This window comes from Oncorhynchus tshawytscha, unplaced genomic scaffold (genome assembly GCF_018296145.1).
Source record: "Oncorhynchus tshawytscha isolate Ot180627B unplaced genomic scaffold, Otsh_v2.0 Un_contig_7588_pilon_pilon, whole genome shotgun sequence".
NCBI lineage: Eukaryota > Metazoa > Chordata > Actinopteri > Salmoniformes > Salmonidae > Oncorhynchus > Oncorhynchus tshawytscha.
Genome location: NW_024609634.1, coordinates 463 through 72551, shown reverse-complemented (window position 1 = coordinate 72551; position 72089 = coordinate 463). Strand labels below are relative to the sequence as shown.

Sequence of the window (72089 nt, the reverse complement as noted above, 5' to 3'; positions counted from 1 at the left end):
CCTTAATCGACATCCATGTCATCGCGCCTGGGGAGCAGTTGTTGTTGGGAGTTAACTGCCTTGCTCAAGGGCAGAACGGCAGATTTATCTACCTTGCTGGCTCTGGGTTTTGAACCAGCGACCTTTCAGCAACTGGCCCAATGCTCTTAACCGCTAGATGGAGGGAGAGAGAACAAGTGAGAGGCATGTCAAGCCAAGGCAAATGCCATGCAGGGAATGAATGCCTGTTTGAAATGGGACTTGAAATGGCTCCAGACCTGGGTTCAAATACCATTTGAAATCATTTCAAATACTTGATCTGTGCTTGATTGAGGTTGCCTGTTAAAATGGAACCAATAGAGAAGTCCCAAAAGTGCAAAACCGGCCCACCTGTGACCTGGCACTCCAGGCAAACTAAAGCAAATACTCTATTTGAACGTTTTCAAATAGTATTTGAACCCAGGTCTGAATAGCTCATTAGGAGATCATGGGTGTGAGTGCTGGGATCGACGAAGCGTTTTAAGGCAGGCTGACTGAAGATGAACCTTGACTTGTAGTGTTCATTCCACATGAATCTACTGTTATTTGGTCTGTGTACCAAATGGCACCCTATTCCCCATGGGACCTGGTCAAAAGGAGTGTACTACATAGGGAATAGGGTGCCATTTTGGGATGCAGTCTACCAACCACAATGGGCTTCATTCATTAATGGCTTGGGTTGGCTTGTCAGTATGCTTTTGGTGTTTTGAGCCATTCACAATAACAGGGATTCTCACTGGCGTGTGTGTTTCATGATTCACTGGCCCTAAACTAAGGTTTGATCAGGCCGCAGCCACATAGCAGTTACTGATGGTATGTTGTGTTAATTATAACTTTTGGCTAGAGCCCAGGTAGAGGCCTCATTGGTTAACAAAGGCAAAGAAGGTCTGAGTAAGGAATAGTATAGATGTATCTGTCCTCCACTGAGTAGATTCAAAGAGGGACTACAGTACCATGAAACTGAGACCGCATCCCAATGGCACCTATAGGGTTCTGGTCAAAAGTAGCGCACTGTATAGGGAATAGTGCTAATTGGGACGTGACCTCTAGCAGTCCATTGCTACTTCCCACAGACTTGTCAAAATGTTATTTTAGGCACTTGCCTTTCAAAGCACAAAATACTATACCTAACAAACATTATGGGGAAGCAACTTTGATTCAACCAGCGTGTGCCCAGTGGGGATCATCTCTTTCTACCTCTCTCTCCTCTTCCCTTCTTTCTCTTTCCAACCCCCTCTCTTCTGGCCCTCTCTCCCTCTCTCTCCTCTTCCCTTCTTTCTCTTTCCAACCCCCTCTATTCTGGCCCTCTCTCCCTCTCTCTCCCTCGCTACTGTATGTAGGAGTCTAAAACCAGATGACTGGTAGGTCTATTTTAGGCTAACTTTAATCTGAAGCAGGACTTAACCCAGCAACTCTTCAACGTAGTCAGTCACAGGACAAGTGCACTGGTCTGCGTCATAAAGATGGTTGAGTAAACTGAGTTGACTGAGGGGTAACAGAGAAGTGGTAGTGACAGCGTTAGCAATGGCCCTACTTCCCTGAGAGTATATATAGTTCCCTAATCCCCAGCCATCAGCCTGGTAATGAGCTCAGATAATGTCACTGTGACCAGATAATTACACTGTGTGTGTGTGAGAGAGAGCGAGAGCGAGCGAGAGAGAGAGAGATCAGGTAATTAGCCTGAAGGCTCGGGATCAGAGTGAGTCATCTAGGGACATGTCAGTCAGTATACAGACATGTGAGAGAGGAAGAAAGGGGAAGTGCTTAAATAATTAGTTAAATCAAATACAGGTTCCACTGAATGACAACAAAGACAGAATACAATATGTAATTTTATTGAATAGTTTGGGGTAGCCTCATCTCCGTGGAATGCTCCTCAGAGCCAGATGCTGATGTCAAGTTGCCCTATGCTGGAATATCGTGGACGTGATGACAGGCCTTCCGTTGGTGGTGGGGAGGTGGAAGGTCATTGAAAGGCTGTTGCTGCAAAACAGCAAGTGGGAGACAAAGTTTGAGTTGACATAAATACCCCCTAGATTCGTGCTCATTGGTTGAAAGAAAGGAAAGTGATTACTGCACGAGTGAGCCCATAGGTTAATCAGCAAGCCGGGTTGGGATTGCCTTCGTGTGCCATGCTCATAGGCTGAAGTGAATAGGTGAATGACATTCTGCATTCTTGCTAATAGTAAAGGAGGAGGAGAGACGTGACACTATGCTGATGAGGTAACATTATAGACACTACCATACCTGCTATGCTGATGAGGTAACATTATAGACACTACCATACCTGCTATGCTGATGAGGTAACATTATAGACACTACCATACCTGCTATGCTGATGAGGTAACATTATAGACACTACCATACCTGCTATGCTGATGAGGTAACAGTATAGACACTACCATACCTGCTATGCTGATGAGGTAACATTATAGACACTACCATACCTGCTATGCTGATGAGGTAACATTATAGACACTACCATACCTGCTATGCTGATGAGGTAACATTATAGACACTACCATACCTGCTATGCTGATGAGGTAACATTATAGACACTACCATAACTGCTATGCTGATGAGGTAACATTATAGACACTACCATACCTGCTATGCTGATGAGGTAACATTATAGACACTACCATACCTGCTATGCTGATGAGGTAACATTATAGACACTACCATACCTGCTATGCTGATGAGGTAACATTATAGACACTACCATACCTGCTATGCTGATGAGGTAACAGTATAGACACTACCATACCTGCTATGCTGATGAGATAACATTATAGACACTACCATAACTGCTATGCTGATGAGGTAACATTATAGACACTACCATACCTGCTATGCTGATGAGGTAACATTATAGACACTACCATACCTGCTATGCTGATGAGGTAACATTATAGACACTACCATACCTGCTATGCTGATGAGGTAACATTATAGACACTACCATACCTGCTATGCTGATGAGGTAACATTATAGACACTACCATACCTGCTATGCTGATGAGGTAACATTATAGACACTACCATACCTGCTATGCTGATGAGGTAACATTATAGACACTACCATACCTGCTATGCTGATGAGGTAACATTATAGACACTACCATACCTGCTATGCTGATGAGGTAACAGTATAGACACTACCATACCTGCTATGCTGATGAGGTAACAGTAAAGACACTACCATACCTGCTATGCTGATGAGGTAACAGTATAGACACTACCATACCTGCTATGCTGATGAGGTAACATTATAGACACTACCATACCTGCTATGCTGATGAGGTAACATTATAGACACTACCATACCTGCTATGCTGATGAGGTAACATTATAGACACTACCATACCTGCTATGCTGATGAGGTAACATTATAGACACTACCATACCTACTATGCTGATGAGGTAACATTATAGACACTACCATACCTGCTATTGCGATGAGGTAACAGTATAGACACTACCATACCTGCTTTGCTGATGAGGTAACAGTATAGACACTACCATACCTACTATGCTAATGAGGCAACATTATAGACACTACCATACCTGCTATGCTGATGAGGTAACAGTATAGACACTACCATACCTGCTATGCTGATGAGGTAACAGTATAGACACTACCATACCTGCTATGCTGATGAGGTAACAGTATAGACACTACCATACCTGCTATGCTGATGAGGTAACAGTATAGACACTACCATACCTGCTATGCTGATGAGGTAACATTATAGACACTACCATACCTGCTATGCTGATGAGGTAACATTATAGACACTACCATACCTGCTATGCTGATGAGGTAACATTATAGACACTACCATACCTACTATGCTGATGAGGTAACATTATAGACACTACCATAACTGCTATGCTGATGAGGTAACAGTATAGACACTACCATACCTGCTATGCTGATGAGGTAACAGTATAGACACTACCATACCTGCTATGCTGATGAGGTAACAGTATAGACACTACCATACCTGCTATGCTGATGAGGTAACAGTATAGACACTACCATACCTGCTATGCTGATGAGGTAACATTATAGACACTACCATACCTGCTATGCTGATGAGGTAACATTATAGACACTACCATACCTGCTATGCTGATGAGGTAACATTATAGACACTACCATACCTGCTATGCTGATGAGGTAACATTATAGACACTACCATACCTGCTATGCTGATGAGGTAACATTATAGACACTACCATACCTGCTATGCTGATGAGGTAACATTATAGACACTACCATACCTGCTATGCTGATGAGGTAACAGTATAGACACTACCATACCTACTATGCTGATGGATTAAAATGATACGCTCTACCATAGATACCAGTTATTCTTGTGAGGTAACATTATAATCATTACCAAATGCCTGCTATGCTAATGAGGCAACATTATCAACACTAGCCTATAAATACCGGTTGTCTTTATGAGGTAACGTTATAGACACTACCATATGAATAAAAGCGATGTGAATTATATGCGTTTATGAATAAAAAGTAACCCTAGACTAGAGTCTCTAAACTGTGTGTGTGTGTGTGTGTGTGTGTGTGTGTGTGTGTGTGTGTAAGCGAGAGGTGTGTATAAGGAACCTATGAGTCACTGTGAAAGAACCAGTGGTATGGTGCCATTCTACACTTCTAGAGAATTGGGGAGGAAGGACTTGAGGTACTGTAATAATATTTTCAAACCTCGACTCAATCAGCAATAAAGATAAACAAAGTAAACTTGTCACGGATAATGTGAACATTTTGGATAATTTAATGAATATAAACACAGCATCAAAGACCAACAATTGTATTGCCAAATATGTGTGTCTTCCTAGGGTACTCCTCTTTTGTAAATTTTAAACGTTTTTCTCTCCGTCCATTGTCTGATTTGTGTTGTGCTTTTTAAGTTATGTTAGCAAACATATAGAAATGCACACGTGATCAAAGTAGGCCTCCAAGTTACCTCTCATGCTAGAGTGCCACCTGGCGTCCTTACTGAAAACTACACGTCCCCATTTTTATGAAAACATAATAGCCGTAGATTGTCATGTGACCAGCAAACACTGGGCTTGTTCCGACATTGCAGCCGACTGACTGATCTACAAATCACCTTGCATCATAAATACCGATATTATTATTTGTAGATCAGTCAGTAAGCATTTGCTTCACGGTTTTGATGCTCCCGAACAACGGCTTTTAAGAGAAACAGAAAGTTGACCGAACTACGGTTGTTGTTACGGTAGAAACGACGCTGTTACCCAGCGCTCACCTCCATCATTCTGAACTCTTTTGACTGAACACCGTTTTGAACCCACGTTCTTGCTGCATGCTGCTTGCACGGTTTCTACGAAGGTACCGTAAGTAGGTTGACAAACATTTTTGAGATCCATTACTGGGAGTTACAGGCTAGGTACTGTTTGTAGCACATATCATTTTCGACCAACCTTTACTTGAATGTCCAGTTTCAGGTGGTGGGTTTGAATCTAGAAAATGCTCCGTTATCAAAATAAATACATGTTTTGTTCCATTAAATAATTCAACAATGTGTATGGCGCCATCTTGTCTATTTAAAATATCTAATTGATTGAGACAGGTCCACCCTAAAGTGCAGGATGTCATGATGACACTTTAATTTTTTATTTTTATTAACAACAAATCAATACATAAAGCACATGAGGGAACACAAGCATACATAGATTACAAACAATAGACAATCGAGCTAGGGGCGGGGCTGGGGGCGGGGCTAGGGGGCACAATATCACATTACAATTACACAAGGACCTTAAGGGACATAGTCTTAAAATACAGTTCCATTTCTTTTTGTAGGGTACTAAAATGGTGTTTTCTGTTTGTAAATTTACATTTGTGTATATGAAATTTGGCCAAAAGAACAATGAAATGAATTACATAAATGTTTCATCTTATTTCTATTGTATGTAAAGAATCCAAACAGTACATCTCTCCACAATAGTGTAAAATCTTCATAAATGTGTTCAATTATAAACCTACTGATGTCTTGCCACAGTTCTTACATGCATACAATGCCCAAAAAGATTCAACACTGTTTCTGAGTAGTCATTACAAAAGGAGCAATTTGAGTTGATGTTTTCCTTAAACTTCTTCATATAGTGGTTGGCAGGATAATAATTTTAAAGGAAACTCTCTTAATTTTGTTAACAAGTAGGTATTTCTTCTTACCGTCCTTGTATTACAGACTTCCCATCTTTCTCTCTATTTCCCTCTTTCTCCTCCCCCTCCTGACCTCACTCTCTTCCTCCCCCTCTGTCTTTTCCCTTCCTCCATCAGGATGTCATCTCTTCCCCGACCTCGTCATGTGATCTGGGAGACAGAGGAGCTGGTGGCCTACCTCCACCCCCAGCCCTGGACCCCAGGTAGATTCATCTTATTTACCACGATACCTAACTCTGGTCCAGGGCCCGGTTTCCCAAAAGCATCTTAAGGCTAAGTTAATCGTTAGAACTTTCGTAGAAGCGTCGTTAAATATCCAAGCTGTTTCCCTAAACCATCGCTATTAACGCTGCACTTGAAACGCTCGTAATCTAAAGCCTGCCTCAGACCACTCGTAGAACAGCGTCGTTAGATGCTTTGTTTGCCCTCCTGTGTCACTTAACATACAGAAAATATAAACTAAACATGGATCAACCATGTGATTCTATCTCTACGACCACTGATAACTTCAGAACAAAAGTTGACTACTAAGAGGAAGTTGCCAATGTCTTTGCAGTTGATACAAACAAGCCACGTAGACAGAGAGCCTACTGTTTATAGCATATGTGTTTTCAAACAATATGAGACAATATACCCACAGGAAAGTATAATTCCATCAACCTTTCAAAGCGCAGGTAGTGCATTTAGATTCCTATCACCTGAAGCATGCATGTAAACATGTGCAAGAGCTCGGCAAGTATGCATGTGTCTCGTGCATGTGTGTTTTTATCTCGTGCGCATGCTTCATGTGATAGGAATCTAAATGCACTACCTGCGCTTTGAAAGGTTGATGGAATTATACTTTCCTGTGGGTATATTGTCTCATATACCGATCAAAAAGACCAACCACACAGACAACAAGTAAAGTACATACACATATAATTGTAATTTTATTCAACATTCTGTCTTGTCAAAGTTGTGAGAGGAAACTGTCCTGATTCAAACGCTCATTTCTGCCCAACGTAGAATTCAATGTAATTCATCGTCAGGATCCCAGCCAAGTAACACACCTCACATCAATCCATTGCTTTTACATTTTATAATAGTCAGTTGCTACGCAACCACTGAACATGTATAGTGAACTGTGCAATCCTTCTATAGTATACTATCATCCTCTATAGTGCACTGAATAGGGACAATCTTCATATATGGAATATCAATCACAGGCACTACCATCCTGGAGCCGAAGACCCCCAGGGGCCCAGATGAGGAACCAAGCCCAGCTCAGGGCAGTCTCTTCAGGCTGGGTGAGGGAGCCTACCTGAGGTTGCTGCTGGGGGCCAGGGAGGTGGGGGCCCTGCTGTGTGAGAGGCTGGGGGTGAAGAGATGTGCCCTGGTCTGCAGGCCCCACCCAGACAGTAACAGTCCACCCCAGGTCTGTTGTGTTTGTACTCTACACTCTTCTTTTCTACTTTACTATTATTCAACTCTATTCTACTTTACTCTTTTCTATTTTATTCTACTCTTTTAAATCCTGCTCTCTTCTACATTACTCTTATTCTATTCTGTTATTTTCTATTTTACTCTTCTATTCTGTGTCTCTAGTTTTGAATAAAAACTGACAATGTTTTTGTTCATCAACATAAATTATATTTGTTTAGATGGCACCATACTTCTGTCCTCCTTTTTAGTATGAACAGGTAGCCTAGTAATAGTCCCTGTTATTGACTCACAGATCCGGGTGCTGCCGCTACACGGCCTTGACAGCGAGTGGCGCCCCCACCTGGCGGGAGATGAGCACTACACCCACCACGACCCCGGCTACGTCACCTCTAAAAGCGGCCCTCGCTGGACTGACACGTCCCTCCAGGAGATCCAGGCCGAGATCCGGGCCCAGCTCCCTTCCCCCAATGCCCTACCAAACCTCACCTTCCTGGGGGAAGACCCATCGCACCCCAGCCTCTTCTCCCGGATCGTCCGTGGAGAGGAGCAGCAGTGGAGGGTGTGGGAGGATGAGGGACACGTGGCATTCCTCACCCCCTTTCCCAACGCCCCCGGTCTCACCGTACTGGTCCCCCGTCGACCGCTGACCTCGGATATATTTCGACTTGAAGAGGCAGATTATACGAGTTTGGTACTGGCAACCCAGAAGGTGGCCAGGGTTTTGGAAGAGGGTCTTGGAGCGTGGGGGGTGGGGTTGATATTCGAGGGGTTTGAGATTGACTATGCTCATGCTAAATTGATACCTCTGCTCTCTCCGCCCTCCTCTCACCAGGTTGATGGGGGCTCCACCACCACCACTGGCTCTCTACCACCTCAGGCCCAGTTTAGTGCCACCTATCCTGGGTTTGTGACCTCTGAGGATGGCCCTGAGGCCAGCCTGGAGTGTTTGAAGGAGTTACAGGCCAAAATCACACAGTAATGATGATGTAATGTATTGACATGTTATGAAATATGTATGTAATTGCATATTATGAAGGACCTGAAACTGGGTGATTATAGTATTGATGTATTGCACTTGACTACATACATTCCTATTGGTTGACTTGGTAATGTGAGAGCTTTTTTTCAATATGAAGCCTGTTGCTTCATGTACATACTGATTTGGTACCAAATTCTGTAGATGTGACTGTTTCTGTCATTTTATTATGAACTTGAAATAGGACAATCAAGAGCTTTATTTGATAAACATGGTACTGTAAGGGTTTTAAATATATCCTTTGATAAGTACTTAACAGTAGCATGGAAATATACATGATTGTTTGATCAAAATAAACATGTGATTTCTATTATGTTTTGTAAAGTGTATTTTCAGATGCTATTTCTAAGAGCACAACAGGCTGAGAAAACGGAAAGAAATGAACCGCCGTCTTTCATTGTCAAATGTTACAATACATATGTCATTACCCCTCTAATTGTATTAAATTAGTACAAACGACCATGAAACCAAGCACCATATCGGGCAGTTCACCCAAATTACAAAATGAAGTATTGAATTCCTTCAAAGGTTTACATTTGAAGCAGGGGCCAGAGTTTTTTTTTTTTCTTACCCGGTAAGCAATGTAATTTAGTGAACTATCATATTACATATGCTTCAGTCATTTCATTGAATCATCACCCAGCGTTCAATTATGTTTTGCGGGATCTATTTACAGAGTTCAGCACTCGCAACACATCTGCATAGTCCCCTAACGAGGTCTTAAGATCTCTGCCTAACAAGGCTTCTAATTGGTCCCTCAGTGTTTCAATTAAGAGGTTGAATTAATGAGCAGTTAAGTGGTTAATTAGTGGGTTATAAACAGGGCATTACCCGAGGCTATTGTTATACAAAGACTGAGGCTACATCTCAATACTCTTTCCATGGTTACTAGAGAAACAGTCTGGGGCTTCATTTCAATACTCTTTCCATGGTTACTAGAGAAACAAATGGGTAAGGATAGGATTGAGGGAGGGGAAGCTGATCCTAGATCTTTACCTAGGGGAAACTTCAACCCGGAGCATCGCTTCATTTCTTTCAGTGCCCCAAACAGGTGAAAGGGCTTAAAAGACATGTCATCCTTTGACAACAAACATGATCTTGAAGGCAATATTATTAGGGTCTTGTTCATTAATGAACACATATCTAAACTTTTTGCAACTGAAAACTTAAGAAAGCGTTTCTTATTGGACAAGTTCATGATAGTCGTTTTTTTGTTTGTCCTCTTTCTTCCGTTTGGTGCTTAATAAACACGACACAGGTCTACCTCCTGATAACAACCCAGGATTGTAAAGAGACAGGATTTCTCTACACTTCTATCACAGTCTTAGGAAGGGAAGATGGCGTGTAAGTCTGAGCAGCGGGGAAACGCTGACACGGCAGCCTGGGCAGTTTCCTGGTCCGGATGAGATAACACAGAGGCTGAATGAAACTGCTCATAGAGAGTACAGTGTAGACCACGCAGGTCAGTGGTGAGTAGGTCTGCAACATTTTGATATAGAACCTCAACACAAAGTCAAACTGGTTGAATGTAGTGAATGCTAATCAACACAAAAACAGCACTTTTTAAAGGCCTGCTTTTTTGATTGGGTGGAGCTCCTGTCTGCCTGGACCTGATTGGCTCAGGGACTTAAGGACCAGTATGTTGCAGTTTGAGGTGATCGCCATGGCAATGAGGAGGAGGCTCATGATGACCATCCACTTGCTTTACGCATTCGCGAACTTCAGCGAGAGGCAGTATGAAGCGGCTAGGGAACACGTCGGAAAACACAGACAGATGAAACTTGGGCTTCTTGATTTTCAGAAAGAACAGTGGGTGAAACACGGCAAGGTAGCTGTCCACACATAGACTACATAGCAACAGACGGCTGCTGAAGTCAGGTGATCAGGTCATTTCACATGCCATGGAATGTATTCATCTTTGGTGAAAGTTCCGGTAGGGTGTAGAGAGAGAGACAGAGCGTGTGTGTCTCCTAGTGTGTGTGTGTTTACCCAGGAGGGAGCATAGAAACAGAACGTGGCCCGGGAGACCCAGGATGGGAACCATGACGACCGAGAGGAGGATGTAGAGGGTGTAATTGTCGAAGGTAACTCCCTCTGTGGTGTTGTAGGAGGAATGGCTGGAATTGAGGGTCAGGTTGTCACATGGTGATGGTAGTGATGATGATGATGAGGACTCCTTATAATGCTGTCTCTGGGAGTAGAGATGGGTCAGATTGTCCATGGTGATGGTGGTGATGATGATGATGAGGACTCCTTATAATGCTGTCTCTGGGAGTAGAGATGGGTCAGATTGTCCATGGTGATGGTGGTGATAATGATGATGAGGACTCCTTATAATGTTGTCTTTGGGAGTAGAGATGGGTCAGATTGTCCTTGGTGATGGTGGTGATAATGATGATGAGGACTCCTTATAATGTTGTCTTTGGGAGTAGAGATGGGTCAGATTGTCCTTGGTGATGGTGGTGATGATGAGGACTCCTTATAATGCTGTCTCTGGGAGTAGAGATGGGTCAGGTTGTCCATGGTGATGGTGGTGATGATGATGGTGATGAGGACTCCTTATAATGCTGTCTCTGGGAGTAGTAATGGGTCAGGTTGTCCATGGTGGTGATGATGATGAGGAGGACTCCTTATAATGTTGTCTTTGGGAGTAGAGATGGGTCAGATTGTCCTTGGTGATGGTGGTGATAATGATGATGAGGACTCCTTATAATGTTGTCTTTGGGAGTAGAGATGGGTCAGATTGTCCTTGGTGATGGTGGTGATGATGAGGACTCCTTATAATGCTGTCTCTGGGAGTAGAGATGGGTCAGGTTGTCCATGGTGATGGTGGTGATGATGATGGTGATGAGGACTCCTTATAATGCTGTCTCTGGGAGTAGTAATGGGTCAGGTTGTCCATGGTGGTGATGATGATGAGGAGGACTCCTTATAATGCTGTCTCTGGGAGTAGAGATGGGTCAGATTGTCCTTGGTGATAGTGGTGATGATGGTGATGAGAACTCCTTATAATGCTGTCTCTGGGAGTAGAGATGGGTCAGGTTGTCCTTGGTGATGGTGGTGATGATGGTGATGAGGACTCCTTATAATGCTGTCTCTGGGAGTAGAGATGGGTCAGGTTGTCCATGGTGATGGTGATGATGGTGATGAGGACTCCTTATAATGTTGTCTCTGGGAGTAGAGATGGGTCAGGTTGTCCTTGGTGATGGTGGTGGTGATGATGATGATGAGGACTCCTTATAATGTTGTCTCTGGGAGTAGAGATGGGTCAGGTTGTCCATGGTGATGGTGATGAGAACCCCTTATAATGCTGTCTCTGGGAGTAGAGATGGGAATAGGTTTTGATGAAATAGAGTTTGAGCAGGGCTGGAGCAAAAGCCTGCACACCCAGGAGCTGCCCTGCTCTCTCTGTACACAGACCTATAGACCTACATCTGGTCATACACAATGCCACCCCTGGCATTGTAATGGGGTTCCGATGTTCCATAACATTAGATTCTATCTATTCCAATCAGTGAGGAATCCGTTAGTTCCAAGAACTGGCGGATTTCAGAAGACCCTCAAAACAAATCAAATTGTTTTGGTTACATACACATATTTAGCAGATGTTATGGCAGGTGTAGCTCATGCTTGTGTTCCTCATGTTTAGTATGATGTAACTTTCAAACCTGGATAAAACATGTCATAATGTATATAAATACAGTTGAAGTCGGAAGTTTACATACACTTAGGTTGGAGTCATTAAAACTCGTTTTTCAACCACTCCACAAATTTCTTGTCAACAAACTATAGTTTTGGCAAGTCGGTTAGAACATTTACCTTGTGCATGACACAAGTCATTTTTCCAACCATTGTTTACAGATTATTTCACTTCTAATTCTAATCCAGTGGGTCAGAAGTTGACACTGAGTTGACTGCAGGGGTGAACGGGCTGGAGGTGAGCAGGACAATACACTGAATTGACTGTGCCTTTAAACAGCTTGGAAAATTCCAGAAAAGATGTCATGGCTTTAGAAGCTTCTGATAGGCTAATTGAAATTTTTTTGTGTCAATTGGAGGTGTACCTGTGGATGTATTTCAAGGCCTATCTTTAAACTCAGTGCCTCTTTGCTTGACATCATAGGAAAATCAAAAGAAATCAGCCAAGACCTCAGAAAAAAAATTGTAGACCTCCACAATTCTGGTTCATCCTTGGGAGCAATTTCCAAACGTCTGAAGGTACCACGTTCATCTGTACAAACAATAGTACGCACGTATAAACACCATGGGACCAGGCAGCCGTCATACCGCTCAGGAAGGAGACACATTCGGTCTCCTAGAAATGTACATACTTTGGTGCGAAAAGTGCAAATAAATCCCAGAACAACAGCAAAGGACCTTGTGAAGATGCTGGAGGAAACGGGTACAAAAGTATCTATATCCACAATAAAACAAGTCCTATATCAACATAACCTGAAAGGCCGCTCAGCAAGGAAGAAGCCACTGCTCCAAAACTGCCATAAAAAGCCAGACTATGGTTTGCAACTGGACATGGGGACAAAGATCGTACTTTTTGGATAAATGTCCTCTTGTCTGATGAAACAAAAATAGAACTGTTTGACCATAATGACCATCGTTATGTTTGGAGGAAAAAGTGGGAGGATTGCAAGCCGAAGAACACCATCCCAGCCGTGAAGCACGGGGGTGGCAGCATTATGTTGTGGGGGTGCTTTGCTGCAGGAGGGACTGGTGCACTTCACAATATAGATGGCATCAGGATGGAAAATTATTTGGATATATTGACGCAACATCTCAAGGCATCAGTCAGGCAGGATGTTAAAGCTTGGTCGCAAATGGGTCTTCCAAATGGACAATGACCCCAAGCATACTTCCAAAGTTGTGGCAAAATGGCTTAAGGACAACAGACTCAAGGTATTGCATTGGCCATCACAAAGCCCTGACCTCAATCCTATAGAAAATGTGTGGGCAGAACTGAAAAAGCTTTTGTGAGCAAGGAGGCCTACAAACTTGACTCAGTTACACCAGCTCTGTCAGGAGGAATGGGCCAAAATTCACTCAACTTATTGTGGGAAGCTAGTGGAAGGCTACCCAAAACGTTTGACCCAAGATAAACAATTTAAAGGCAATGCTACCAAATACTAATTTACTGTATGTAAACTTCTGACCCCCTGGGAATGTGATGAAAGAAATAAAAGCTGAAATAAATAATTCTCTCTACTATTTCACATTCTTAAAATGAAGTGATGATCCTAACTGACCTAAAACAGGGAATTTCTACTAGGATTAAATGTCAGGAATGGTGAAAAACTGAGTTTAAATGTATTTTGCAAAGGTGTATGTAAACGTATGACTTCAACTGTATATATACAGTGCCTTGCGAAAGTATTCGGCCCCCTTGAATTTTGCGACCTTTTGCCACATTTCAGGCTTCAAACATAAAGATATAAAACTGTATTTTTTTGTGAAGAATCAACAACAAGTGGGACACAATCATGAAGTGGAACGACATTTATTGGATATTTCAAACTTTTTTAACAAATCAAAAACTGAAAAATTGGGCGTGCAAAATTATTCAGCCCCTTTACTTTCAGTGCAGCAAACTCTCTCCAGAAGTTCAGTGAGGATCTCTGAATGATCCAATGTTGACCTAAATGACTAATGATGATAAATACAATCCACCTGTGTGTAATCAAGTCTCCGTATAAATGCACCTGCACTGTGATAGTCTCAGAGGTCCGTTAAAAGCGCAGAGAGCATCATGAAGAACAAGGAACACACCAGGCAGGTCCGAGATACTGTTGTGAAGAAGTTTAAAGCCGGATTTGGATACAAAAAGATTTTCCAAGCTTTAAACATCCCAAGGAGCACTGTGCAAGCGATAATATTGAAATGGAAGGAGTATCAGACCACTGCAAATCTACCAAGACCTGGCCGTCCCTCTAAACTTTCAGCTCATACAAGGAGAAGACTGATCAGAGATGCAGCCAAGAGGCCCATGATTACTCTGGATGAACTGCAGAGATCTACAGCTGAGGTGGGAGACTCTGTCCATAGGACAACAATCAGTCGTATATTGCACAAATCTGGTCTTTATGGAAGAGTGGCAAGAAGAAAGCCATTTCTTAAAGATATCCATAAAAAGTGTTGTTTAAAGTTTGCCACAAGCCACCTGGGAGACACACCAAACATGTGGAAGAAGGTGCTCTGGTCAGATGAAACCAAAATTGAACTTTTTGGCAACAATGCAAAATGTTATGTTTGGCGTAAAAGCAACACAGCTCATCACCCTGAACACACCATCCCCACTGTCAAACATGGTGGTGGCAGCATCATGGTTTGGGCCTGCTTTTCTTCAGCAGGGACAGGGAAGATGGTTAAAATTGATGGGAAGATGGATGGAGCCAAATACAGGACCATTCTGGAAGAAAACCTGATGGAGTCTGCAAAAGACCTGAGACCGGGACGGAGATTTGTCTTCCAACAAGACAATGATCCAAAACATAAAGCAAAATCTACAATGGAATGGTTCAAAAATAAACATATCCAGGTGTTAGAATGGCCAAGTCAAAGTCCAGACCTGAATCCAATCGAGAATCTGTAGAAAGAACTGAAAACTGCTGTTCACAAATGCTCTCCATCCAACCTCACTGAGCTTGAGCTGTTTTGCAAGGAGGAAGGGGAAAAAATTTCAGTCTCTCGATGTTGAAACCTGATAGAGACATACCCCAAGCGACTTACAGCTGTAATCGCAGCAAAAGGTGGCGCTACAAAGTATTACCTTATTAAGGGGGCTGAATAATTTTGCACGCCCAATTTTTCAGTTTTTGATTTGTTAAAAAAGTTTGAAATATCCAATAAATGTCGTTCCACTTCATGATTGTGTCCCACTTGTTGTTGATTCTTCACAAAAAATATCTTTATGTTTGAAGCCTGAAATGTGGCAAAAGGTCGCAAAGTTCAAGGGGGCCGAATACTTTCGCAAGGCACTGTATATATATATATATATCTATATATATATACACACAGTACCTGTCCAAATTTTGGACACACCTATATTGTAAAAATAATAGTGAAGTGATTTTACATGGTAGAATAATAGTGAAGGCATTAAAACTATGAAATAACACATATGGAATCATGTAGTAACCAAATAAGTGTTATACAAATCTAAATATATTTTATATCTGAGATTCTACAAAGTAGCCACCCTTTGCCTTGATGACAACTTTGCACTCTCTTGGCATTCTCTCAAAAAAATGTAACCTTTATTTAACTAGGCAAGTCAGTTAAGAACAAATTCTTATTTAAAATGACGGACTACCGGGGAACAGTGGGTTAACTGCCTTGTTCAGGGGCAGAACGCCAGATTTTTACCTTGGGGATTCGATCCAGCAACCTTTCGGTTACTGGCCCAACTCTCTAACCACTAGGTTACCTGCCCCCACGATTGTTCAGTTTGGCCGGGCGGCCAGCTCTAGGAGGTGATCTTCAGTGCTGCAGAAATGTTTTGGTCTGTGTCTCGACACAATCCTGTCTCGGAGCTCTACGGATAATTTCTTCGACCTCATGGCTTGGTTTTTGCTCTGACATGCACTGTCAATTGTGGGACCTTATATAGACAGGTGTGTGCCTTTCCAAATCATGTCCAATCAATTAAATTTACCCCAGGTGGGACTCCAATCAAGTTGTAGAAACATCTCAAGGATGATCAGTAGAACGAGGATGCACCTGAGCTCAATTTCGAGTCTCAAAGCAAAGGGTCTGAACACTTATCTAAATAAGGTATTTCTGTTTTTTTATTTTTAATACATTTGCAAACATTTCTAAAAACCTGTTTTTGCTTTGTCATTATGGGGTATTGTGTGTAGACTGCTGAGGGTTATTTATTTTTGTATCCATTTTAGAATAAGGCTGTAATGTAACAAAATGTGGAAAAAGTCAAGGGGTCTGAATACCTTCCGAAGGCAATGTATGTATATATATATATATATATATATATACAGTGGGGCAAAAAATGATTTAGTCAGCCACCAATTGTGCAAGTCTCCAGATCTCAACCCCATAGAAAATCTTTGGAGGGAGTTGAAAGTCGGTGTTGCCCAGCAACAGCCCCAAAACATCACTGCTCTAGAGGAGATCTGCATGGAGGAATGGGCCAAAATACCAGCAACAGTGTGTGAAAACCTTGTGAAGACTTACAGAAAACGTTTGACCTCTGTCATTGCCAACAAAGGGTATATAACAAAGTATTGAGATAAACTTTTGTTTTTGACCAAATACTTATTTTCCACCAAAATTGCAAATGAATTCATTAAAAATCCTACAATGTGATTTTCTGGATTTTTTTTCTAATTTTGTCTGTCATAGTTGAAGTGTACCTATGATGAAAATTACAGGCCTCTCTCATCTTTTTAAGTGGGAGAACTTGCACAATTGGTGGCTGACTAAATACTTTTTTTGCCCCATATATATATATATATTAAGAATAACTGAGAATCAATATGTAGCCATAGTCTAGTGACTGTAAAAAGTAAATGGATCAATACACAATAACCCATTCAGGCCACACACTTCACAGTACATGTCCTTTTCCAGATTATAAAACAGTGAGTAAACATCATGTGATGTGTAGCTGCCTGTAATATGCCGCTGTAAGGGACAGATCAAAATGCACTCGGGGAGTGTTGTCAAACGTTTTAAAAGAAATATATTTTTACAAATATATTTTACTGGGCACAAGGGAGGGCAGTACGTTTTCCCCCTGGTTTACATTTGCTCATCTCCTTGTATTTTCTCTATAAACAATGGGTTGACTTACTTTTGATATTAACCTAATAAAGTTTAGAAACGTTTGTGAAGGTTTGCTATGGTGTGGCTATTATTAAGCTTTAGCTACTGCAGGTCAACTTGAGGTAAGGAAGACTGTGTGTGTGTGTGTGTGTTGTGTGTGTGTGTGTGTGTGTGTGTGTGTGTGTGTGTGTGTGTGTGTGTGTGTGTGTGTGTGTGTGTGTGTGTGTGTGTGTGTTGTGTGTGTGTGTGTTGTTGTGTGTGTGTGTGTGTGTGTGTGTGTGTGTGTGTGTGTGTGTGTGTGTTTGTGTGTGTGTGTGTGTGTGGTTTTTTGTGTGTGTTGACTTGTTGAGAAGTAAATGCCCTAAAGGCATCATTCTTCTGCTAACCTGTCTCTACCCTACAGGATAACCTGAGCCTTGTCTGCAAGATCTTGCGTTGTATTTCTCATGTCTCTGGTGCTACTGTTGACTTGCATCACCTGTTGACAGTGTGGAGGGCCTAGTCTACTTGGCCCTCTAAGTTGCATCAGAGAGAGAACATATTACATTGTAAGACAGCCAAGACGTGTCCCTACTCACTATATAGTCCACTAGTTTTGACCAGCCATATGGCCCTGTGTAGGGAATAGGGTGCCATTTCGGACACAGGCTTAGTGTATGGACACCATGTCGTTCATCACATCTATCCAACTCTACACCCCACCCCTACCTTTGAGTCATTTCCCGAAACATAATCTCGATACCCCTTTCATAGGCACCGCCCATCCTGTTCAGTGCCATCAACCAATCACGACCTTCCGTTGCGGCTGCGCCAAAGAGAGGCCATAATGTTGAGGTTGTTGAGGTTCCCCAGATTGGTCGTATCCATAAGTGTCATCCTCCTACAGTCTCTCTCTATCCTCCCTACCTCTCTCTCTCTCCCAGGAGACTGTCTTTATTAAGCATTGGCCCCTGTGAGACGGTGCCATATGGAGTAAGGGTCCAGTTTGGCATACAGCTTGGCTTCTGGGGGCCAACAGAGAGATAGAGAGCTCTGCTACGGAGGATAGGGAAGAGCTGTGGCTTTGCTACTTGGAGTCAGTTGGCGTGCTCGACTCGATAGTTTGTAATCAACAGTCATTGAGTCCAGTGTTAACTAGACATATAGATTGGAAACGGAAAACACACACTCACTGAAATAGTTTGTTCTATTGAGGGACTGAGACTGAAGGAGAGTGGAGGAGGACCAGTGAAATAGTTTGTTCTACTGAGGGACTGAGACTGAAGGAGAGTGGAGGAGGACCAGTGAAATAGTTTGTTCTACTGAGGGACTGAGACTGAAGGAGAGTGGAGGAGGACCAGTGAAATAGTTTGTTCTACTGAGGGACTGAGACTGAAGGAGAGTGGAGGAGGACCAGTGAAATAGTTTGTTCTACTGAGGGACTGAGACTGAAGGAGAGTGGAGGAGGACCAGTGAAATAGTTTGTTCTACTGAGGGACTGAGACTGAAGGAGAGTGGAGGAGGACCAGTGAAATAGTTTGTTCTACTGAGGGATTGAGACTGAAGGAGAGTGGAGGAGGACCCCTGAAATAGTTTGTTCTACTGAGGGATTGAGACTGAAGGAGAGTGGAGGAGGACCAGTGAAATAGTTTGTTCTACTGAGGGATTGAGACTGAAGGAGAGTGGAGGAGGACCAGTGAAATAGTTTGTTCTACTGAGGGATTGAGACTGAAGGAGAGTGGAGGAGGACCAGTGAAATAGTTTGTTCTACTGAGGGATTGAGACTGAAGGAGAAGAGTGGAGGAGGACCAGTGAAATAGTTTGTTCTACTGAGGGACTGAGACTGAAGGAGAGTGGAGGAGGACCAGTAGAGGAACGTATCATCTCTGTTGAGGTTGGTGAGACTTTGACTTTTTACTGTATTTGATAGCAATTTGTCAGTTTTATAAGTCGTAATATTACTCAGAAGAAATGTAAGTGGCTATCTATTCGATTTGAACGAGTAATGCATTGTGATAACAGATTTTTTAAGCATCAATTTGAATATGTCCAGCAAGCGCAGTGAAATTATATTCATAAAGTGACAAGGGATTTTTTGACCTCAGCCAACAATATGGAGTGATTTTTGTGGCCATTTATTTTGGTATGAAAATCCATTCATACAATAAACTGAACAGATCCATAAATCATATAAAATACTTTTTTATGACAACATGCAAAAGTTAATGTAGTGGAATATAATAGCTTGATGATAGCAGGCAGCATGTGAAAGTCTATTGGTCCTCAACTCTGTCATACACAATACAGATAAAATTATATACCCTACAATTATATACAGCTATACAGTATATATTATATGCAATTCTATATTTGTAACTCATGTCAATTGTTCCCTTTTCCCCCTGTTTAGATCCAAATCTCTTCTCCACTTTGACCCCACCTTCCATGGCGATGATTGCTAACTCCACGGGGATGACCTCCAATGACCTCCCCCTGAACTCAACATCGACTCTTAGTCCGGAACCTTGGACCCCGCCTCCTTGGTACCAATTCCACGTCTGCTCCGTGGCCCCTTACGGATTCATCTTCTACTTTGGAGTCAAAGTCTTCAACCTGGCCATAGGTGTAGTAGCATGATATACTACATTACCCACAATGCTGTGGTAGTAGGTGTAGTAGAATGATATACTACATTAAACATAATGCTCTGGTTGTATTTGTAGTAGGACAATGTATTACATTACCCATAATGCTCTGGGAGTAGGTGTAGTAGAATGTTGTTTATGATGAAAATGAAAATGTTACAGTTTGACACTTTCGCGTAGTTGGAGTAATAACATGTTCAACTACTTAAGACATTGGCTGGAATCTAGGTTGTGCCTTTAGATTTAGCAACAATGAACGACTAAGAAAGAGTTTCCCTTCTCTCATTGACTTCTCACATCCCAAACCCTGGCCTGATCTGCTTGGTCTGCTTCCCGGAAGTCTTTCAATCTTCAGCCTTTTGGTTGAGAAACTATGTGGCAGCATGATGTACTACAGTACCCATAATGCTGTGGTAGTAAGTGTAGTAGCATGATGTACTACAGTACCCATAATGCTGTGGTAGTAAGTGTAGTAGCATGATGTACTACAGTACCCATAATGCTGTGGTAGTAAGTGTAGTAGCATGATGTACTACAAATCAAATCAAATTTATTTATATAGCCCTTTGTACATCAGCTGATATCTCAAAGTGCTGTACAGAAACCCAGCCTAAAACCCCAAACAGCAAGCAATGCAGGTGTAGAAGCACGGTGGCTAGGAAAAACTCCCTAGAAAGGCCAAAACCTAGGAAGAAACCTAGAGAGGAACCAGGCTATGTGGGGTGGCCAGTCCTCTTCTGGCTGTGCCGGGTGGAGATTATAACAGAACATGGCCAAGATGTTCAAATGTTCATAAATGACCAGCATGGTCGAATAATAATAAGGCAGAACAGTTGAAACTGGAGCAGCAGCACGGCCAGGTGGACTGGGGACAGCAAGGAGTCATCATGTCAGGTAGTCCTGGGGCATGGTCCTAGGGCTCAGGTCCTCCTCCGAGAGAGAGAGAAAGAGAGAATTAGAGAACGCACACTTAGATTCACACAGGACACCGAATAGGACAGGAGAGGTACTCCAGATATAACAAACTGACCCTAGCCCCCCGACACATTAACTACTGCAGCATAAATACTGGAGGCTGAGACAGGAGGGGTACCCATAATGCTGTGGTAGTAGGTGGAGTAACATGATGTACTACAGTACCCAGTACCCATAATGCTGTGGTAATAGGTGGAGTAGCATGATGTACTTCAGTACCCATAATGCTGTGGTAGTAAGTGAAGTAGCGTGATATACTACAGTACCCATAATGCTGTGGTAGTAGGTGGAGTAACATGATGTATCTTTTCACCAGAACCCTATGAAGTAGTGCTCTGTATAGAGGGCTCTGATCAAAAGTAGTGCACTATACAGGGAATAGGGAAAGTAGGACACTATATAGGGAATGGGTGCCATTTTGGACTCAGCCTTGGTAAAGATATTCCTGTCACTAACACAGTGGTGTCCCTACTGTCTATGGGGTCTGGTCAAAAGTAGTGCACGACATAGGGAATAGGGTGCCATTTGGGACGCAACCTAACACAGTCCTTATTGATACAACAGGCACACCCTGCAATATACTGGTCCTGTGGCAGATCTCCAGCAGGAAAAGTGACTCGTCCACGTCTGACATCTTCATCTTTAATCTGGCTTTAATGGACACCTACTTCTGCCTCATGGGGCCCATAGACATGGTCAACAGGCTGGTCCTGGACCACCAAGGCATCTGGTACTTCCAACGCTTTGCCTACGGGGTCAAAGACACAGGACCCCTCTTCCTGGTGGGTAGATAATAAGGCCTAGGTAGTTATGTTAAATAGACCTGGGTTATGTTATAATCTGAATTATGTTATCTAGTCCTGGGTTATATTATAATATGGGTTATGTTATATAGACTTGGGTTATATTATAATCTGGGTTATGATATAATCTGGGTTGTGTTATAATCTGTGTTATGTTATATAGACCGTAGTTATGTTATATAGACCTGGGTTATATTATATTGTGGGTTATATTATAATCTGGGTTATGATATAATCTGTGTTGTGTTATAATCTGTGTTATGTTATATAGACTTTAGTTATGTTATATAGACCTGGGATATGTTATAATCTGGGTTACATTATAATCAGAGTTATATTATATAGACCTGGGTTATATTATAATGTGGGTTATGTTATATAGACCTGGGTTATATTATAATGTGGGTTATGTTATATAGACCTTGGTTATGTTATATAGACCTGGGTTATATTATACTGTGGGTTATGTTATATAGACCTGGGTTATATTATAATGTGGGTTATGTTATATAGACCTGGGTTTTATTATACTGTGGGTTATGTTATATAGACCTTGGTTATGTTATATAGACCTGGGTTATATTATACTGTGGGTTATGTTATATAGACCTGGGTTATATTATAATGTGGGATATGTTATATAGACCTGGGTTATATTATACTGTGGGTTATGTTATATAGACCTGGGTTATATTATAATGTGGGTTATGTTATATAGACCTTGGTTATGTTATATAGACCTGGGTTATATTATACTGTGGGTTATGTTATATAGACCTGGGTTATATTATAATGTGGGTTATGTTATATAGACCTTGGTTATGTTATATAGACCTGGGTTATATTATAATGTGGGTTATGTTATATAGACCATGGTTATGTTATATAGACCTGGGTTATATTATACTGTGGGTTATGTTATATAGACCTGGGTTATATTATAATATGGGTTATGTTATATAGACCTGGGTTATATTATACTGTGGGTTATGTTATATAGACCTGGGTTATATTATAATATGGGTTATGTTATATAGACCTGGGTTTTATTATACTGTGGGTTATGTTATATAGACCGGGGTTATATTATAATGTGGGTTATGTTATATAGACCTGGGTTATATTATAATGTGGGTTATGTTATATAGACCTGGGTTATATTATAATCTGGGCTATGTTTAAACCTGGATGGTTCATCCAATGCTTTGCCTACGGGGTCAAATCACCGCGCCGCTATTCTTGGTGGGTAGAAAATCTAAAAATCTAAACATGACTGTGTAGATCTGAAAAGATTGGTTTGTGAATTAAATGACCTTACAACTGTAGATATTGATGAGGTAACTTGTGACATTAGGGTCTTTAAAATACATTGTATGGAACATTATATATTTTTTCTTGGGTCACGTTATAATCTGGGTTATGTTATATAGACCTGGGTTATTATGTTATAGTCTGGGTTATGTTCATATTATATTCTGAGTTATATTATAATGTGGGTTAGACCTAATCCCTCTCCATCTCTCCCCTCCCAGATGTGTATTTGTCTAGACCTGGGTGGTTATGTTATAATAATCTGCGTCAGGTAGCCTAGCAGTTAAGAGCATTGGACCAGTAACCAAAAGATCGCTGGTTTGAATCCCTGAGCAGACTAGGTGAAAAATCTGTCAGTGTCCTTGAGCAAGGCACTTAACCCTAAATTATCCCGCAAATCTCTCTGGATAAGAGCATCTGCTAAATTACTCAAATGTAAATGTAAAAAAACGGTTGTAATTTGGGTCATATTTGAATCTGGGTTATGTTATAATCTGGGTTATGTTATAATCTGGGTTATGTTATAATCTGGGTTATTTTATGATGTTCATTATTTTGTAGTCTGGGTTATATTATAATCTGGGTTATGTTATAATCTGGGTTATATATTAATCTGGGTTATATTATAATCTGAGTTATATTCCATCTCTCTCCTCCCAGGTGTGTATCTGTCTGGACCGCTACGTGGCCGTGGTCCATCCGGTGCTGTTCACCGGTATCCGTGACAACAAGATCCGCATTGGTGTCTCCGTGGTAACCTGGGCCCTCATCCTGGCCTACAGCCTCACAAAGAGCATCCTGGGAGTCATGTCTGTCAACGAGGTGTTCAGCGGCCTCATCCTCTTCGCCTTCGCCCTCATGATCTACTGTAACCTCTCCATCATATGGGTCCTACGCCGCTCCGTAGCCGGGAAGGAGGTGATGCACCCCGTGAAGAAGAAGGCCTTCAAAATGGTGCTGGTCATCTTGGGTATAATCTTCGTCAACTACCTTCCTCCTGTGGCTCTTGTTCCGTTCTTCTCCTACTACACGTTTGTCCAGTTCCGCTGTCAGGTGACTATCAGTGTGTTCGCCATCATGGATCTGAGTTGTAGTATGGAGCCACTTCTGTATATTACCAAGATGGACAGGCCTGCGTGTGTACCTGGCTGGTGCTGTGCGGGGGAGAGCTCGGCCAAGAAACCCTACGAGGTTAAAGTGTGATGGGGCTCATCACTATCCTGCCAAGTTACAAAGTCAGAAGGCCCAATCATTTCTACGATTCCTCTTCTTAAACTCTGATTTTAAACCTTAACTTTAACCGAACCTTAACCACACTGCTAACCGTATGCCTAACCCTAACCTTAAATTAAGACCAAAAATAACATTTCTGTTGGCAGAAATGTTTACGATAAAGCCAATTCTGACTTTGTAGCTTGGCCATCTACTGGGAACCATGTGATGAGGGAGAGAAGAAGAGGCTGGTGGGTGGAGCTATACGAGGATGGGTTCATTGTAATGGCTGGAATGGAATAAATGGAATGGACCATGTGTTTCATGTGCGTGATTCTGTTCCATTTATTCTATTCCAACCATTACAATGAGCCTGTCCTCCTATATCTCTGCCCACCAGCCTCCAGTGGGGTGACCATCTACCAACTACCAACTCCTGTCCTGGAGAGCCACTGCTGTGCAGGCTTTAGTTCCAGCCCTGCAGTACACATTATATTCAGCCTGCACACTCCTGGCATGTCTTAAATTAGGTAGGCCGCAATACACGCATTTAGATATATCACAGGGTAAATGTATTGTGTGTGGACATGTATACTGCTGTATTGCCAATAAATACTATTAATATGTATTATTATTATCATTAATAATTAACAATCATTTGTGATTTCTGAGAATGTGTTTGTTTATTTATTTATACTTCATTTTGGGCTCCCGAGTGTCGCAGCGGCACTGCATCTCAGTGCTTGAGGCGTCACTACAGACAGCCTGGTTCGAATGCAGGCTGTATCACAACCGGCCATAATTGTGAGTCCCATAGGGTGGCGCACAATTGGCCCAGCGTCGTCCGGGTTTGGCCGGTGTAAGCAGTCTTTGTAAATAAGAACTTACTTGCCTAGTTAAATAAAGGTTCAATAAAAAAATATTTTAAAAATTCACCATAGTTGGCCCATAAGCAATGTCTCCCAGTGTAGATCTCCCATTTGGACCGGATCTGGCCTGTCTAATGCTTCACATTGCCAGTGTAGATCTCCCATTTGGACCGGATCTGGCCTGTCTAATGCTTCATGCCAGTGTCTCCCATTTGGACATTGCCAGTGCCAGTGTAGATCTCCCATTTGGACCGGATCTGGCCTGTCTATCTGCCAGTGTAGATCCCCATTTGGACCGGATCTAATGCTTCACATTGCCAGTGTATTTGGTCTCCCATTTGGACCGGATCTGGCCTGTCTGCTTCACATTGCCAGTGTAGATCATTTGGACATTGCCTGTCTAGTGTTGCCAGTGTATCTCCCATTTGGTACTCGGATCTGGCCTGTCTAATGCTTCACATTGCCAGTGTAGATCTCCCATTTGGACCGGATCTGGCCTGTCTAATGCTTCACATTGCCAGTGTAGATCTCCCATTTGGACTGGATCTGGCCTGTCTAATGCTTCACATTGCCAGTGTAGATCTCCCATTTGGACTGGATCTGGCCTGTCTAATGCTTCACATTGCCAGTGTAGATCTCCCATTTGGACCGGATCTGGCCTGTCTAATGCTTCACAGTGTACATGTAACTGCCAAAATAAAGGAAACACTTCAGTAAATAAGGGATACAAAGTATATTGAAAGCAGGTGCACGCCACCCAGGTGTGGTTCCTTAGTTAATTAAGCAATTTTGGCTACACTCTTAGAATAGGGGATCACAATGGAAACAAGTCTTTGACTTTTTGTTTGTATAATCTTGGGAAATTTTGGTACATGGATTGGTTGCCTGGTGTGGCTTCTTTATGTATTTTAAATTGTCAAATTACTATTATAAAAAGATATGTGATAGAGCAATCTGATGCCCATCTGCAAACTTGATAACGTGTTGCGTAACCATTAGTTACAATGCAACGTCTGCAATGTATTCGGCCTGGAACCTTCTAGTACCATGTCTCAGAGAGGAAGGAAACGACATAAGCCCTGACTACATTTAATATGTATACCACATACTTACTTCCTGTTTCCATACTGCCAGTAAGTTGTCTTACAAAGCCTCTCCACTTCGCTAGGTAAGTACACTTGATGATATCTTATAATATAGTGTTTGATAGTATGTTTTTAGTGATAAACAATACACTGAGTGTACAAAACAATAGGAGCACCTGCTGTTTCCATGACATAGACTGACCAGGTGAATCCAGGTGTCACTTGTGAAATCCACTTCAATAAGTGTAGATGAAGGGGAGGAGACGGGTTAAAGAAGGATTTTTAAGTCTTGAAAGAATTGAGACATGGATTGTGTGTGTGTGCCATTCAGAGGGGTGTGTGCCATTCAAATAGCCCTTACAGAAACTGGAGGTGTGTTGGGTCATTGTCCTGTTGAGAAACAAATGATAGTCCCACTAAGCGCAAACCAGATGGGATGGCGTATCGCTGCAGAATGGTATGGTAGCCATGCTGGTTAAGTGTGCCTTGAATTCTAAATAAATCACAGATAGTGTCACTGGCAAAGCACCCCCACACCATCACACCTCCTCCATGCTTCACGGTGGGAACCACACATGTGGATAATCTGGTTATAATCCGTTCACGTACTCCGCGTCTAACAAAGACACGGTGGATGGAACCAAAAATCTCAGATTTCAACTGGTCTAATGTCCATTGCTCATGTTTCTTGGCACAAGCAAGTCTCTTCTTCTTATTGGTGTCCTTTAGTAGTGTTTATTTTGCAGCAATGCGACCATGAAGGCCTGATTCATGCAATCTCCTCTGAACAGTTGATGTTGAGATGTTACTTAAACTCTGTGAAACATTTTTTGGGGCTGAAATGTGAGGCTGGTTACTCTAATGAACTTATCCTCTGCAGCAGAGGTAACCCTGGGTCTTCCTTTTCTGTGGCAGTCCTCATGAGAGCCAGTTTCATCATAACGCTTGATGGTTTTTGCGACTGCGCTTGAAGAAACTTTCAAAGATCTTGACATTTTCCGTATTGACTGACCTTCATGTCTTAAATTAATGATGGACTGTCATTTGTCTTTCCTTATTTGAGCAGTTCTTGCCATAATATGGACTTGGTCTTTTAACGAATAGGGCTGTCTTTTGTATACCACCCCTACCTTGTCACAACACAACACAACACAACTGATTAGCGCAAATGCATTAAGAAGGTAAGAAATTCCACAAATTAACTCTTAACAAGGCACACCTGTTAATTGAAATGCATTCCAGGTGACTACTTCATGAAGCTGGTTCAGAGAATTCCAAACCCTTAAAAAACACAATGATTAGCCAAGCAAGGGAAGTTTGCAACATAAGCCCCTCAGCCATTATTTTTAGTCGGCTTTACGAGTGTGCAATTATGTTCACTCCGGGGCCTGATACTTCCCATAATTCAATTTGCGACGATTGTACATCCGCTAAGAAAAGTCAGCGAAAACTTAAAAACAACATCAATGGAGAAGTCACCATACAAGTGTAAGTGAAATAGAATGCTACTAAGTTAGAAATGGTGCTACTAATGCACATGAAGGCCCAAACACGTGCGTTAAAAAGTACATGTGTTTTTACTTGGATCTTTAGGAAATTGTAGAAATAAAACATTTGGAAAACAGAAAGTAAAACACTGCTGCTCACGCTCCCAGGTGACATTTATTTACAACGTTTCGACCCTCTTCATCAGGCATCCATATCCCAGGTGGGGGTGGAAGGTCCTATATATAGGGGCAGCACTATGTGACATCACTTCCTGAAACAGGAGGTAAAAAATGTATAACAGTTTCACAATATTAACATTCAATACACAGAGAATGTCATCAATATTTATAGTAAGATACATACACATACAAAATTCAATAAGGATTTTTTTTTAAACACAAGAAGAATTTGAATTATTGAAACTATAAAAACGTTTTCAAGTCAAGCTCCTCGTTAAGGCCAAGAGGAGACCACAGTATCTCTCATGTTTGGAGGTAATTTAAAAACCATACGTGGGGGATATTTAAAATGGGTTTCAATTGTGGGTCAGTATCAATAATGTACCAGTGCTTCCTGATAATGTCCTTAAATGCCTTCCCCATTGGTGAGTATTGGATAAAGCATGATGGGACATGTTCTGCTTTTACTTTTGGTTTTAGGCTTTCCAACTGTGTTAGTCCTTCACAACGATCATTGGCATGTTTTACCCAATTGTCTTTGTACCCCCTTTCCTTAAATCTTTGTGCGAGGTCCGTGGTCTGTTTCAGATAAGCAGCATCAGAGCTGCATATTCTTCTGATACGACTGAATTGACTGATAGTGAGATTTTGAATAAGTGGACGTGGATGAAAGCTGTCACCTCTAAGGAGGGTATTTCTGTCCGTAGGTTTCCTATAGAGATCTGTAGAGAGGGATGTTTTGTCCTGAATAACCATCACACCAAGAAAACTGATTTTGATAGGTCATAGTTAATGCTGAAGGGAAGGTGTTCATTCATATAGTTTAGGTAAACATGGAATTCCAAAGGTTCTTCCTGGGTGCCTGTATAGATCGCAAAAATGTCATCCAAATATCTCAGAATTAGGAGAATATTGGAGAGAAAAGGGTTACACTTACGGTCTGGATTCAGCACCACCTGTTTTTCATAAATACCTAGATATAGGTTAGTATAAATAGGAACATAGTGCTCCCCATTGTTGTCCCTTTGGGCTGGAGGAAGAAGTCTCCTCTGAAGAGAAGATAGTTGGAGGTACCAGTTCACCCAAGTCCACCATACGATTGGTGCTGGGAAGAGCATTAGGGGGACGTTCATTGAGGTAGAACTTGAGGGCCTCTTGGCCGCCCTGATGGGGGATGTTAGTATACAGGCTGGTAACATCAAAAGTACACAGAATAGAATTTTCAGGTATATGGTTCACAGATTTTAAAAATGGATAAAATCAATAGTCCCTAGTATACGTGGGGTGGGAGATCGCCCAGGGTTTCACAAAATGGTCTACAAAGGTAGAGATATTCTCTGTCAGAGATCCATTACGGCTCACAATAGGCCTGCCTGGTATAGGTAGTGTCATGCCCTTGTGAATTTTGGGTAGAGCGTATATGACAAGTGTGGTTGGGCAGTCAACTTTCATATACTCATATTCTGTCTTTGTAATTTCCCCTTCATTCAACTATTTTTACAATTGATCACGGATCAGAGACTTGAATTGAGTAGTAGGGTCCTTTGGGATTCTTTTGTCAAATTCATCATCACTAAGTTGTCTCGGAATTTCCTTTTCATAGTCTGTTGCATTTAGTATCACTATTGCACCTCCTTTGTACATGTACGTAGGTATGGGTGAAGTGACTATGCATAGATAATAAACAGCAAGTACAAAACAAATGGAGGGGAGAGGGTTGTCAATGTAAATAGTCCAGTGGGCATTTGATTAATTGTTCAGCAGTCTTATGGCTTGGGGGTAGAAGCTGTTAAGGAGCCTTTTGGTCCTTAACACCATCTCCGGTACCGCTCTGGTACCGCTTGCCGTGCGGTAGCAGAGAAAACAGTCTATGACTTGGGTGACTGGAGTCTCTGACAATTTTATGGGCTTTTCTCTGACACTGCCTATTATATAGGTCCTGGATGGCATGAAGCTTGGCCCAAGTGATATACTGGGCCATACGCATTACCCTCTGTATCGCCTTATGGTTAGATGCCGAGCAGTTGCCATACCAGGCGGTGATGCAACCGTTCAGGATGCTCTTGATGGTACAGCTGTATAACTTTTTGTGGATCTGAGGACCCATGCCAAGTCTTTTAAGTCTCCTGAGGGGGAAAAGGTTTTGTCGTGCCCTCTTCATGACTGTCTTAGTGTGTTTAGACCATGATAGTTCATTGGTGATGTGGACACCAAGGAACTTGAAACTCTCGACCCGCTCCACTACAGCCCCGTCTATGTTAATGGGGGCCTGGTTGTCCTGCCTTTTCCTGTAGTCCACGATCAGTTCCTTTGTCTTGCTCACATTGAGAGAGAGGTTGTTGTCCTGGCACCACACTGCCAGTTCTCTGACCTCCTCCCTATAGGCTGTTTCGTCATTGTCAGTGATCAGGCCTATCACTGTTGTGTCGTCAGCAAACTTAACCTTGGGATAGGGGGCAGTATTGGGAAGTTTGGCTGAATGAGTTGCCCAATGTAAACTGCCTGTTACTCAGGCCAAGAAGCTAGGATGCATGGATAGAAAACACTCTAAAGTTTCCAAAACTGTTAAAATAATGTCTGTGAATATAACAGAATTGATATGGCAGGTAAAAACCTGATGTGAGTGGTTTTCATTGAAAGCCTATTGAATATCTAATGGGTTAGGGCCCAGATTGCAGTTCCTATGGCTTCCACTAGATGTCAACAGTCTTTAGACATTGTTTCCGGCTTGTTTTCTGAAAAATGAAGAATAATGAGACCTTTCTGTAAGGGGACTGGGGAATCATGCAATACTGGTTTGTGCGTGTAATTGTGTGCACGCCCTTTGTTGTTGAACTTTCTATTGAATACGCTATTGTCCGGTTGAAATATGATCGATTATTCAGACAATTGACAACCTGAGGATTGATTATAAACATTGTTTGACATGTTTCAACTAACTTTATCAGTACTATTAGGATGTATTCGTCTGCATGTTTTGACCGCCTTTGAGCCAGTGGATTACTGAACAAAACGCGCCAACAAAGTGTTTGGTATATAAAAAGGGACTTTATCGAACAAAATTACCATTTATTATGTTGCTGGGAACCTTGTGATTGCAACCAGATGAAGATCTTCAAAGGTAAGCGATTAATTTTATCGCTATTTCTGACTTTCCTCTACTTGGTTGGAAAATGTTTGTATGCTTTTGTAAGCGGTGCACTGTCCTCAGATAATCTCATGGTATGCTTTCGCCGTAAAGCCTTTTTGAAATCTGACAAAGCGGCTGGATTAAGAAGAAGTTAATCTTTAAGCCGATGTATAACACTTATGAATGTTTATTATGACTATTTCTGTCATTTGAATTTGGCGCTCTGCAATTTCACTGGATGTTGTCGAGGTGGGTCGCTAGCGGCATGCCTAGCCTACAGCGGTTTTAACCACACACAGCAATGGTGTTGGTCAGGTGGCCTACTCCCTTCTCATGGTCTCCTAAGGGTTGGAAAACAAAATAGATTAGTTGAAAGGCACACTTCAGGTCAGGATTTGATAAACCCTAAACTAATATAGAAAATATTGTTTTCAAGAATTAACTTATCTAAAATTTTAAACATGCAACAGCCCCCTTACAGTGTCTGGTACTGTCCCCTGAAGGAATATAATCATTCTCTATTGTACGTTTTCTGACAATTATTACATTAAATTACATTTAGAAAGGTCAAGTCAAATGTGAGTGTGTGTCTGTCTGCCTGCCTGTCAGTCAGTCAGTTGCTACTCAAACTACAGTCTACCTCAATCCGTAGTGCATTGCATGGGGATGAACTTGGCTGACTACTTCCTGGCCTAAGCGATGGTCAGAAGACTGCACTGAGGGGTGAAAGACAGCAGGAGGATCTGATAGGTGCTCACCTTTCCTGTAATATATTGAGGGGAGACCATAATAGAAGTGTTTAATGCAGAATAAAGCATCTCTCATGATGATTGGATGTCAAATAAATCTTTGCCAATAGTTGAGAAGAGCTGCTGTTGCTAGGCGAGTCCCAGATCTGCAAGTCCACTCACCCACATCTACGAATCATAGACCAGGGGGTCAATCTGAAATTATAGAAAGGATTATCGGAGGGAGAGAATTCACCATCAGAGTAGGAGTGCTGATCTGGGATCAGGTTGACTCTGTCCATATAATACTAGTATTCATTATGATCTGATCTTTGGTAAATTCTTAGTCTGGATTGTTGTCTTGGGTCAAAATGAACCCTATACATTTAAGAAATCTGATTATTAAAGTTCCTAATACATGTAGAATACTTGTATCAGATGTTATAGATATATTTGACAATGATGAGTTTGGTGGCCTAGTGGTTAGAGTATTGGGCCAGTAAACGAAAGGTTAATGGATTAAATCCCAGAGCTGACAAGGTAAAAATCTTTTGTTCTGCCCTGGAGCAAAGCAGTTAACCCACTGTTCCCCAGGTGCCGAAAATGTTGATAAGGCAGCCCCCCACCTCTCTGATTCAGAGGCTTTGGGAAATACCTAGTCAGTTGGACAACTGAATGCCTTCAACTGAAATGTGTCTTCCACATTTAACCCAACCTCTCTGAATCAGAGAGGTGCAGGGGGCTGCCATAATAAACATCCACGTCTTCAGCGCTCAGGGTATTGTGGGTTAACTTCCTTGCTCAGGGGCAGAACGACAGATTTTTACGTTGTCAGCTCGGGGATTCAATCCAGTTACCTTTCAGTTACTGGCCCAATGCTCTAACCACTAGGCTACCTGTCGCCAATGTAGGAGCTCCCTAGGTGAGCCCTCCTTACCTTTACTCGACTCAGGTTTAGATATGCTGTCCATGTTCATGGATCTTTATTCTTGCCACAAATGAAAAAATATAAAAACATCTAAATACATGTACAGTTGAAGTTGGAAGTTTACATACACTTAGATTGGAGTCATTAAAAGTCGTTTTTCAGCCACTCCACACATTTCTTGTTAACAAACTATAGTTTTGGCAAGTCGGTTAGGACATCTACTTTGTGCATGACACAAGTCATTTTTCCAACAATTGTTTACAGACAGACTATTTCACTTATAATTCACTGTATCACAATTCCAGTGGGTCAGAAGTTTATATACACTAAGTTGACTGTGCCTTTTAACAGCTTGGAAAATTCTAGAAAATGAAGTCATGGCTTTAGAAGCTTCTGATAGGCTAATTGACATCATTTGAGTCAATTGGAGGTGTACCTGTGGATGTATTTCAAGGCCTACCTACAGTAAGTACTGTACTCCATGCTCACCCATGACTGCGTGGTCAAGCACGCCTCCAACTCAATCATCAAGTTTGCAGACGACACAACAGCAGTAGGCTTGATTACCAACAATGACGAGACAGCTTACAGGGAGGAGGTGAGGGCTCTGGGAGTGTGGGGCCAGGAAAATAACCTCTCACTCAATGTCAACAAAACAAAGGAGATGATTGTCGACTTCAGGAAATAGTAGAGGGTGCACCCCCCTATCCACATCGATGGGACCGGTAGAGGGTGCACCCCCCTATCCACATCGATGGGACCGGTAGAGGGTGCACCCCCCTATCCACATCGATGGGACCGGTAGAGGGTGCATAATAACATTCCTTACTTATATTTGTGTGTATTGGGTATATGTTGTGAAATTGTTAGATATTACTTGTTAGATATTACTGCACTGTCAGAGCTAGAATAACAAGCATTTTTCGACACCTGCAATAACATCTACTAAACACGTGTATGTGGCCAATACAATTTGATTTTAATATGACATTTGAAATGTCTTTATTCTTTTGAAACTTATGTGAGTTGTTTACTGTCAATTTTTTAAATTGTTTATTTCACTTTTATTTATGATCTATTTCACTTACTTTGGCAATGTAATCATATGCTTCCCATGCCATTAAAGACTCTTAAATTGAATTCAGAGAGAGAGAGAGAGCAGGGTTGTACCCCGAAGTTGAATGGTAATTCAGTACGTAAGTTCCAAAATGGTGACAAATACTGTCATTACATGACTCTCCCCTGGACTAAATAAATAAAATACTAATCCCTCCCCAGACTGAAATTGAAAAAGCATGACACTCGTCCATTTTCCACCGAGAAATACAGTAATTGCGTACATTTCTGCCTGTCCCTGAAGTATAATGGATTTATACTAACGTCCAGTTGGGGGCGGTAATGCAAGATATTGGATGCCACCCACCATTAAAGCCCACTGAAGAAGAATAAATCGAATCTGGTCATTGCAAATCTTTTCCCGCATGTGAGATAATTTACAGGTTTCTCGACTCATTCCCGGACTATGAGTCTCATATGCAGGTTTCTCGACTCATTCCCGGACTATGAGAAAGGATTGAGTGACGATTCGTTTAGCAACCTTGTGACCCAGCATGACACCGTGAACAAGATTGGTCGACCGTCTGCTGGGTGAGGCGATATACTTTCCTCCATTCATTACCGAATGGGGTTCCTATATTCTCATTTCTTTAAATATCTCTACCAGGAACTCTTAAATCGAGATAGCTGTGTATTTTGCTACTGCATGGCCAGTGTGAGCCAGAATACTAACTAGCCTGCCTGTTGTTCTTTCAAATGCGATGGTCAGTGGATAAACTGGCTCTGAGTTGAACATTTGTCAGAAAACGAACTAGTAGCCAGTTGTTGTTGCCCATGGTGGAATAATATCAAACCCACAGACTCCTGAAGCACATGTGTCCCACACGAACTCCCGAGTCTAGTTATCATTTCGCTACCTAGCTAGGCTGTTTTATGACAAAACGGATGATCTGAATCAAACACTAACGTTATCTAGCCATCCTCGGCGACAATGTTATTGTGGGGCAGGAATGTAAGATTCGTGTTTTAACTTTATGTTAATTGTCATTGAAGTTGATGTTTACTATTAGGTTTCAGATCCGAAGTAAGATAAATTGTCCGCCATGTTTTGTTTCGTTTAGTCCTCAGTAACGTGAAGCACTTAAGATAACTCAACCAGTCACCCAATGGGTTTTATGTAGAGAGGTATGAATATACATGATATTGCCCCTTACTGCTGAAGGAAATCACGCCTTCCGGCAGACCTCTTGTGAACACTTAAACAAAGTAACTATACTACTGTTGACTTTTGTTTGTTTTTGTTTTTTGCAATTCAGGATATCATTTATATAACAAGTTGTCTGATAAAGGAGCAATAGCTTCCTCAATGGATCCGGTAAGTCTGGTTTCCTTTTAACAGTATAGGTCTGCTGTGTTGTATAAATGTCTAGGCCTAGTTTTCATCATCTTTGATCCTCCACATTTCTGTGTTTGGCTTAAATAACTGGACAAAAAAACATGAGGATAAAACTCGTTTTTTTTTCCTTCAGAAAAGTAACCTACTAATGTATCATGCATAGGAATCTGTGTTTCTTACTTAATTATTTATCCTTCCTCCCAAAGTGTGCACTTGTTCATCACTGATTTGAAAGTCAGATTATCCATTATATGACCAGATACTGAAAATACATCATCTCCTGTGGGGTTTATTGGCGGTTGACACTCAACGTTATGGTGCATTACGCCACCTACTGTATTAGAGTGTGGGCCAGTGACGGGGATCAAGGAACTAAATCCTATCTGCCTTCCCCGTTTCTCTTAAAGATAAATATTTGCAACTGTATCTAACAATGTTCTATTCAGTACACGTATCAAACTCAATTCCTGTACCCCTTTCTCCCTCATACTGGATCAGTCTCTCTGTTTCCCCATCATACTGCCCACACTGTATCAGTACATTCTCCACTGTCTCTGTTTCCCTATCATACTGCCCACACTGTATCAGTACATTCTCCACTGTCTCTGTTTCCCTATCATACTGCCCACACTGTATCAGTACATTCTCCACTGTCTCTGTTTCCCTATCATACTGCCCACACTGTATCAGTACATTCTCCACAGTCTCTGTTTCCTGGCAGTAATCACATCTTCCTGTTGAATGATTTCCTATCACATTTAATAACTTATGCAGCTGGCTGTGTCCTACTCTTAGCCTTGTAAGGAAAGCCTCCTCTCTTATGTCCATTCCTACCATCCTCCCCTACTTTACTCTGTACCTGGAGTAGGGGTGGCAGGTAGCCTAGTGGTTTAGAGCGTTGGGCCAGTAACCTGAGCCGACTAGGTGAAAAAATCTGTTTGTGTGCCTTTGAGCAACTTAACCCTAATTGCTCCTGTAAGTCGCTCTAGATAAGTGTCTGCTAAATGACTAAAATATAAACAATGAATAGAGGCCTGCCCTTATTGTCACTGCTCCACTGCTCCTGCCATCTCTGCACCACCACTGCCCATATCATTCCCTCAGCCTCTGCTTTGCTCATTGGCACCTCCACTTCCTGTCTCCTAAGGGCCTGTTTAGCTAGCACATCTACTTCCTCATTCCCTTCCACCCCCACATGGGCCGGGACCCAAGCAAAGCTTATATGGACACCTATAGTGGGGAGAACAAGTATTTGATATACTGTCAATAAGCATGTTTTCCTACTTACAAAGCATGTAGAGGTCTGGAATATTTATCATAGGTACACTTCAACTGTGAGAGACGGAATCTAAAACAAAAATCAAGAGAATCACATTGTATGATTTTTAAGTAATTCATTTGAATTCTCCCCACTGTATCTGTCTCACCTGGGCATGAATTTGAATTCCCTCATGTAGTGCTCCTTGTCTGCTATGTGAGCTAAATGATTGCAGACTCATCAATGCAGCACATGAGTCAGAACATATAACTACACTGTCTGGTTTTACTTCTTCTGCCCACTGCAGTACGGCCATCAGCTCTGCCATGTACACAGCCAGGTGGTCTGTAATACGTCTCCTGACAGCCACCTCACTTTCCTGTTCAACAAAGGCTGGTCCAGTCTGACCTGTCCTTGGGTCTTTTGATCCATCTGTATATTGGGGCGACAGGGTAGCCTAGTGGTTAGTGTTGGACTTGTAACCGGAACCGGTTGCAAGTTCAAATCCCTGACTTGACAAGGTACAACTCTGTCGTTCTGCCCCTGAACAGACAGTTAACCCACTGTTCCTAGGCCGTCATTGAAAATAATAATTTGTTCTTAACTGACTTGCATAGTTAAATAAAGATTAAAAACAAATATATGGGGAAAAAAATACAATATAATACATATGGTGGAAACTAGCCCATGCCTCCACCAACCCAATACTATTAGATTAGTAGGAAGTTGTGAACGATTGAACATTTAAGCAAAAAGTTGATATTCTAGAGATACACCCAAATTAGAGGTGTGGACTAAATTAATAAAATATTTGGTTTAATGATACTGTTTAATATTTATTGTGGCCAACAGGACAAAGCTATTCCGTTCCCCTCCACCCTCCCGGAGTCCCCAGGTCAAACGTCTCCCGGGACCGCTTTACTGCTGGGTCTGGTTGACTGCAGGAAAACACCGGGGCAGAGAGGAGAAGAAGAAGAGAAGGAAGATGGAGATTTCATTTCATTAAGTAAGAACCATTGTGTGTAGATTAGACTACAGTCTGCTTCTGAAACGATAGCGCAGTTACTCCTTTTGCTGAGTTCACTGTATTCTACATTGCTCTCCTTTACTGTTTTGTTGGTATGGACATTAGCACATTTAACATGATCCCAATTTTAGCTTCAAGATGGCGGTGATTGTAGATTTATTGGAACATTGTTCAATGTCGCGCACCGTAGTTTCAGAACTCAGTGGATAGTGCTAAAACAGTGACGTCATATCAGAATCCTGCCATCTTTATGCACTTTAGTCATTAATTGATCAATTATATATGAAAATATCTGGGTCATTCCACCCATTTTTAAATGTGTAAAAAATGCACCTAATTTTACCATTCTGTAATAGAGAGCACATGTTCAACTTCATAAAAAACAAGACATTGAATAAAAATATGACTACACTAAGAGCCAATGTGCCAAATAAAGTAACAGGGTTGGCCGTAACAGGGGACAACTGAAAACAACAGAACCACCAGATTACATGGGTAAAACGGTCCTTTAAATCAGCCATGAATCTGCTTGTGACGGGGGGAATGGAAGCTAGTATTGTGCAACAGGAAGTAGTAATTGAATGCAGTCTTAACATAAAAAGTTATTGTTAAAACATCTCTATCATGTCTGTGTCTGGATAGAGGGGTTGAGATGCTCAGTTTCCCACCACAAAATAGCAGTAAATCGATAGAGTAGAACCACCTGCTTTTACTCTGATTTGACTATTAGATGTTCAATGTTTCTTTTGAAAACCTTTTTTTTTTTTTTTTTAAAGAATAGTTTCACCATATTAAAACAAGAGTTCAGTTCATGTAACAGGGTAGACCTTTAAAATGAGGGACAGATGTAAATTAATTACTAATCACATCCATAATAACCTTCAGAAAGGACTTTGTCAAAGCAACAAAATAACTAGTGCTTTACAATGAGTATGTTTACATGTGTTAGGTTCTGAACAAACAGAGTAAAAACTCATAACTTGGAAAGGCTCAATCCAAGATTCTTCACCCACTGGGTCATACAGCTGCAAAGACATGATTACACAAGCACATATATTTATATCCTCCTACTAGGCGGAGTCAACTCCTTGCACATCTAAAACAGCCAATACATTTCTGTTGCTCGGCAGGAACTTAATTGGTTCCTCTCATTGGTGTTGTCATGGCCTTGCCTGATGCTAGAACCTTGGTGGGCGTGGAAGTATATGTGTCAAGTAGGACTGTTTCTTCTCACTTCATCGGCCTACCCCCAAATTCCTCGCTCCTCTCTAATCCACAGCTGTCCAATTTATCAGTGACTGAAACCAGACTGTTGCCCTTTGCCTCTCTCCTTAGGAAATAACATGTTTTGAGAGTGTTAACTTTCTGCACTCCCCCTTGTCTCACTCAGTAACTTTCCATACACTTAGTTCCTATCCACCCTCCATTGACCCCAACATATACATTCCTTCTACATGCAAGGTAATCAACAAGTTCTAGTATGGTAACATGAATAGGTATATTTCAAGCAAGAATCCAACACATCCACAATCATAATTTGACATTAAACTAGTTGTGACAGTAGGCCGAGTATGGCATTAGTCACCTAAACACCTTACTCTGCTTATCTTAATTGGCTTAAGTTGACAATCAAAGTGACGCTGTTAAAAATACCTGGTTTTCTGAGCAATTTTTAAAATGTATTAGGCCACGTAAAGGCCTTCATCAGATTCATAGAGGCATATTTAATCTGCACATGTTCTAGCACAAGCAGCGCAAGCTTCCTCCTTTTGCTCGAGTGCAGTGAGTTCAGGGAAACTGAAAGTACACATCTTAGAAATAGTTTTCACATACAAACTTAATGTCTGAAATCGGAATCAAATATGGTAATCAAAAATAACATGGACGCTGTGGTAGTACGTTTATTTTGATTGCCAATTTTCAGCATTTATCAAAGTCCCATCAGGTAGCCTGATTTCAGATGTCCATGCTATTCAATATCTTTCTTTCACAGGGGACAGCCCTAACCGTTGCTCTCTCAGCGGGAGAGGCTTGTCATCTGGGGAGCCTCGACAACATTGTGATGCTGACAAGACAGAGAAGAGTCTCTCCAGATCAGGACGTTTCAATAAACACCGGCACAGAGGTATAGGGAAGAAACCTCACCACTGCTGCTTTGACTGTGGGAAGAGTTTTGCTAAACAGAGGGAATTTATCATTTACCAGCAGTGTAACACTGGAGAGAAACCGTACCACTGTTCTCAGTGCGGGAAGAGTTCAGCTGCATCTAAAACCTTAAAATCTCAGAGAATTCATACAGGGGAGAGGCCTTACCCCTGCTTTGATTGTGGGATGACCTTCAGTCAATCAAGGGCCCTGACAACACACCAACGCATACACACAGGAGAGAAGCCTTACAGCTGTGATCAGTGTGGGAAGAGCTTCAGGAACTCAGGACACCTGACTAGACACAAACACATACACACAGGAGAGAAGCCTTACAGCTGTGATCAGTGTGGGAAGAGCTTCCAGAAGTCAGGAGACCTGACTAGACACCAACGCATACACACAGGAGAGAAGCCTTACAGCTGTGATCAGTGTGGAAAGAGCTTCAATCAATCAGGAGATCTGACAACACACCAACGCATACACACAGGAGAGAAGCCTTATAGCTGTGATCAGTGTGGGAAGAGCTTCAAGAACTCAGGACACCTGATTCGTCACAAACGCATACACACAGGAGAGAAGCCTTATAGCTGTGAAGAGTGTGGGAAGAGCTTTTCACTGTCCGGAACTCTGACTACACACAAACGCATACACACAGGAGAGAAGCCTTATAGCTGTGATCAGTGTGGGAAGAGCTTCAATCATTCAGGTTCCCTGATTACACATCAATACATACACACAGGAGAGAAGCCTTATAGCTGTGATCAGTGTGGGAAGAGCTTCAATCATTCAGGAAATCTGACTACACACAAACGCATACATACAGGAGAGAAGCCTTATATCTGTATTCAGTGTGGGAAGAGCTTCAGGAAGTCAGGACACCTGACTGAACACCAGTGCAAACACACAGGAGAGACGTATTATAGCTGTGATCAGTGTGGGAAGAGCTTCAATCAATTAGGAGACCTGACTAAACACCAACGCATACACACAGGAGAGAAGCCTTATAGCTGTGATCAGTGTGGGAAGAGCTTCAATCATTCAGGATCCCTGACTCTACACCAACGCATACACACAGGAGAGAAGCCTTATAGCTGTGATCAGTGTGGGAAGGGTTTTGCAATCAAGATTCCACCCTGACTGCACACCAACGCATACACACAGGAGAGAAGCCTTATAGCTGTGGTCAGTGTGGGAAGAGCTTCAATCAATCAGGATACCTAACTATACACCAACGAATACACACAGGAGAGAAGCCTTATAGCTGTGATCAGTGTGGGAAGGGTTTTGCTCAAGATTCCACCCTGACTGCACACCAACGCATACACACAGGAGAGAAGCCTTATAGCTGTGATCAGTGTGGGAAGAGCTTCAATCAATCAGGATACCTAACTATACACCAACGAATACACACAGGAGAGAAGCCTTATAGCTGTGATCAGTGTGGGAAGGGTTTTGCTCAAGATTCCACCCTGACTGCACACCAACGCATACACACAGGAGAGAAGCCTTATAGCTGTGATCAGTGTGGGAAGAGCTTCAATCAATCAGGATCCCTAACTATACACCAACGAATACACACTGGAGAGAGACCTTATAGCTGTGATCAGTGTGGGAAGAGTTTTGCTCTAGATTTCAATCTGACAACACACCAGCGAATACACACTGGAGAGAAACCTTACTCCTGTCTATGTGGAAAGAGCTTTGCTCATTCAGGGTCACTGAAAAAACACCAGAAATCACAAACATGTTTTCTTTCATCTCCCTCCTCTCCGGCACCGGTTCCAGATCCCTAAATACAGTTTCAATAGAAAACATCTTGTATAGAGTCATCCATTTCCCATTCTCTAACTAAGTCTGATTACCATGGTAACATGTGTCGCATAATATGCAGCTCTGGATCAATATGTATCAAGCGTCTTGGAGTAGGAGTTCTGTGTGGGGGGGAGTAGGAGTGGTGTGTGTGGTGTGGTGTGGTGTGGGGTGGGGGGGGTTCAGAGCTGTATCTTATTTCATCAACTCCTGTTATCCATTAAATAACTGTATAATGTAGAATAATGTTTCAACAATACTCTGTGTGTATTCATGTATTCAATAGATTCATAATTAAATCCATTATCTGATCAACTTCTGCTTATCACATTAATTTTAAAATGTACTTTTAAAATCTATAACAATTCATTTTTTTACAAGGAGCATAGGCCTCTTGTATAATTTTTGTTGGTCCTAAAGATGTTAACATTTCTTTTTAAAACCCTTCATCAGGTTTTACTGTCGCTTATGAGACATAAGGAAGTGTGGTCAAAAATACTATTAGTGTGGTCAAATGATGTTGTTGCATTTGTTTTCAATGATTTTAATGGACCCAAATTAGAGGTGTGGACTAAATTAATAAAATATTTGGTTTAATGATACTGTTTAATATTTATTGTGGCCAACAGGACAAAGCTATTCCGTTCCCCTCCACCCTCCCGGAATCAGGTTTTACTGTCGCTTATGAGACATAAGGAAGTGTGGTCAAAAATACTATTAGTGTGGTCAAATGATGTTGTTGCATTTGTTTTCAATGATTTTAATGGGTATATCTTTCAACTTTCCTTGTTGTACAGAACCAGTCAAAAGTTTGTCCTTAATCATTACAGGGTTTTTCTTTATTTGACTGTTTTCTACATTGTAGAATAATAATAATAGTGAAGACATCAAAACTATGAAATAACACATATGGAATAATGTAGTAAGCAAAATATATGTTCAATTTTTCAAGGTAGCCACCCTGTGCCTTGATGACAGCTTTGCACACTCTTGGTATAATCTCAACCAACTTCATGAGGTAGTGACCTGGAATGCTTTTCCAACATTCTTGAAGGAGATGTCGTGGAGGATCGTTACAAAATATAACACTTACAACAACTTGTGAATTCAATATAGGCTTTTAATACAAACATATCAGAAGCCTAGATGGTCCACGGAACACACACTTGTCCAGAGCACTGGCTCTGATTTATACACATACAACATATGAGTCCATCCCACATGCAAATTAAGTTATTTCCCTCAGTCCATCTGCCACCATTATATCCCAATCTGTGCATCCTGCTTGTTCAGCTCGATAACGCCCATATCTGCTTTCAGTCAAGTTATAATGGTGACAGGACCTCTTCATGTCACAAAAATAATACATGCCCATCTTATCCTATGGGCCCCTTATGTTTGGCTTGTCCTTATTAGGACTAGTAGACTTTGTGTCTCTTCTGTTCATGTCCTAAAAATATATGCCCTATGTCTATAGTCCATCAGTTGGTCATTTGGCTGACCCCCTCCTTTGTATGTCCCTCTGACCTTGGTATGTCCAGCTGTCCTATGCTCTCATGGCCTTACTTTGGCTTCCTGTCCTATACAATAGACAATGCATTTTACCAGAATGGCAAATGCACTCGTAAGTGTATCTTTCTCTTGTGGTACAGTATTATGTTTCTTCCTATATGTACATCTTGCTCCCACAGAGTTCCCACATATGCTGAGCCCTTTTTGGCAGCTTTTCCTTCACTCTGCGGTCCAGCTCATCCCAAACCATCTCAGTTGGGTTGAGATCTGGTGATTGTAGATGCCAGGTCATCTGATGCAGCACTCCATCACTCTCATTCTTGGTCAAATAGCCCTTACACAGCCTGGAGGTGTGTTTTGGGTCATTGTCCTGTTGAAAAACAATGATAGTCCCACTAAGCGCAAACCAGATGGGATGGCGTATTGCTGCAGAATGCTGTGGTAGCCATGCTGGTTAAGTGTGCACCTTGAATTCTAAATAAATCACAGACAGTGTCACCAGCAAAGCACCACCACACCATAACACCTCCCTGTTTCACGGTGGGATCCACACATGCAGAGATCATCTGTTCACCTATTCAGAGGGGTTGGGTTAAATGTAGAAGACACATTTCAGTTGAATACATTCTGTTGGACAACTGACTAGGTATCCCCCTTTCCCTTATTCCACGTCTCACAATGATGTTTGGAACCAAAAACCCAAATCTGGACTCATCAGACCAAAGAACAGATTTCCACCGGTCTAATGTCCATTGCTCGTGTTTCTTGGCCCAAGCAAGTCTCTAATTCTTATTCGTGTCCTTTAGTAGTGGTTTCTTGCCTGCAATTCGACCATGAAGGTCTGATTCACACAGTCTCCTCTGAACAGTTGATGTTGAGATGTGTCTGTTACTTGAACTCTGAAGCATTTATTTGGGCTGCAATTTGAGGTGCAGTTAATTACCGATTTCTGAGTCTGGTACCTCTAATGAACTTATCCTCTGCAGCAGAGGTAACTCTTTCCTGTGGCGGTCCTCAAGAGTGCCAGTTTCATCATAGCGCTCAATGGTTTTTGTGATTGTACTCTCCGGATTGAATGTCTTAAAGTCATGATGGACTGTCGTTTCTCTTTGCTTATTTGAGCTGTTCTTGCCATAATATAGACTTGGTATTTTACCAAATAGGACTGTCTTCTGTATAGCAACCCTCAAAAGTTGTCGGGATGTCACGTGTCCTACTTTTGCCAATACACACCTAACAACCAACTCGTTACGAACTGTATATATGATCAAATAAGCCAGAAGCCAGATTTTGGGCCCAGTTATCCCTCTTGCTTCTCCTCTTCTTCACTGTTTGATAGGAAATGACTGGGCGGCAGGGTAGCCTAGTGGTTAGAGCGTTGGACTAGTAACCGAAAGGTTGCATGTTCGAATCCGTTCTGCCCCTGAACAGGCAGTTAACCCACTGTTCCTAGGCCGTCATTGAAAATAAGAATTTGTTCTTAACTGACTTGCCTAGTAAAATAAAAAAATATGAAATATGGTGGAAACTAGTGCATGCCTCCACCAGCCAATGCTCTTAGATTTGCGGGTCGTTTTGAACGAGTGAACATTAAAGGAACAAGAGATATTCGAGGGATGCACCCAAACCCGAGGTTAAGACTCATTTTAAATTCCTTATATTAGGCAAAGCAGACAGTACCATTTTCTTATTTTTTAAATTTACAGATAGCCAGGGGCTCAATCCAACACTCAGACATCATTTACAAACAAAGCATTTGTGTCTAGTCAGTCCACCAGATCGGAGGCAGTAGGGATGACCAGGCATGTTCTCTTGATAAATATGTGAATTGGACAATTTTCCTGTCCTGCTAAGCATTCAAAATGTAATGAGTACTTTTGGGTATCAGGAAAATGTATGGAGTAAAAAGTACATTATATTCTTTAGCGATGTAGTGAAGTAAAAGTTGTAAAAAATATGAATAGTAAAGTACAGATACACAAGAAAACGACTTATGTAGTGCTTTAAGTATTTTTACTTCAGTACTTCACACCACTGGTAACCAAATAACTAGGGCTTTACATGCACACTAATAATTTCCTATTAAACTGATTATGGCAGTAGGCTAAGTGTGTCATTAGTCATGTAAACATCTTACTCTGCTGATCTTAATTGGTGTAAGGTCATAACCGAAGTAAGCATACGCCTTTAAAAACACCTGGTTTTCTGAGAATTCTTTAGAATTATTAGGACATGTAAACACTTTAATCAGAGTTATAGAGGTGTATTTAATCCGCAGGGGGTGAGACAGGGATGCAGCTTAAGCCCCACCCTCTTCAACATATATGTCAACAAATTGGCGCGGGCACTAGAACAGTCTGCAGCACCTGGCCTCACCCTACTAAAATCTGAAGTCAAATGTCTACTGTTTGTTGATGATCTGGTGCTTCCGACCCCAACCAAGGAGGAACTACAGCAGCATCTAGATCTTCTGCACAGATTCTGTCAGACCCGGACCCTGAAAGTAAATCTCAGTAAGACAAAAATAATGGTGTTCCAAAAAAGGTCCAGTTGCCAGGACCACTAATACAACTTCCATCTAGATACCATTGCCCTAGAGCACACAAAAACTATACATATCTCAGCCTAAACATCAGCGCTACAGGTAACTTCCACAAAGCTGTGAACGATCTGAGAGACAAGGCAAGAAGGGCCTTCTATGCCATCAAAAGGAACACACATTTTGACATACCAATTAGGATCTGTTTAGAACCCCTTGCCCTTTATGGTTGTGAGGTCTGGGGTCCGCTCACCAACCAATATTTCACTAAATGGCACAAACATCAAATTGAGACTCTGCATGCAGAATTCTGCAAAAATATCCCCTGTGTACAATGTAAAACACCAAATAATGCCTGCATAGCAGAATTAGGCCAATAACCACTAATTATCTAAATCCAGTAAAGACCTATTAAATTCTACAACAACCTAAAAGGAAGCGATTCCCAGACCTGCAGAGAAATTCATCTGGAGAAGAGCCCCCTAAGCAAGCTGGTCCTGGGCCTCTGTTCACAAACAGGCCCCACAGAGCCCCAGGACAGAAACACAATTATACCTAACCAAATTATGAGAAAAGAAAAATATATTTCCTTGACATATTGGAAAGAATTTACAAAACTATGCAAACTAGAATGCTATTTGGCCCTAAACAGAGAGTACACAGTGGCAGAATACCTGACCACTGTGACTGACCCAAAATTAAGGAAATCTTTGACTATGTACAGACTCAGTGAGCATAGGCTGGCAATTGAGAAAGGCTGCCGTAGGCAGACCAGGCTCTCGAGAAAAACATGCTGTGCACACTGCCCACAAAATGAGGTGGAAACTGAGCTGTACTTCCTAACCTCCTGCCCAATGTATGACCATAGAGACACATATTTCCCTCAGATTAAACAGACCCACAACGAATTCGAAAACAAATCCAATTTTGATAAATTGCCATATCTATTGGGTAAAATACCACGGTGTGCAATCACAGTAGCAATATTTGTTACCTGTTGCCACAAGAAAAGGGCACACACAAAGAACAAACACCATTGTAAATAACACCTATATTTCTTTATTTTCCCTTTTTCTACTTTAACTATTTGCACTTCTCACTCAATGTCAACAAAACAAAGGAGATGATTGTGGACAGAAGAGTACAGTAAGTACTGTCAAGCACACCTCCAACTCAATCACCAAGTTTGCAGACAACACAACAGTAGTAGGCTTGATTACCAACAATGACGAGACAGCTTACAGGGAGGAGGTGAGGGCTCTGGGAGTGTGGGGCCAGGAAAATAACCTCTCACTCAATGTCAACAAAACAAAGGAGATGATTGTCGACTTCAGGAAATAGTAGAGGGTGCACCCCCCTATCCACATCGATGGGACCGGTAGAGGGTGCACCCCCCTATCCACATCGATGGGACCGGTAGAGGGTGCACCCGATGGGACCGGTAGAGGGTGCACCCCCCTATCCACATCGATGGGACCGGTAGAGGGTGCACCCCCCTATCCACATCGATGGGACCGTAGTGGAGAAGGTGGAACCCTTCAAGTTACTTGGTGTACACATCACTAACAAACTGAAAAGGTCAGCACTGGTGCATCAAAGCTAGGACCGAGAGACTGAAAAACAGCTTCTATCTCAAGGCCATCAGAATGTTAAACAGCCATCATTAGCACATTAGAGGCTCCTGCCTATAGACATAGCCTAGAAATCACTGGCCACTTTAAGAAATGGATCATTAGTCACTTTGATAATGTTTACATATTTTGCATTACTCATCTCATATGTATATACAGTATTCTATACTTTTCTATTGTATCTTAGTTCAATCTGCTCTGACATCACTCGTCAATATATGTATATATTCTTAATTCCATTCCTTACTTATATTTGTGTGTATTGGGTATATGTTGTGAAATTGTTAGATATTACTGCACTGTCAGAGCTAGAATAACAAGCATTTTTCGACACCTGCAATAACATCTACTAAACACGTGTATGTGACCAATACAATTTGATTTTAATATGACATTTGAAATGTCTTTATTCTTTTGAAACTTATGTGAGTTGTTTACTGTCAATTTTTTAAATTGTTTATTTCACTTTTATTTATGATCTATTTCACTTACTTTGGCAATGTAATCATATGCTTCCCATGCCATTAAAGACTCTTAAATTGAATTCAGAGAGAGAGAGAGAGAGAGAGAGCAGGGTTGTACCACGAAGTTGAATGGTAATTCAGTACGTAAGTTCCAAAATGGTGACAAATACTGTCATTACATGACTCTCCCCTGGACTAAATAAATAAAATACTAATCCCTCCCCAGACTGAAATTGAAAAAGCATGACACTCGTCCATTTTCCACCGAGAAATACAGTAATTGCGTACATTTCTGCCTGTCCCTGAAGTATAATGGATTTATACTAACGTCCAGTTGGGGGCGGTAATGCAAGATATTGGATGCCACCCACCATTAAAGCCCACTGAAGAAGAATAAATCGAATCTGGTCATTGCAAATCTTTTCCCGCATGTGAGATAATTTACTTGTTCTCTGTAATATCGTATAGATTTGGAATCGGGACATTATTTACTGCGGAGGAAAATATGCAGGTTTCTCGACTCATTCCCTGACTATGAGAAAGGCTTGAGTGACGATTCGTTTAGCAACCTTGTGACCCAGCATGACACCGTGAACAAGATTGGTCGACCGTCTGCTGGGTGAGGCGATATACGTTCCTCCATTCATTACCGAATGGGGTTCCTATATTCTCATTTCTTTAAATATCTCTACCAGGAACTCTTAAATCGAGATAGCTGTGTATTTTGCTACTGCATGGCCAGTGTGAGCCAGAATACTAACTAGCCAGCCTGTTGTTCTTTCAAATGCGATGGTCAGTGGATAAACTGGCTCTGAGTTGAACATTTGTCAGAAAACGAACTAGTAGCCAGTTGTTGTTGCCCATGGTGGAATAATATCAAACCCACAGACTCCTGAAGCACATATGTCCCACACGAACTCCCGAGTCTAGTTATCATTTCGCTACCTAGCTAGGCTGTTTTATGACAAAACGGATGATCTGAATCAAACACTAACGTTATCTAGCCATCCTCGGCGACAATGTTATTGTGGGGCAGGAATGTAAGATTCGTGTTTTAACTTTATGTTAATTGTCATTGAAGTTGATGTTTACTATTAGGTTTCAGATCCGAAGTAAGATAAATTGTCCGCCATGTTTTGTTTCGTTTAGGCCTCAGTAACGTGAAGCACTTAAGATAACTCAACCAGTCACCCAATGGGTTTTATGTAGAGAGGTATGAATATACATGATATTGCCCCTTACTGCTGAAGGAAATCAAGCCTTCCGGCAGACCTCTTGTGAACACTTAAACAAAGTAACTATACTACTGTTGACTTTTGTTTTTTGTTTTGTTTTTTTTGCAATTCAGGATATCATTTATATAACAAGTTGTCTGATAAAGGAGCAATAGCTTCCTCAATGGATCCGGTAAGTCTGGTTTCCTTTTAACAGTATAGGTCTGCTGTGTTGTATAAATGTCTAGGCCTAGTTTTCATCATCTTTGATCCTCCACATTTCTGTGTTTGGCTTAAATAACTGGACAAAAAAACATGAGGATAAAACTCGTTTTTTTTTTCCTTCAGAAAAGTAACCTACTAATGTATCATGCATAGGAATCTGTGTTTCTTACTTAATTATTTATCCTTCCTCCCAAAGTGTGCAATTGTTCATCACTGATTTGAAAGTCAGATGATCCATTATATGACCAGATACTGAAAATACATCATCTCCTGTGGGGTTTATTGGTGGTTGACACTCAACGTTATGGTGCATTACGCCACCTACTGTATTGGAGTGTGGGCCAGTGACAGGGATCAAGGAACTAAATCCTATCTGCCTAACCCGTTTCTCTTAAAGATAAATATTTGCAACTGTATCTAACAATGTTCTACTCAGTACACGTATCAAACTCAATTCCTGTACCCCTTTCTCCCTCATACTGGATCAGTCTCTCTGTTTCCCCATCATACTGCACACACTGTATCAGTACATTCTCCACTGTCTCTGTTTCCCTATCATACTGCCCACACTGTATCAGTACATTCTCCACTGTCTCTGTTTCCCTATCATACTGCCCACACTGTATCAGTACATTCTCCACTGTCTCTGTTTCCCCATCATACTGCCCACACTGTATCAGTACATTCTCCACTGTCTCTGTTTCCCTATCATACTGCCCACACTGTATCAGTACATTCTCCACTGTCTCTGTTTCCTGGCAGTAATCACATCTTCCTGTTGAATGATTTCCTATCACATTTAATCACTTATTCAGCTGGCTGTGTCCTACTCTTAGCCTTGTCCATTCCTACCATCCTCCCCTACTTTACTCTGTACCTGGAATAGGGGTGGCAGGTAGCCTAGTGGTTTAGAGCGTTGGGCCAGTAACCCGAGCCGACTAGGTGAAAAAATCTGTTTGTGTGCCTCTGAGCAACTTAACCTAATTGCTCCTGTAAGTCGCTCTAGATAAGAGTTTCTGCTAAATGACTAAAATATAAACAATGAATAGAGGCCTGCCCTTATTGTCACTGCTCCACTGCTCCTGCCATCTCTGCACCACCACAGTGAATAGAGGCCTGCCCTTATTGTCACTGCTCCACTGCTCCTGCCATCTCTGCACCACCACTGCCCATATCATTCCCTCAGCCTCTGCTTTGCTCATTGGCACCTCCACTTCCTGTCTCCTAAGGGCCTGTTTAGCTAGCACATCTACTTCCTCATTCCCTTCCACCCCCACATGGGCCGGGACCCAAGCAAAGCTTATATGGACACCTATAGTGGGGAGAACAAGTATTTGATATACTGTCAATTATGCATGTTTTCCTACTTACAAAGCATGTAGAGGTCTGGAATATTTATCATAGGTACACTTCAACTGTGAGAGACGGAATCTAAAACAAAAATCAAGAGAATCACATTGTATGATTTTTAAGTAATTCATTTGAATTCTCCCCACTGTATCTGTCTCACCTGGGCATGAATTTGAATTCCCTCATGTAGTGCTCCTTGTCTGCTATGTGAGCTAAATGATTGCAGACTCATCAATGCAGCACATGAGTCAGAACATATAACTACACTGTCTGGTTTTACTTCTTCTGCCCACTGCAGTACGGTCATCAGCTCTGCCATGTACACAGCCAGGTGGTCTGTAATACGTCTCCTGACAGCCACCTCACTTTCCTGTTCAACAAAGGCTGGTCCAGTCTGACCTGTCCTTGGGTCTTTTGATCCATCTGTATATTGGGGCGACAGGGTAGCCTAGTGGTTAGTGTTGGACTTGTAACCGGAACCGGTTGCAAGTTCAAATCCCTGACTTGACAAGGTACAACTCTGTCGTTCTGCCCCTAAAAAGACAGTTAAACCACTGTTCCTAGACCAGTTAACGCGACCAGTGACGCTGTTCCCTAGACCAGTTAACCCACTGTTCCTAGGCCGTCATTGAAAATAAGAATTTGTTCTTAACTGACTTGCCTAGTAAAATAAAGGTTAAAAACAAATATATGGGGAAAAAAATACAAGTCGTTTTGAAAGGTAATGACTGGTATAATACATATGGTGGAAACTAGCCCATGCCTCCACCAACCCAATACTATTAGATTAGTAGGAAGTTGTGAACGATTGAACATTTAAGCAAAAAGTTGATATTCTAGGGATACACCCAAATTAGAGGTGTGGACTAAATTAATAAAATATTTGGTTTAATGATACTGTTTAATATTTATTGTGGCCAACAGGACAAAGCTATTCCGTTCCCCTCCACCCTCCCGGAGTCCCCAGGTCAAACGTCTCCCGGGACCGCTTTACTGCTGGGTCTGGTTGACTGCAGGAAAACACCAGGGCAGAGAGGAGAAGAAGAAGAGAAGGAAGATGGAGATTTGATTTCATTAAGTAAGAACCATGGTGTGTAGATTAGACTACAGTCTGCTTCTGAAACGATAGCGCAGTTACTCCTTTTGCTGAGTTCACTGTATTCTACATTGCTCTCCTTTACTGTTTTGTTGGTATGGACATTAGCACATTTAACATGATCCCAATTTTAGCTTCAAGATGGCGGTGATTGTAGATTTATTGGAACATTGTTCAATGTCGCGCACCGTAGTTTCAGAACTCAGTGGATAGTGCTAAAACAGTGACGTCATATCAGAATCCTGCCATCTTTATGCACTTTAGTCATTAATTGATCAATTATATATGAAAATATCTGGGTCATTCCACCCATTTTTAAATGTGTAAAAAATGCACCTAATTTTACCATTCTGTAATAAAGAGCACATGTTCAACTTCATAAAAAACAAGACATTGGCACTTAGTGTAGTCATATTTTTATTCAATGTGCCAAATAAAGTAACAGGGTTGGCCGTAACAGGGGACTACTGAAAACAACAGAACCACCAGATTACATGGGTAAAACGGTCCTTTAAATCAGCCATGAATCTGCTTGTGACGGGGGGAATGGAAGCTAGTATTGTGCAACAGGAAGTAGTAATTGAATGCAGTCTTAACATAAAAAGTTATTGTTAAAACATCTCTATCATGTCTGTGTCTGGATAGAGGGGTTGAGATGCTCAGTTTCCCACCACAAAATAGCAGTAAATCGATAGAGTAGAACCACCTGCTTTTACTCTGATTTGACTATTAGATGTTCAATGTTTCTTTTGAAAACCTTTTTTTTTTTTAAAGAATAGTTTCACCATATTAAAACAAGAGTTCAGTTCATGTAACAGGGTAGACCTTTAAAATGAGGGACAGATGTAAATTAATTACTAATCACATCCATAATAACCTTCAGAAAGGACTTTGTCAAAGCAACAAAATAACTAGTGCTTTACAATGAGTATGTTTACATGTGTTAGGTTCTGAACAAACAGAGTAAAAACTCATAACTTGGAAAGGCTCAATCCAAGATTCTTCACCCACTGGGTCATACAGCTGCAAAGACATGATTACACAAGCACATATATTTATATCCTCCTACTAGGCGGAGTCAACTCCTTGCACATCTAAAACAGCCAATACATTTCTGTTGCTCGGCAGGAACTTAATTGGTTCCTCTCATTGGTGTTGTCATGGCCTTGCCTGATGCTAGAACCTTGGTGGGCGTGGAAGTATATGTGTCAAGTAGGACTGTTTCTTCTCACTTCATCGGCCTACCCCCAAATTCCTCGCTCCTCTCTAATCCACAGCTGTCCAATTTATCAGTGACTGAAACCAGACTGTTGCCCTTTGCCTCTCTCCTTAGGAAATAACATGTTTTGAGAGTGTTAACTTTCTGCACTCCCCCTTGTCTCACTCAGTAACTTTCCATACACTTAGTTCCTATCCACCCTCCATTGACCCCAACATATACATTCCTTCTACATGCAAGGTAATCAACAAGTTCTAGTATGGTAACATGAATAGGTATATTTCAAGCAAGAATCCAACACATCCACAATCATAATTTGACATTAAACTAGTTGTGGCAGTAGGCCGAGTATGGCATTAGTCACCTAAACACCTTACTCTGCTTATCTTAATTGGCTTAAGTTGACAATCAAGTGACGCTGTTAAAAACACCTGGTTTTCTGAGCAATTTTTAAAATGTATTAGGCCACAAAGGCCTTCATCAGATTCATAGAGGCATATTTAATCTGCACATGTTCTAGCACAAGCAGCGCAAGCTTCCTCCTTTTGCTCGAGTGCAGTGAGTTCAGGGAAACTGAAAGTACACATCTTAGAAATAGTTTTCACATACAAACTTAATATGTCCGAAATCAGAATCAAATATGCTTCTAAAAGATAATATGGTCACTGTGGTAGTACATTTATTTTGATTGCCAATTTTCAGCATTTATCAAAGTCCCATCAGGTAGCCTGATTTCAGATGTCCATGCTATTCAATATCTTTCTTTCACAGGGGACAGCCCTGACCGTTGCTCTCTCAGCGGGAGAGGCTTGTCATCTGGGGAGCCTCGACAACATCGTGATGCTGACAAGACAGAGAAGAGTCTCTCCAGATCAGGACGTTTCAATAAACACCGGCATAGAGGTATAGGGAAGAAACCTCACCACTGCTGCTTTGACTGGGGGAAGAGTTTTGCTAAACAGAGGGAATTGATCATTTACCAGCAGTGTAACACTGGAGAGAAACCGTACCACTGCTCTCAGTGCGGGAAGAGTTTAGCTGCATCTAAAACCTTAAAATCTCAGAGAATTCATACAGGGAGAGGCCTTACCCCTGCTTTGATTGTGGGATGACCTTCAGTCAATCAAGGGCCCTGACAACACACCAACGCATACACACAGGAGAGAAGCCTTACAGCTGTGATCAGTGTGGGAAGAGCTTCAGGAACTCAGGACACTTGACTAGACACAAACACATACACACAGGAGAGAAGCCTTACAGCTGTGATCAGTGTGGGAAGAGCTTCCGGAAGTCAGGACACCTGACTAGACACCAACGCATACACACAGGAGAGAAGCCTTACAGCTGTGATCAGTGTGGAAAGAGCTTCAATCAATCAGGAGATCTGACAACACACCAACGCATACACACAGGAGAGAAGCCTTATAGCTGTGATCAGTGTGGGAAGAGCTTCAAGAACTCAGGACACCTGACTAGTCACAAACGCATACACACAGGAGAGAAGCCTTATAGCTGTGAAGAGTGTGGGAAGAGCTTTTCACTGTCCGGAACTCTGACTACACACAAACGCATACACACAGGAGAGAAGCCTTATAGCTGTGATCAGTGTGGGAAGAGCTTCAATCATTCAGGATCCCTGATTACACATCAATACATACACACAGGAGAGAAGCCTTATAGCTGTGATCAGTGTGGGAAGAGCTTCAATCATTCAGGAAATCTGACTTCACACCAACGCATACATACAGGAGAGAAGCCTTATATCTGTATTCAGTGTGGGAAGAGCTTCAGGAAGTCAGGACACCTGACTGAACACCAGTGCAAACACACAGGAGAGACATATTATAGCTGTGATCAGTGTGGGAAGAGCTTCAATCAATTAGGAGACCTGACTAAACACCAACGCATACACACAGGAGAGAAGCCTTATAGCTGTGATCAGTGTGGGAAGAGCTTCAATCATTCAGGATCCCTGGTTACACACCAACGTATACACACAGGAGAGAAGCCTTATAGCTGTGATCAGTGTGGGAAGAGCTTCAATCAATCAGGAGACCTGACTACACACCAACGCATACACACAGGAGAGAAGCCTTATAGCTGTTATCATTGTGGGAAGAGCTTCAGTAACTCAGGACACCTGACTGCACACCAGCGCACACACACAGGAGAGAAGCCTTATAGCTGTGATCAGTGTGGGAAGAGCTTCAATCAATCAGGAGTCCTGACTAAACACCAACGCATACACACAGGAGAGAAGCCTTATAGCTGTGATCAGTGTGGGAAGAGCTTCAATCAATCAGGATACCTAACTATACACCAACGAATACACACAGGAGAGAAGCCTTATAGCTGTGATCAGTGTGGGAAGGGTTTTGCTCAAGATTCCACCCTGACTGCACACCAACGCATACACACAGGTGAGAAGCCTTATAGCTGTGATCAGTGTGGGAAGAGCTTCAATCAATCAGGATCCCTAACTATACACCAACGCATACACACTGGAGAGAGACCTTATAGCTGTGATCAGTGTGGGAAGAGTTTTGCTCAAGATTTCAATCTGACACCACACCAGCGAATACACACTGGAGAGAAACCTTACTCCTGTCTATGTGGAAAGAGCTTTGCTCATTCAGGGTCACTGAAAAAACACCAGAAATCACAAACATGTTTTCTTTCATCTCCCTCCTCTCCGGCACCGGTTCCAGATCCCTAAATACAGTTTCAATAGAAAACATCTTGTATAGAGTCATCCATTTCCCATTCTCTAACTAAGTCTGATTACCATGGTAACATGTGTCGCATAATATGCAGCTCTGGATCCATATGTATCAAGCGTCTTGGAGTAGGAGTTCTGTGTGGGGGAGTAGGAGTGTGCTGTGTGTGTGGTGGGGTTCAGAGCTGTATCTTATTTCATCAACTCCTGTTATCCATTAAATAACTGTATAATGTAGAATAATGTTTCAACAATACTCTGTGTGTATTCATGTATTCAATAGATTAATAATTAAATCCATTATCTGATCAACTTCTGCTTATCACATTAATTTTAAAATGTACTTTTGAAATCTATAATAATTCATTTTTTTACAAGGAGCATAGGCCTCTTGTATAATTTTTGTTGGTCCTAAAGATGTTAACATTTCTTTTTAAAACCCTTCATCAGGTTTTACTGTCGCTTATGAGACATAAGGAAGTGTGGTCAAAAATACTATTAGTGTGGTCAAATGATGTTGTTGCGTTGGTTTTCAATGATTTTAATGGACCCAAATTAGAGGTGTGGACTAAATTTAAAATATTTGGTTTAATGATACTGTTTAATATTTATTGTGGCCAACAGGACAAAGCTATCTTTCCACCTTTCAATCAGGTTTTACTGTCGCTTATGAGACATAAGGAAGTGTGGTCAAAAATACTATTAGTGTGGTCAAATGATGTTGTTGCATTTGTTTTCAATGATTTTAATGGGTATATCTTTCAACTTTCCTTGTTGTACAGAACCAGTCAAAAGTTTGTCCTTAATCATTACAGGGTTTTTCTTTATTTTACTGTTTTCTACATTGTAGAATAATAATAATAGTGAAGACATCAAAACAATGAAATAACACATATGGAATAATGTAGTAAGCAAAATATATGTTCAATTTTTCAAGGTAGCCACCCTGTGCCTTGATGACAGCTTTGCACACTCTTGGTATAATCTCAACCAACTTCATGAGGTAGTGACCTGGAATGCTTTTCCAACATTCTTGAAGGAGATGTCGTGGAGGATCGTTACAAAATATAACACTTACAAGAACTTGTGAATTAAATATAGGCTTTTAATACAAACATTTCAGAAGCCTAGATGGTCCACGGAACACACCCTTTTCCAGAGCTCTAGCTCTGATTTATACACATACAACATATGAGTCCATCCCACATGCAAATGAAATTATTTCCCTCAGTCCATCTGCCACCATTATATCCCAATCTGTGCATCCTGCTTGTTCAGCTCGATAACACCCATATCTGCTTTCAGTCAAGTTATAATGGTGACAGGACCTCTTCATGTCACAAAAATAATACATGCCCATCTTATCCTATGGGCCCCTTATGTTTGGCTTGTCCTTATTAGGACTAGTAGACTTTGTGTCTCTTCTGTTCATGTCCTAAAAATATATGCCCTATGTCTATAGTCCATCAGTTGGTCATTTGGCTGACCCCCTCCTTTGTATGTCCCTCTGACCTTGGTATGTCCAGCTGTCCTATGCTCTCATGGCCTTACTTTGGCTTCCTGTCCTATACAATAGACAATGCATTTTACCAGAATGGCAAATGCACTCGTAAGTGTATCTTTCTCTTGTGGTACAGTATTATGTTTCTTCCTATATGTACATCTTGCTCCCACAGAGTTCCCACATATGCTGAGCCCTTTTTGGCAGCTTTTCCTTCACTCTGCGGTCCAGCTCATCCCAAACCATCTCAGTTGGGTTGAGATCTGGTGATTGTAGATGCCAGGTCATCTGATGCAGCACTCCATCACTCTCATTCTTGGTCAAATAGCCCTTACACAGCCTGGAGGTGTGTTTTGGGTCATTGTCCTGTTGAAAAACAATGATAGTCCCACTAAGCGCAAACCAGATGGGATGGCGTATTGCTGCAGAATGCTGTGGTAGCCATGCTGGTTAAGTGTGCACCTTGAATTCTAAATAAATCACAGACAGTGTCACCAGCAAAGCACCACCACACCATAACACCTCCCTGTTTCACGGTGGGATCCACACATGCAGAGATCATCTGTTCACCTATTCAGAGGGGTTGGGTTAAATGTAGAAGACACATTTCAGTTGAATACATTCTGTTGGACAACTGACTAGGTATCCCCCTTTCCCTTATTCCACGTCTCACAATGATGTTTGGAACCAAAAACCAAAATCTGGACTCATCAGACCAAAGAACAGATTTCCACCGGTCTAATGTCCATTGCTCGTGTTTCTTGGCCCAAGCAAGTCTCTAATTCTTATTTGTGTCCTTTAGTAGTGGTTTCTTGCCTGCAATTCAACCATGAAGGTCTGATTCACACAGTCTCCTCTGAACAGTTGATGTTGAGATGTGTCTGTTACTTGAACTCTGAAGCATTTATTTGGGCTGCAATTTGAGGTGCAGTTAATTACCGATTTCTGAGTCTGGTACCTCTAATGAACTTATCCTCTGCAGCAGAGGTAACTCTTTCCTGTGGCGGTCCTCAAGAGTGCCAGTTTCATCATAGCGCTCAATGGTTTTTGTGATTGCACTTTCCGGATTGAATGTCTTAAAGTCATGATGGACTGTCGTTTCTCTTTGCTTATTTGAGCTGTTCTTGCCATAATATAGACTTGGTATTTTACCAAATAGGACTGTCTTCTGTATAGCAACCCTCAAAAGTTGTTGGGATGTCACGTGTCCTACTTTTGCCAATACACACCTAACAACCAACTCGTTACGAACTGTATATATGATCAAATAAGCCAGAAGCCAGATTTTGGGCCCAGTTATCCCTCTTGCTTCTCCTCTTCTTCACTGTTTGATAGGAAATGACTGGGCGGCAGGGTAGCCTCGTTGGACTAGTAACTTGCATGTTCGAATCTTCTGCCCCTGAACAGGCAGTTAACCCACTGTTCCTAGGCCGTCATTGAAAATAAGAATTTGTTCTTAACTGACTTGCCTAGTAAAATAAAAAAATGAAATATGGTGGAAACTAGTGCATGCCTCCACCAGCCAATGCTCTTAGATTTGCGGGTCGTTTTGAACGAGTGAACATTAAAGGAACAAGAGATATTCGAGGGATGCACCCAAACCCGAGGTTAAGACTCATTTTAAATTCCTTATATTAGGCAAAGCAGACAGTACCATTTTCTTATTTTTTAAATTTACAGATAGCCAGGGGCTCAATCCAACACTCAGACATCATTTACAAACAAAGCATTTGTGTCTAGTCAGTCCACCAGATCGGAGGCAGTAGGGATGACCAGGCATGTTCTCTTGATAAATATGTGAATTGGACAATTTTCCTGTCCTGCTAAGCATTCAAAATGTAATGAGTACTTTTGGGTATCAGGAAAATGTATGGAGTAAAAAGTACATTATATTCTTTAGCGATGTAGTGAAGTAAAAGTTGTAAAAAATATGAATAGTAAAGTACAGATACACAAGAAAACGACTTATGTAGTGCTTTAAGTATTTTTACTTCAGTACTTCACACCACTGGTAACCAAATAACTAGGGCTTTACATGCACACTAATAATTTCCTATTAAACTGATTATGGCAGTAGGCTAAGTGTGTCATTAGTCATGTAAACATCTTACTCTGCTGATCTTAATTGGTGTAAGGTCATAACCGAAGTAAGCATACGCCTTTAAAAACACCTGGTTTTCTGAGAATTCTTTAGAATTATTAGGACATGTAAACACTTTAATCAGAGTTATAGAGGTGTATTTAATCCGCAGGGGTGAGACAGGGATGCAGCTTAAGCCCCACCCTCTTCAACATATATGTCAACAAATTGGCGCGGGCACTAGAACAGTCTGCAGCACCTGGCCTCACCCTACTAAAATCTGAAGTCAAATGTCTACTGTTTGTTGATGATCTGGTGCTTCCGACCCCAACCAAGGAGGAACTACAGCAGCATCTAGATCTTCTGCACAGATTCTGTCAGACCCGGACCCTGAAAGTAAATCTCAGTAAGACAAAAATAATGGTGTTCCAAAAAAGGTCCAGTTGCCAGGACCACTAATACAACTTCCATCTAGATACCATTGCCCTAGAGCACACAAAAAACTATACATATCTCAGCCTAAACATCAGCGCTACAGGTAACTTCCACAAAGCTGTGAACGATCTGAGAGACAAGGCAAGAAGGGCCTTCTATGCCATCAAAAGGAACACACATTTTGACATACCAATTAGGATCTGTTTAGAACCCCTTGCCCTTTATGGTTGTGAGGTCTGGGGTCCGCTCACCAACCAATATTTCACTAAATGGCACAAACATCAAATTGAGACTCTGCATGCAGAATTCTGCAAAAATATCCCCTGTGTACAATGTAAAACACCAAATAATGCCTGCATAGCAGAATTAGGCCAATAACCACTAATTATCTAAATCCAGTAAAGACCTATTAAATTCTACAACAACCTAAAAGGAAGCGATTCCCAGACCTGCAGAGAAATTCATCTGGAGAAGAGCCCCTAAGCAAGCTGGTCCTGGGCCTCTGTTCACAAACAGGCCCCACAGAGCCCCAGGACAGAAACACAATTATACCTAACCAAATTATGAGAAAAGAAAAATATATTTCCTTGACATATTGGAAAGAATTTACAAAACTATGCAAACTAGAATGCTATTTGGCCTAAACAGAGAGTACACAGTGGCAGAATACCTGACCACTGTGACTGACCCAAAATTAAGGAAATCTTTGACTATGTACAGACTCAGTGAGCATAGGCTGGCAATTGAGAAAGGCTGCCGTAGGCAGACCAGGCTCTCGAGAAAAACATGCTGTGCACACTGCCCACAAAATGAGGTGGAAACTGAGCTGTACTTCCTAACCTCCTGCCCAATGTATGACCATAGAGACACATATTTCCCTCAGATTAAACAGACCCACAACGAATTCGAAAACAAATCCAATTTTGATAAATTGCCATATCTATTGGGTAAAATACCACGGTGTGCAATCACAGTAGCAATATTTGTTACCTGTTGCCACAAGAAAAGGGCACACACAAAGAACAAACACCATTGTAAATAACACCTATATTTCTTTATTTTCCCTTTTCTACTTTAACTATTTGCACTTCTCACTCAATGTCAACAAAACAAAGGAGATGATTGTGGACAGAAGAGTACAGTAAGTACTGTCAAGCACACCTCCAACTCAATCATCAAGTTTGCAGACGACACAACAGCAGTAGGCTTGATTACCAACAATGACGAGACAGCTTACAGGGAGGAGGTGAGGGCTCTGGGAGTGTGGGGCCAGGAAAATAACCTCTCACTCAATGTCAACAAAACAAAGGAGATGATTGTCGACTTCAGGAAATAGTAGAGGGTGCACCCCCCTATCCACATCGATGGGACCGGTAGAGGGTGCACCCCCCTATCCACATCGATGGGACCGGTAGAGGGTGCACCCCCCTATCCACATCGATGGGACCGGTAGAGGGTGCACCCCCCTATCCACATCGATGGGACCGTAGTGGAGAAGGTGGAACCCTTCAAGTTACTTGGTGTACACATCACTAACAAACTGAAAAGGTCAGCGCTGGTGCATCAAAGCTAGGACCGAGAGACTGAAAAACAGCTTCTATCTCAAGGCCATCAGAATGTTAAACAGCCATCATTAGCACATTAGAGGCTCCTGCCTATAGACATAGCCTAGAAATCACTGGCCACTTTAAGAAATGGATCATTAGTCACTTTGATAATGTTTACATATTTTGCATTACTCATCTCATATGTATATACAGTATTCTATACTTTTCTATTGTATCTTAGTTCAATCTGCTCTGACATCACTCGTCAATATATGTATATATTCTTAATTCCATTCCTTACTTATATTTGTGTGTATTGGGTATATGTTGTGAAATTGTTAGATATTACTGCACTGTCAGAGCTAGAATAACAAGCATTTTTCGACACCTGCAATAACATCTACTAAACACGTGTATGTGACCAATACAATTTGATTTTAATATGACATTTGAAATGTCTTTATTCTTTTGAAACTTATGTGAGTTGTTTACTGTCAATTTTTTAAATTGTTTATTTCACTTTTATTTATGATCTATTTCACTTACTTTGGCAATGTAATCATATGCTTCCCATGCCATTAAAGACTCTTAAATTGAATTCAGAGAGAGAGAGAGAGAGAGAGAGCAGGGTTGTACCACGAAGTTGAATGGTAATTCAGTACGTAAGTTCCAAAATGGTGACAAATACTGTCATTACATGACTCTCCCCTGGACTAAATAAATAAAATACTAATCCCTCCCCAGACTGAAATTGAAAAAGCATGACACTCGTCCATTTTCCACCGAGAAATACAGTAATTGCGTACATTTCTGCCTGTCCCTGAAGTATAATGGATTTATACTAACGTCCAGTTGGGGGCGGTAATGCAAGATATTGGATGCCACCCACCATTAAAGCCCACTGAAGAAGAATAAATCGAATCTGGTCATTGCAAATCTTTTCCCGCATGTGAGATAATTTCCTTGTTCTCTGTAATATCGTATAGATTTGGAATCGGGACATTATTTACTGCGGAGGAAAATATGCAGGTTTCTCGACTCATTCCCGGACTATGAGAAAGGATTGAGTGACGATTCGTTTAGCAACCTTGTGACCCAGCATGACACCGTGAACAAGATTGGTCGACCGTCTGCTGGGTGAGGCGATATACTTTCCTCCATTCATTACCGAATGGGGTTCCTATATTCTCATTTCTTTAAATATCTCTACCAGGAACTCTTAAATCGAGATAGCTGTGTATTTTGCTACTGCATGGCCAGTGTGAGCCAGAATACTAACTAGCCTGCCTGTTGTTCTTTCAAATGCGATGGTCAGTGGATAAACTGGCTCTGAGTTGAACATTTGTCAGAAAACGAACTAGTAGCCAGTTGTTGTTGCCCATGGTGGAATAATATCAAACCCACAGACTCCTGAAGCACATATGTCCCACACGAACTCCCGAGTCTAGTTATCATTTCGCTACCTAGCTAGGCTGTTTTATGACAAAACGGATGATCTGAATCAAACACTAACGTTATCTAGCCATCCTCGGCGACAATGTTATTGTGGGGCAGGAATGTAAGATTCGTGTTTTAACTTTATGTTAATTGTCATTGAAGTTGATGTTTACTATTAGGTTTCAGATCCGAAGTAAGATAAATTGTCCGCCATGTTTTGTTTCGTTTAGGCCTCAGTAACGTGAAGCACTTAAGATAACTCAACCAGTCACCCAATGGGTTTTATGTAGAGAGGTATGAATATACATGATATTGCCCCTTACTGCTGAAGGAAATCACGCCTTCCGGCAGACCTCTTGTGAACACTTAAACAAAGTAACTATACTACTGTTGACTTTTGTTTTTTGTTTTGTTTTTTTGCAATTCAGGATATCATTTATATAACAAGTTGTCTGATAAAGGAGCAATAGCTTCCTCAATGGATCCGGTAAGTCTGGTTTCCTTTTAACAGTATAGGTCTGCTGTGTTGTATAAATGTCTAGGCCTAGTTTTCATCATCTTTGATCCTCCACATTTCTGTGTTTGGCTTAAATAACTGGACAAAAAAACATGAGGATAAAACTAGTTTTTTTTTCCTTCAGAAAAGTAACCTACTAATGTATCATGCATAGGAATCTGTGTTTCTTACTTAATTATTTATCCTTCCTCCCAAAGTGTGCAATTGTTCATCACTGATTTGAAAGTCAGATGATCCATTATATGACCAGATACTGAAAATACATCATCTCCTGTGGGGTTTATTGGTGGTTGACACTCAACGTTATGGTGCATTATGCCACCTACTGTATTAGAGTGTGGGCCAGTGACGGGGATCAAGGAACTAAATCCTATCTGCCTAACCCGTTTCTCTTAAAGATAAATATTTGCAACTGTATCTAACAATGTTCTACTCAGTACATGTATCAAACTCAATTCCTGTACCCCTTTCTCCCTCATACTGGATCAGTCTCTCTGTTTCCCCATCATACTGCACACACTGTATCAGTACATTCTCCACTGTCTCTGTTTCCCTATCATACTGCCCACACTGTATCAGTACATTCTCCACTGTCTCTGTTTCCCTATCATACTGCCCACACTGTATCAGTACATTCTCCACTGTCTCTGTTTCCCTATCATACTGCCCACACTGTATCAGTACATTCTCCACTGTCTCTGTTTCCCTATCATACTGCCCACACTGTATCAGTACATTCTCCACTGTCTCTGTTTCCTGGCAGTAATCACATCTTCCTGTTGAATGATTTCCTATCACATTTAATCACTTATTCAGCTGGCTGTGTCCTACTCTTAGCCTTGTCCATTCCTACCATCCTCCCCTACTTTACTCTGTACCTGGAATAGGGGTGGCAGGTAGCCTAGTGGTTTAGAGCGTTGGGCCAGTAACCCGAGCCGACTAGGTGAAAAAATCTGTTTGTGCCTCTGAGCAACTTAACCCTAATTGCTCCTGTAAGTCGCTCTAGATAAGAGTTTCTGCTAAATGACTAAAATATAAACAATGAATAGAGGCCTGCCCTTATTGTCACTGCTCCACTGCTCCTGCCATCTCTGCACCACCACAGTGAATAGAGGCCTGCCCTTATTGTCACTGCTCCACTGCTCCTGCCATCTCTGCACCACCACTGCCCATATCATTCCCTCAGCCTCTGCTTTGCTCATTGGCACCTCCACTTCCTGTCTCCTAAGGGCCTGTTTAGCTAGCACATCTACTTCCTCATTCCCTTCCACCCCCACATGGGCCGGGACCCAAGCAAAGCTTATATGGACACCTATAGTGGGGAGAACAAGTATTTGATATACTGTCAATTATGCATGTTTTCCTACTTACAAAGCATGTAGAGGTCTGGAATATTTATCATAGGTACACTTCAACTGTGAGAGACGGAATCTAAAACAAAAATCAAGAGAATCACATTGTATGATTTTTAAGTAATTCATTTGAATTCTCCCCACTGTATCTGTCTCACCTGGGCATGAATTTGAATTCCCTCATGTAGTGCTCCTTGTCTGCTATGTGAGCTAAATGATTGCAGACTCATCAATGCAGCACATGAGTCAGAACATATAACTACACTGTCTGGTTTTACTTCTTCTGCCCACTGCAGTACGGTCATCAGCTCTGCCATGTACACAGCCAGGTGGTCTGTAATACGTCTCCTGACAGCCACCTCACTTTCCTGTTCAACAAAGGCTGGTCCAGTCTGACCTGTCCTTGGGTCTTTTGATCCATCTGTATATTGGGGCGACAGGGTAGCCTAGTGGTTAGTGTTGGACTTGTAACCGGAACCGGTTGCAAGTTCAAATCCCTGACTTGACAAGGTACAACTCTGTCGTTCTGCCCCTGAACAGACAGTTAACCCACTGTTCCTAGACCAGTTAACCCACTGTTCCCTAGACCAGTTAACCCAAATCATTGAAAATAAGAATTTGTTCTTAACTGACTTGCATAGTAAAATAAAGATTAAAAACAAATATATGGGGAAAAAATACAAGTCGTTTTGAAATAATGACTGGTATAATACATATGGTGGAAACTAGCCCATGCCTCCACCAACCCAATACTATTAGATTAGTAGGAAGTTGTGAACGATTGAACATTTAAGCAAAAAGTTGATATTCTAGGGATACACCCAAATTAGAGGTGTGGACTAAATTAATAAAATATTTGGTTTAATGATACTGTTTAATATTTATTGTGGCCAACAGGACAAAGCTATTCCGTTCCCCTCCACCCTCCCGGAGTCCCCAGGTCAAACGTCTCCCGGGACCGCTTTACTGCTGGGTCTGGTTGACTGCAGGAAAACACCAGGGCAGAGAGGAGAAGAAGAAGAGAAGGAAGATGGAGATTTGATTTCATTAAGTAAGAACCATGGTGTGTAGATTAGACTACAGTCTGCTTCTGAAACGATAGCGCAGTTACTCCTTTTGCTGAGTTCACTGTATTCTACATTGCTCTCCTTTACTGTTTTGTTGGTATGGACATTAGCACATTTAACATGATCCCAATTTTAGCTTCAAGATGGCGGTGATTGTAGATTTATTGGAACATTGTTCAATGTCACACACCGTAGTTTCAGAACTCAGTGGATAGTGCTAAAACAGTGACGTCATATCAGAATCCTGCCATCTTTATGCACTTTAGTCATTAATTGATAAATTATATATGAAAATATCTGGGTCATTCCACCCATTTTTAAATGTGTAAAAAATGCACCTAATTTTACCATTCTGTAATAGAGAGCACATGTTCAACTTCATAAAAAACAAGACATTGAATAAAAATATGACTACACTAAGAGCCAATGTGCCAAATAAAGTAACAGGGTTGGCCGTAACAGGGGACAACTGAAAACAACAGAACCACCAGATTACATGGGTAAAACGGTCCTTTAAATCAGCCATGAATCTGCTTGTGACGGGGGGAATGGAAGCTAGTATTGTGCAACAGGAAGTAGGAATTGAATGCAGTCTTAACATAAAAAGTTATTGTTAAAACATCTCTATTGTGTCTGGATAGAGGGGTTGAGATGCTCAGTTTCCCACCACAAAATAGCAGTAAATCGATAGAGTAGAACCAGCTCACCTGCTTTTACTCTGATTTGACTATTAGATGTTCAATGTTTCTTTTGAAAACCTTTTTTTTTTTTAAAGAATAGTTTCACCATATTAAAACAAGAGTTCAGTTCATGTAACAGGGTAGACCTTTAAAATGAGGGACAGATGTAAATTAATTACTAATCACATCCATAATAACCTTCAGAAAGGACTTTGTCAAAGCAACAAAATAACTAGTGCTTTACAATGAGTATGTTTACATGTGTTAGGTTCTGAACAAACAGAGTAAAAACTCATAACTTGGAAAGGCTCAATCCAAGATTCTTCACCCACTGGGTCATACAGCTGCAAAGACATGATTACACAAGCACATATATTTATATCCTCCTACTAGGCGGAGTCAACTCCTTGCACATCTAAAACAGCCAATACATTTCTGTTGCTCGGCAGGAACTTAATTGGTTCCTCTCATTGGTGTTGTCATGGCCTTGCCTGATGCTAGAACCTGGTGGGCGTGGAAGTATATGTGTCAAGTAGGACTGTTTCTTCTCACTTCATCGGCCTACCCCCAAATTCCTCGCTCCTCTCTAATCCACAGCTGTCCAATTTATCAGTGACTGAAACCAGACTGTTGCCCTTTGCCTCTCTCCTTAGGAAATAACATGTTTTGAGAGTGTTAACTTTCTGCACTCCCCCTTGTCTCACTCAATAACTTCCCATACACTTAGTTCCTATCCACCCTCCATTGACCCCAACATATACATTCCTTCTACATGCAAGGTAATCAACAAGTTCTAGTATGGTAACATGAATAGGTATATTTCAAGCAAGAATCCAACACATCCACAATCATAATTTGACATTAAACTAGTTGTGGCAGTAGGCCGAGTATGGCATTAGTCACCTAAACACCTTACTCTGCTTATCTTAATTGGCTTAAGTTGACAATCGAAGTGACGCTGTTAAAAACACCTGGTTTTCTGAGCAATTTTTAAAATGTATTAGGCCACGTAAAGGCCTTCATCAGATTCATAGAGGCATATTTAATCTGCACATGTTCTAGCACAAGCAGCGCAAGCTTCCTCCTTTTGCTCGAGTGCAGTGAGTTCAGGGAAACTGAAAGTACACATCTTAGAAATAGTTTTCACATACAAACTTAATATGTCCGAAATCAGAATCAAATATGCTTCTAAAAGATAATATGGTCACTGTGGTAGTACATTTATTTTGATTGCCAATTTTCAGCATTTATCAAAGTCCCATCAGGTAGCCTGATTTCAGATGTCCATGCTATTCAATATCTTTCTTTCACAGGGGACAGCCCTAACCGTTGCTCTCTCAGCGGGAGAGGCTTGTCATCTGGGGAGCCTCGACAACATCGTGATGCTGACAAGACAGAGAAGAGTCTCTCCAGATCAGGACGTTTCAATAAACACCGGCATAGAGGTATAGGGAAGAAACCTCACCACTGCTGCTTTGACTGGGGGAAGAGTTTTGCTAAACAGAGGGAATTGATCATTTACCAGCAGCGTAACACTGGAGAGAAACCGTACCACTGCTCTCAGTGCGGGAAGAGTTTAGCTGCATCTAAAACCTTAAAATCTCAGAGAATTCATACAGGGGAGAGGCCTTACCCCTGCTTTGATTGTGGGATGACCTTCAGTCAATCAAGGGCCCTGACAACACACCAACGCATACACACAGGAGAGAAGCCTTACAGCTGTGATCAGTGTGGGAAGAGCTTCAGGAACTCAGGACACTTGACTAGACACAAACACATACACACAGGAGAGAAGCCTTACAGCTGTGATCAGTGTGGGAAGAGCTTCCGGAAGTCAGGACACCTGACTAGACACCAACGCATACACACAGGAGAGAAGCCTTACAGCTGTGATCAGTGTGGAAAGAGCTTCAATCAATCAGGAGATCTGACAACACACCAACGCATACACACAGGAGAGAAGCCTTATAGCTGTGATCAGTGTGGGAAGAGCTTCAAGAACTCAGGACACCTGACTTGTCACAAACGCATACACACAGGAGAGAAGCCTTATAGCTGTGAAGAGTGTGGGAAGAGCTTTTCACTGTCCGGAACTCTGACTACACACAAACGCATACACACAGGAGAGAAGCCTTATAGCTGTGATCAGTGTGGGAAGAGCTTCAATCATTCAGGATCCCTGATTACACATCAATACATACACACAGGAGAGAAGCCTTATAGCTGTGATCAGTGTGGGAAGAGCTTCAATCATTCAGGAAATCTGACTTCACACCAACGCATACATACAGGAGAGAAGCCTTATATCTGTATTCAGTGTGGGAAGAGCTTCAGGAAGTCAGGACACCTGACTGAACACCAGTGCAAACACACAGGAGAGACGTATTATAGCTGTGATCAGTGTGGGAAGAGCTTCAATCAATTAGGAGACCTGACTAAACACCAACGCATACACACAGGAGAGAAGCCTTATAGCTGTGATCAGTGTGGGAAGAGCTTCAATCATTCAGGATCCCTGACTCTACACCAACGCATACACACAGGAGAGAAGCCTTATAGCTGTGATCAGTGTGGGAAGAGCTTCAATCATTCAGGATCCCTGACTCTACACCAACGCATACACACAGGAGAGAAGCCTTATAGCTGTTATCATTGTGGGAAGAGCTTCAGTAACTCAGGACACCTGACTGCACACCAGCGCACACACACAGGAGAGAAGCCTTATAGCTGTGATCAGTGTGGGAAGAGCTTCAATCAATCAGGAGTCCTGACTAAACACCAACGCATACACACAGGAGAGAAGCCTTATAGCTGTGATCAGTGTGGGAAGAGCTTCAATCAATCAGGATACCTAACTATACACCAACGAATACACACAGGAGAGAAGCCTTATAGCTGTGATCAGTGTGGGAAGGGTTTTGCTCAAGATTCCACCCTGACTGCACACCAACGCATACACACAGGTGAGAAGCCTTATAGCTGTGATCAGTGTGGGAAGAGCTTCAATCAATCAGGATCCCTAACTATACACCAACGAATACACACTGGAGAGAGACCTTATAGCTGTGATCAGTGTGGGAAGAGTTTTGCTCTAGATTTCAATCTGACAACACACCAGCGAATACACACTGGAGAGAAACCTTACTCCTGTCTATGTGGAAAGAGCTTTGCTCATTCAGGGTCACTGAAAAAACACCAGAAATCACAAACATGTCGTCTTTCATCTCCCTCCTCTCCGGCACCGTTTCCAGATCCCTAAATAAAGTTTCAATAGAAAGCATCTTGTAAAGAGTCATCCATTTCCCATTCTCTAACTAAGTCTGATTACCATGGTAACCTGTGTCGCATAATATGCAGCTCTGGATCCATATGTATCAAGCGTCTTGGAGTAGGAGTGCTGTGTGTGTGGTGGGGTTCAGAGCTGTATCTTATTTCATCAACTCCTGTTATCCATTAAATAACTGTATAATGTAGAATAATGTTTCAACAATACTCTGTGTGTATTCATGTATTCAATAGATTAATAATTAAATCCATTATCTGATCAACTTCTGCTTATCACATTAATTTTAAAATGTACTTTTGAAATCTATAATAATTCATTTTTTTTTACAAGGAGCATAGGCCTCTTGTATAATTTTTGTTGGTCCTAAAGATGTTAACATTTCTTTTTAAAACCCTTCATCAGGTTTTACTGTCGCTTATGAGACATAAGGAAGTGTGGTCAAAAATACTATTAGTGTGGTCAAATGATGTTGTTGCGTTGGTTTTCAATGATTTTAATGATTTTAATTTTATATCTTTCAACTTTCATCATTGTACAGTACCAGTCAAAAGTTTGTCCACACTTTATCATTCAAGGGTTTTTCTGTATTTTACTATTTTCTACATTGTAGAATAATAATAATAGTGAAGACATCAAAACAATGAAATAACACATATGGAATAATGTAGTAAGCAAAATATATGTTCAATTTTTCAAGGTAGCCACCCTGTGCCTTGATGACAGCTTTGCACACTCTTGGTATAATCTCAACCAACTTCATGAGGTAGTGACCTGGAATGCTTTTCCAACATTCTTGAAGGAGATGTCGTGGAGGATCGTTACAAAATATAACACTTACAAGAACTTGTGAATTAAATATAGGCTTTTAATACAAACATTTCAGAAGCCTAGATGGTCCACGGAACACACACTTGTCCAGAGCACTGGCTCTGATTTATACACATACAACATATGAGTCCATCCCACATGCAAATTAAGTTATTTCCCTCAGTCCATCTGCCACCATTATATCCCAATCTGTGCATCCTGCTTGTTCACGCCCAATAACACCCATATCTGCTTTCAGTCAAGTTATAATGGTGACAGGACCTCTTCATGTCCCAAAAATAATACATGCCCATCTTATCCTATGGGCCCCTTATGTTTGGCTTGTCCTTATTAGGACTAGTAGACTTTGTGTCTCTTCTGTTCATGTCCTAAAAATATATGCCCTATGTCTATAGTCCATCAGTTGGTCATTTGGCTGACCCCCTCCTTTGTATGTCCCTCTGACCTTGGTATGTCCAGCTGTCCTATGCTCTCATGGCCTTACTTTGGCTTCCTGTCCTATACAATAGACAATGCATTTTACCAGAATGGCAAATGCACTCGTAAGTGTATCTTTCTCTTGTGGTACAGTATTATGTTTCTTCCTATATGTACATCTTGCTCCCACAGAGTTCCCACATATGCTGAGCCCTTTTTGGCAGCTTTTCCTTCACTCTGCGGTCCAGCTCATCCCAAACCATCTCAATTGGTTTGAGATCTGGTGATTGTAGATGCCAGGTCATCTGATGCAGCACTCCATCACTCTCATTCTTGGTCAAATAGCCCTTACACAGCCTGGAGGTGTGTTTTGGGTCATTGTCCTGTTGAAAAACAATGATAGTCCCACTAAGCGCAAACCAGATGGGATGGCGTATTGCTGCAGAATGCTGTGGTAGCCATGCTGGTTAAGTGTGCACCTTGAATTCTAAATAAATCACAGACAGTGTCACCAGCAAAGCACCACCACACCATAACACCTCCCTGTTTCACGGTGGGATCCACACATGCAGAGATCATCTGTTCACCTATTCAGAGGGGTTGGGTTAAATGTAGAAGACACATTTCAGTTGAATACATTCTGTTGGACAACTGACTAGGTATCCCCCTTATTCTGCGTCTCACAATGATGTTTGGAACCAAAAATCAAAATCTGGACTCATCAGACCAAAGAACAGATTTCCACCGGTCTAATGTCCATTGCTCGTGTTTCTTGGCCCAAGCAAGTCTCTAATTCTTATTTGTGTCCTTTAGTAGTGGTTTCTTGCCTGCAATTCAACCATGAAGGTCTGATTCACACAGTCTCCTCTGAACAGTTGATGTTGAGATGTGTCTGTTACTTGAACTCTGAAGCATTTATTTGGGCTGCAATTTGAGGTGCAGTTAATTACCGATTTCTGAGTCTGGTACCTCTAATGAACTTATCCTCTGCAGCAGAGGTAACTGAGTCTTTCTTTCATGTGGCGGTCCTCAAGAGTGCATGTTTCATCATAGCGCTCAATGGTTTTTGTGATTGCACTTTCTGGATTGAATGACCTTCATGTCTTAAAGTCATGATGGACTGTCGTTTCTCTTTGCTTATTTGAGCTGTTCTTGCCATAATATAGACTTGGTATTTTACCAAATAGGACTGTCTTCTGTATAGCAACCCTCAAAAGTTGTCGGGATGTCACGTGTCCTACTTTTACCAATACACTCCTAACAACCAACTTGTTACGAAATGTATATTGATCAAATAAGCCAGAAGCCAGATTTTGGGCCCAGTTATCCCTCTTGCTTCTCCTCTTCTGCGCTGTTTGATAGGAAATGACTGGTATATGAAATATGGTGGAAACTAGCGCATGCCCTACCAGCCAATGCTCTTAGATTTGCGGGTCGTTTTGAACGAGTGAACATTAAAGGAAC

At 41.5% G+C, this 72089-nt stretch overlaps 4 protein-coding genes across 14 annotated transcripts; all 4 read left to right on the top strand.

Moving 5' to 3' along the window:
• Positions 1–5121: 5121 nt before the first annotated feature.
• Positions 5122–9009, top strand: LOC112240066. 5 transcript variants are annotated; one of them, XM_042316512.1, is made up of 4 exons: positions 5122–5410; positions 6356–6441; positions 7444–7652; positions 7953–9009. In XM_042316512.1, exons 1-4 carry the CDS (start codon positions 5376–5378, stop codon positions 8637–8639), a joined length of 1017 nt encoding a protein of 338 aa, XP_042172446.1. In that variant the 5' UTR covers positions 5122–5375; the 3' UTR covers positions 8640–9009. The 5 variants fall into 5 exon arrangements, with proteins under 5 accessions (XP_042172446.1, XP_042172447.1, XP_042172449.1 ...); XM_042316513.1 differs by having other exon boundaries at positions 5123–5401; XM_042316515.1 differs by having other exon boundaries at positions 5123–5401; positions 6264–6441.
• An 8776-nt stretch (positions 9010–17785) lies between these two features.
• Positions 17786–25024, top strand: LOC121845346 (G-protein coupled receptor 4-like). The gene is made up of 4 exons (XM_042316505.1): positions 17786–19359; positions 19876–20088; positions 21650–21867; positions 23860–25024. The coding sequence occupies exons 2-4, from the start codon at positions 19911–19913 to the stop codon at positions 24400–24402; spliced, it is 939 nt and encodes a 312-aa protein (XP_042172439.1). The 5' UTR covers positions 17786–19359; positions 19876–19910; the 3' UTR covers positions 24403–25024.
• A 9195-nt stretch (positions 25025–34219) lies between these two features.
• Positions 34220–70110, top strand: LOC121845348 (zinc finger protein 883-like). 7 transcript variants are annotated; one of them, XR_006082521.1, is made up of 6 exons: positions 34328–34465; positions 35191–35249; positions 37381–37534; positions 39549–40813; positions 40900–41965; positions 42182–42287. XR_006082521.1 is itself a non-coding variant. In XM_042316530.1 (5 exons), exons 2-5 carry the CDS (start codon positions 35241–35243, stop codon positions 41494–41496), a joined length of 2025 nt encoding a protein of 674 aa, XP_042172464.1. In that variant the 5' UTR covers positions 34328–34465; positions 35191–35240; the 3' UTR covers positions 41497–42112. The 7 variants fall into 7 exon arrangements, 6 of the variants coding, with proteins under 6 accessions (XP_042172463.1, XP_042172464.1, XP_042172462.1 ...); XM_042316530.1 differs by lacking the exon at positions 42182–42287 and having other exon boundaries at positions 40900–42112; XM_042316529.1 differs by lacking the exons at positions 34328–34465; positions 39549–40813; positions 40900–41965; positions 42182–42287 and adding exons at positions 34220–34301; positions 67408–70110.
• On the top strand, positions 48029–55597 carry LOC121845349 (zinc finger protein 271-like). The gene is given in 5 exon segments (XM_042316531.1): positions 48029–48277; positions 49007–49065; positions 51372–51525; positions 53534–53821; positions 53824–55597. Coding segments are annotated over 4 exon segments (2106 nt in total). The 5' UTR covers positions 48029–48277; positions 49007–49056; the 3' UTR covers positions 55479–55597.
• Positions 70111–72089: the final 1979 nt, after the last annotated feature.

Excerpts from the sequence above, each read along its gene's own strand:
- LOC112240066 (XM_042316512.1), top strand. The coding sequence starts at position 5,376 with ATGCTGCTTGCACGGTTTCTACGAAGGTACCGTAA. Across the intron at positions 5,411-6,355 it reads TTTCTACGAAGGTACCGTAA|GATGTCATCTCTTCCCCGAC; the intron begins GTAGGTTGACAA and ends TTCCTCCATCAG. Across the intron at positions 7,653-7,952 it reads ACAGTAACAGTCCACCCCAG|ATCCGGGTGCTGCCGCTACA; the intron begins GTCTGTTGTGTT and ends ATTGACTCACAG.
- LOC121845346 (XM_042316505.1), top strand. The coding sequence starts at position 19,911 with ATGGCGATGATTGCTAACTCCACGGGGATGACCTCCAATGACCTCCCC. Across the intron at positions 20,089-21,649 it reads AGTCTTCAACCTGGCCATAG|GCACACCCTGCAATATACTG; the intron begins GTGTAGTAGCAT and ends TTGATACAACAG. Across the intron at positions 21,868-23,859 it reads ACACAGGACCCCTCTTCCTG|GTGTGTATCTGTCTGGACCG; the intron begins GTGGGTAGATAA and ends CTCTCCTCCCAG.
- LOC121845348 (XM_042316526.1), top strand. Across the intron at positions 65,411-67,407 it reads TTCATTAAGTAAGAACCATG|GGGACAGCCCTAACCGTTGC; the intron begins GTGTGTAGATTA and ends TTTCTTTCACAG.